This window comes from Cupressus sempervirens, chromosome 11, assembly GCF_028749045.1.
Source record: "Cupressus sempervirens isolate cs-2001-9-10 chromosome 11, ASM2874904v1, whole genome shotgun sequence".
Taxonomy (NCBI): domain Eukaryota; kingdom Viridiplantae; phylum Streptophyta; class Pinopsida; order Cupressales; family Cupressaceae; genus Cupressus; species Cupressus sempervirens.
Genome location: NC_143128.1, coordinates 601806440 through 601878528, shown reverse-complemented (window position 1 = coordinate 601878528; position 72089 = coordinate 601806440). Strand labels below are relative to the sequence as shown.

The 72089-nt window shown below is 33.4% G+C and overlaps 1 pseudogene; it reads left to right on the top strand.

The window, feature by feature from the left end:
* Window positions 1-19544: 19544 nt before the first annotated feature.
* On the top strand, window positions 19545-46558 carry LOC149531116 (casein kinase II subunit beta-1-like; annotated as a pseudogene).
* The last annotated feature ends 25531 nt before the right edge of the window (window positions 46559-72089 follow it).

The window sequence follows — 72089 nt, the reverse complement described above, 5'->3', positions numbered from 1 at the left end:
ATTTTAATAATGGGCATGAGCTTTCTATAGTTCATATAGTATGTGCAAGAGTATCATAGAAAAACTTGTGTATGTATTTTGAATCGATTATTTGGTTTGCAATCAGTGATCCATCATCAAGAAGGGAAAAGTTGATTCAAAAAGCATATACAGTTTTCCCCAGAAACTGTTTCACATAATTTGAGTTTTATACCTTGAGCATGTCACTATTGGAGATAGCATATTTAATGTTTCATTTAATATGACTTTTTAGCAATTGAAATAGTTGACTTACACCACATCTAGAGTATTTGGGTTCCCAAGAAACATCCTTTAAGCATCATTGTTCTCTCTAGTTTGTAACTAGAGTGTAGGGATAACACACAACTTATGGTGAATTTCTATGTATCTCAATGTTTTTTAGTGTAGTTTCTTTTTTTTGCATCCAATACTAATATTGCTGGGAGGAACCTACTCTGGTACATATATTTTTTTTCCAGTAGATAGATTTGACTAATAGCGTGCATGTGAAAGTAAGTAATTTAATATGTGTTGATATCCATACTCTCAAGTAGTGGAAAGCATCAATGATCCATAGACTTACAAAAGTTCAATGGGATTTTAAATGCATAAACAAAAGCTACCATTAAGGATACAACTAAAAAGCCAAAGAAGTATGTTTTGTATGCAAGGCTTAATAGCTCAGGTTTGCAAATCCCAATGTCTTAAGTACAATTCACCCCAGGCTCTTATCTATAGTTATACATAGCAATATAGACATAAGGCTGAAAATGACAGTGATGAGGAATGGTTTGTTGGTGGTAGAACTAAATATTAATCACATGGACTACTCCAAGAAATGGATTAGTCACATGTACCAGAGTACTAATCACCAGATTTGGTACTCTAGTATGTATGATAGCTACATGAGTACAAAATCTACCCAACAAAAAAAAAGCATGATTATCACATTACAAAATATAGCAAAACAAGGTTTTACCAGTTGTAGTGGGCATAGACAAGGATGTTTGCATGGACCTTGTTGCTGACAATGCACAAGGCAATACTAGACTACCGACTAAAGGAGGTGTCCACACTTCATCATTAACTAAAGAGTATAATATTGTTAGCAAAGAAATTTGCAATGGATAAAGATCAAATGGGATACTATCTAGAAGCATCCACAAAAAAATGGTAAGTGTTATAATGTTGATGAAAACAAACAAAGAAAGTGTTACTTACATGAAGGTTGTGTACTACAACCTTCACCATGTTCACCATGTGATGTCACAACTATCACATATTTCTATACAAGAATAAATAAAATTAGAGATCATGATCCATAAGATACTATAAAATATTAATATCTATTGAACTTCTATTATTGCTTTAGTTGAATTACTGCTTACCTTCAAAGATTGGACCCTACGGTCCAATTCTTTTCTCAATGCCTCTTTCTCCTTGCTTGTGTCACCCTCAGTGATAATGTTAACAATTTCATCAGTGTATCTTTTTTTAAGTTGTTGCGCCATGAACATAGGGTTAGCACTAAGGGCAATGTCATGTAGAAATGATGCCTGTATTTTAGATCGCATTTAATCAGCTATCATTCTAGCTTTTTCCTATCATTTATGACATCAAATATCAGTAAAATTTCATCAAAATGACTCCAAAGCCATAAATAAAAGAACATAATAATATGAAATTTGTTTCTATATTAACATTAAAAATTACAATAATTAATTTTTACCTCCATTAAAGGTGTGTGAGATGGTGCATCCATGTCACCCTGTGAAAAAGATTAGTAAGTCTTAGAAATCAGTAGTGAAATTAAAGTAATAAACTTACCAAAAAAAAATATTAATAATAAAGTAGATTGTACATGTAAATAATTTATCTTAAGTTGGCCAAAAATTTGGTGTAACTAATGTGTATATCTAAAAAAATATTTGACATGTTCTACTTGATGTTATATTTGTACATATGGTTTGGAAAGAAAAATTTGGTTGTACATGACCCCATCATAGTTGACATTGATCCTACTTGGACATTTCATTGATCATCATGACCTTCATCCATGGCATCGTCATCATCATCATCACCACTATCATCATACTTGTCACTTTGATCATCATCATCACCACCACCATCATCATCGCCATCATCATCAACTTCATCACCATCATCATCATGACCATCATTTCCATGATCATCACCATCTTCATCATCATGATCATGATCGTCATTAGCATCATCATCATCATTATCACCATTATTGTTAGCATAACCAAAATCATCACCATCTTCTTCTTCTTCATCATTGGGTAACTGTCATTTCTAATAATCATTTACTTCATCTTGTACTTCTTCAGTATCTTCTTCTTCCATCACATTATACTTTACTGGCCTTCCTCTTGGGTCATGTCTAACAACAAATGACCAACTTGGTTTGTGTGGAATACCAAAGTAAAACACTTACTCGCATTGGCTTGGAAGACCATAGAGCTCATCTCTGACTGGCTCAAATGACCTTGTATTAACATAGTAAATCCACTATCATATTCAATAACAATCGTATCAAGATCATTTCGATTCAGCCATAGCATATACCATTTGACAAAAATATAACTATTTTGAATGAAATAAAGCCACACTCAAATATATCATCCAAAATGTCATGGTATCAATTTTTAGATTGTTGAGGATGTATGTTAGTTCTAGATGAAATATTAGTGACCACAAAGATAGCACTTATCCTAGAATCACACATTTTCTTCATTTTGTCTAACTTTTTTGTGCAAAATTTATATCCATGGTAGTACATAGCTTTGTGGTGTTTGACGTAAAATTATTCAAACATGTCAAGATTATTTCTATCAATCTATGAGTTGATATTAAACTTATGTCTCATGATTAGTAACCTTATGGGTACCTTTGTATCTCATAAGCCATATACTAGATCAAGTACCATTGGTGTAACATTGGGATCTCCATTACAATGAGCTTCTTCAACCAATGATGAAATACCATCCCATGTTAATAAGCGACCATTTTCTTGAGATTTTTCAATCCATACTGTCATCTAATCAAGATTGTTTGCAATATACAAATATAGTAAATCCCACTTATGACGAACTATAAAGAAGACAATTATACCAGTTAGAAACAACTTATATATATTGATGATGGATAAGAATTATTAAACTAAAAAAAAAAATCTTATAATTACCTCTCAATCTCCTTAATCTACCTTTCCCCATCAGTACTCCCCTTCAAATTTGTCATTAGAATTGGCATCCCAAATGCAATCTACATGGATATTTTCTACAAAATTTAGAAGATATTCATTAATGTACACCATTGTCTGGTATACCATATATCCCTCTATCATAGAACCCTCAGGACATGCTCTTTGTCAAACCAAGCCTTTCATAAATTTCAAGTGCCTCTCAACCATCCACATTGACCTAGTTTGTATAGGTTCACACAATTCAATCTCCTCAACTTGATGTATGCAGTAGTGTTCTTGAGCATTAAAAAAGGTTGGAGGTAAACGCTTTTGCATTTCACACATAAGCTATGGAATTTTTCTCTTCCAATATTTTACATCTTTTTTTATCAATTTCTTTAGATGATAACCACCTAAAAGAGATTCAACATGCAAAAACACATAAACAAGATTTCAAATAAAATTATACAATAGATTTTAGATAAAAAGTTACAAATCTAAGAAAAAACACTTCTAACTTCATGTATTTTCCAAGATCATATATAACTTGTTTAATACTATTGTCAAACTGGAGTGGAAGGGATAGAGATAGGACATACTGCAATCATTAAAAAATGATCATTTCAATATATTATTAAATAATGCAATAGGTAGTACATTCAATTTTTAAAATATACTATAAATAGAAAACATGACTTACCTTAACAAAGGTATGTCAATCATGTGTTTTTAACCTTGGCCCAAAATCACCTTTCTTTGATAGAAGAGTGCTTATATTTGAAGCAAATCCTATTGGAATTTTTTTTTTTTATGACTTCTTTTAATGCATCACTTTGTTGTTCTATTAATAACCAAGGAACGACACTTGTATTTATGCGGTCTCCATTGCTATTTGATTCAATGAAATATTTTAGTGCATGATTGGATTCATGAATGTCAGTACAAATTTTGGCAATTTGTTCTCTATCACACCTTCCATCCAACATTTTCCATAGTGTCTCTATTATATTATTTCCAATATGCATAGCATCAAACAAATGCATGATTGAGAGATCCTTATAGTATGGTAACCTACTAAATTGAGTAGGATAAATTTTCATTCCTCTAAGAAGTTGGTCATTTATGCCTTGACAACCTTCACAAGCATCAATTATAGCATTAGTAAATACAAGACAATATCAAAATACAAATTTCAAACTTTGGACGATAAATTGGACATTACCTCGATGATTTAGTTGATCGTATTCCAACTTCCATAGATGAGGTGTCATTCTTTGTGGCCTTGATAATGTCTCTTCTTTCCCATTGAAAATATGTTTTTCAATAATTCAATACTTATGATTATTATGGATAAAGTGACTAAACTCATCAAACACCTACTTTCCTAAACTTCTCAAATGACAATATTTCATCATCAGACCACAAACTGGACATGTGAAATTTTTCTTTATCTGAAGACCTAAAAGATCATGTACAATTATCATGCATAACTTAAGCATATAATAGTAATGTGTAAGCACTATAACAGACCAAAAACATGTGATCTTAACAATATAACATACTGCAAAAATGAGTTAGCCTAGGGGCATCATGTATTGTCCATACAAGCATTGCATGGAATTCAAATTGTCAATGTCCTATTAGTCTAGAGATGTCATACGTAGTGACACCATTCCATAACTTCAAAAACTCATCAATTAGGGGCTCAATATACACGTTCATATCTTTAACTTGGTAGTTACCTAGTAATTGAATGAACATAAACATTACATAATTATTATGACCATTTTCATGCACTATTTATAAATTAATTTAGATAACTATAAAATAAAAAAATACCTAGCACAATCATTGACAACATTATGTGCTCCCTCTTTATAGATATCCAAGGAGGAATGTTATTGTTAATAACAAAAATAGACCACACTGAGTAAACAGATCTCATATCTCCATATGAATTGACACTATCCACTGCCAATGAAAGCTTCAGATTATGAGGTTCTTCTTTAAAGTGTGACCACATTTCTTCTATCTCTTTCAATGTAGAACCATCGGTAGGTATTCGTATAATGTCATCTTGACTTCTATTGCATGAATGGTAATCCATAAATTGTGCCAAGATAGCGCACCTGAATAATTGTTGAAGATGTGAAATAATGGGAATATACCCAAGAACCTTGTGAAGCACATTTTTTGTTATTTGATCTGACCAATATCTACTAATATGACAATTAGGGCATTCTATTGCAAATTCATGTTGTTTATGATATAGAATGTGATCATTGGGACATGCATGTATTGTCTAATACTTCATTCCAATCTGATTCATAATGGTAGATAATTCTCGGTATGAACGAAGAAAAATATTTGATGGTGGTAACAAAAACTCACCTATCAACCTACAACAACAAATATGCATTGTTAATATAATGAACGGTAATTATATGCTAACATTGAAGATGAAAAAAATGGCATACCTTAGCATACATGACATTCCTACATTGGGTAAACCATTCATAACCTTTAAGTTCACCAACAACACTATAGTTGAGAGTAGAGTTGTTTGGGAGCCTTCATATAAGGGTTTGTGTGCCTTCTCAAGTAAAGGTATATCAAGACCATCTTCATCATCATTATCAAATTTGCTAGTACCATTATTGTGAGCCTCTTCATCACCTGCTCCAATACCATCTTCTTCAATCATGTCCTCTGACACATTATCATCTTCTTTCATGGGAGTGTTATCCTCAGCTTGGATATGCACACCTCCATGTTCCTCCAGTAGGAAATCCACATTCAGCAATGGACGAAAATCATGGCCCCCTTCAATGTGACCATGTTGCCTATAATGACTGTGGGCTATTGTGATTAGAATTCTTTGATTCTTTAAAACCTTACACTTTTTGCAAGGATAATAACATTTATTAGGTTTTCTTCAAAACTAAGACCACGATGCAACCATTGTCTCATTATTTTGTTCTGGGTTTATATTGTTAGGCATGGTCTTTCTGCACAGGAAAATATATTTGCAAATAAATTAGACATGTTGTAGTTAATGTTTATATCTGCACTTATGAAAATTGTTGATTAATGTTTTCAAATGTAACTAAAATGATCTTATAATTTCTAGAAGGCCTAGATGTTTGCAAAATGTGGAGTTATAGACAAAGTATCTTAATTATTTGCAAAATGCCTCAAAGAGTTGTCACAAGGTGAAAGTTACTTAGGTGCTATTAGCAACATGCCTTGACTAATCCTAATAGCAATGACTAATGTGATTAATGCATCAACTAATAAAGATGACTAAAAGATCGAAACATATTAATGTATAGCAATGTTTTTCTTGAGGAAATATATGCTCTTCAGTAAGATATAAAAGGAAATATGAATTAGATGTGATCTATGTGTGCTCCAGGGAAATGGACATTACCTTTTGAAAATCGGTCAATTGAGGCATCATATTTTCATCAATTTATTAAGAGGTTTGTATAGTTTGAGACTAGAGTAAGAGATAGTTATCATTATCCTAAGGATTGAAAACTAAGTGTAATCAAACATTTCATTGTCTATGGTTTTACCAATTTCTCATAAAAATAAATAGATTCTTGAAAGATGGGTTCTTGAAATAGGTTCCTATTTCAAGAACCCATCTCATTTTAAGAAAACATCTCTTAGGAATCTATTCATTCTTTCCATTTCAATAGTCCCTTCATTCTTTCCATTTCAAGAATCCATTCATTTTTTTCATTTCAAGAACTCATCTCTCAAGAATCCATTCATTTTCATGACAAATAGCCTTTTGAGACTACTGCTCATGAAACATGGATTTTTGAATTTTTGAATTTTGATTTGAAGGACAACACAGTTGAAACTTGAAAACAATATCATAATAATGGAAGTTTTCAGTTACTCAAATGGAAGCTCATAATTTCTTTATATAAGAAACTAATAGAGTGTTCCTTTTCACTTTTTATATTTAAGAATCTAATTGGAGTGTTTCTTTTCACTTTGTAGCAATCAATATGTAGCACCTCAAAATTATGTATCCATCCCAGGAGGAGTCAAAGCATATGATGACCTATCTAGTCCATCACAAGTCTAGACATTGGCTCAAGCTAGTGGACCATCTTTGTTGTCAACTTAATCAAACTAGAATGTCGGTAGTGTTGGACCCACATTAGATTCAAACTAGAATGGGGGACCTATTGGCATTAAGTTAGTATTGCCATTAGTGACAACACTTATCTATATCAGTATTGCTACTAAGCTCAACACTTACTTTCCTACACTCATCGAGCATTCTAGTGTTAACCAAGCTTCAAAGTATTTAGTATTTTACATTGAGAAAAATAGTGGCTACTGAGCAGTAAGTTTGTGTCATGGATGTTTAATGTAAACCAAGAAAGTAGTGTTTACTGAGTGAAGCAAGGTAAACTCAACGTGCAATATCTATCAAGTGACACTACATCTATCAAGTCACCAGTGGTCATTGAGTTTAGAACTACATCAAGTAATTAGTATGGACTGAGCCTTCACTTCTACTAAGTCCATGATGATGCCATGTAATACAATGGATACCAAGTATTAGAAGGTCACTGAGTCAGTTTAGTGAACTTGAGTTATCTACTATTGGGTTGACTGTAATGTGTTGTTCACTTGTGTTTTGGCCAACCTTGCAATTTTGTAAATTAGAAAGGTATATATGTAAGGTGTATTGTAAGATATCAATATAGAGAAGTAATATGAAGTATTTTTGAGAAGTGCATGCAAAGGATTATCAGTAGCAGTTTAAGGAATACAGCAAGGTTAATATAGAAGTAGAAAATTTATATCCATCACATATGGTGATCAGTGGATAAAGGATCTTATCAGCAATCAGTTGTAAGTAGATCCACTACTTCATCCTAACAGGTGAATTAGTTTCTAATTCCTTTAACAAGGTAGACTTAACAGTCTTTGTATAAATATCTTAACTGAGTGCATACTTACTGTATGTTTGTAAATCCTCTAATAAGGTGGACCTAGCAGTTCTTTATGCTCCTAATAGGGAAGATCACTAGAAGTGGTCAATGTAAGTCTTAACAGGCCAACTTTGTGTTGTTGTAGTGAAGTTTTCTGAGTATCATCCCCACCCCAATTTTAATTTCTATTTGAAAGGCTTATGGGTCACCAAAAAATTCTATTCTTTTGTGTAATGAATGTTTTATATCTTAGTTCTAATGTATGCAATAGCATAGATGGATTTATGGTGAATTTAGAAGAAGAGTTGTAAAGTTACTAATTCACCCCTCCTCTCTTAGTAACTTGTCATATCTTGAATATTTCCAATAGTTGGTATTAGAGCTTTGTGCTTCTCAAGATAAAGTTTAACAACTTGAGCAAAGATCTAAAGACAAATGGAGATATTTAGACTTGACAAGGCAATTGAAAATGAAAAGCTAGATCTAGAGATGGCCATAGATCAACTCAACGAAGCAAAGGAGCACCTTTCCCAATCTCTAAAAAGAAGGAAGAAACTTGCAAGACAAATGAATGACCATAAATATGTTGAAGAAAAGATTGAAGACCTTTTCCCATCAAGCAATTCAGATGAAGCTATTGAAGCAATCAAAGAACTCCTAGTGAAGAATGGCTCTCTGCAAGAAGAAGTAAGGAATCTCAAAAGAGAATAAGAAATTCAATCAATCAGGCTATGTGAGATTTTGAAAGAAAGGAATAAGGAAAATGAAGACTTGGAGGCAAGAAACAATGAAGAACAAAATCAATCCAATCAGCATGAAGACCTCATTGATCAAATCCCTAAAGCAAATGAAGAAAATGGGATTCTCAAAGCACAGAATGAAAGAATAAGAAGTGATCTAAATTATGAAATGGAAATTAATGAAATAATAATGAGAGAATTGAGATCTAAAAATAAAATCATTAAAAAATTGAAGAATGACCTAAATACTGAAAAAAAAAATCAATGAGAGAATGATGAAATCACAAGAAGACATGAATCAATTGAATTAGAAAAATGAGCAAAATCTTCATAGGCAAAAAGGTAAAGTAGGACTTAGATACAATGAAGAAGAAGGTAAATCTTCCAAGAAAGGTGCAAAAAGGAATAAAAAACTCTCATGCAATTATTGTGGGAAAATTGGTCATACATCAAACAAATGCTAGAGCAATGGAAAAGAAAAATTCATTAGAAAGTGCTACAACTACAATCAGCATGGTCACAAAGCTAATGAATGCAAGGAGAAACAAAAATTTGAAGGTAAATGTCACAAATGCAAAAAGCATGGTCACAAGGAATCTCAATGCAAATCAAAATCATTCAATCCAGCTGAACAACTTGTAAAGGTAATATTTTGATGGGACTACAATACCTAGTGCGTATGTCATTATTGTGGAGAATATGGACACACTAGCATAAATTGTGCAAGGCATCACCTAAGAAAGAAGGATACTACTATAAGGTGCTACACATGCATTGAACTTGGTCATATAGCTAGAAACTACATGAATATAAGCAAAGTTGAAGATGAAAAGAAAGAAAGGGCTAACAACATAAGGAAACAAATGAGGTAGCAATGGATTCCTAAATCTATTGAGGATACAAGCTCAAATCATGGAAGTGAAGTCACTCAAGAAGTGGGTGACTCCATCCCCTCAAACTAAATTCCTAAGAATGTGTTGGAATTATACTCAACAAGAAAATCATAAGCAGTTCCAACAAATTTGAGGAATTCAAATGATCCAATTAGTATTCTAGATACACAAGGATCTCAGTAAGGTTATCTTTTGTTGACTTGCATCAAATTCCACTGAGGAAAGTTGGTTGAAGACCTTACTAAGTGAGGTCAAGAGTAAGAGAAATTTGGTTCATCTGCCAAGGTGATACTCTTGCCAAGTTAGGTCAATGGATGATAGTCTATCACGCACTATGTCATTATGGCACTGAGCATTTATGAAATTTTTCTCAACAAAAGGGGCAATTTTGACTTCATTTTTCACCATATTCACAACATTTGAAGAGTAGAGTTATTTTGAAGAGCATTGTAGTATTTTCAAGTGATTTATCAAAAAGATCTTCACAAATTATATCATCTACCAAGCAATGATGGCATCTACTAGTGGAAGCAGCAATAAACCAAAGAGGGGCTCTGAAATGTTTGTTAAAGGTTTTGAATGGAAAGCACCAAACTTCAAGATCGTTCTGGCTATTGTTGAATCACTTGATCCTTATAGTGCTTAGTTGAAAATCCCACCAAAGGTACTCCTAATTAACAACATAAGAACTCATTTTAAATGTACTATTCAAGAATTAGGGACATTAGAAATGGATAATGCCCTAGCTAAAATGTGTGTTGATAAAGTTTTGAAACCCGAGCATAAACATTTGGAAATGAAAGGATTAACTCATATCCCTCACATGCCGCAAAATTTCCAAGTAAAATGGATAAGGTACATATTGATTTGGTAACACAATGGAAAATTATGGTTGGAGCAACCCATTCTAATTACAAAGAAGATGATACATAGGGTTACGGGTCTACCAATACTAAGCAAAGCTATGACAACCAAAACCCTAGGTCGGGAGGAACTACAAAAGAAAACCCTAGCTGAGTTGGACAATAGAGGTTTGAGAATAAAAAATTTCACTAACATAGAGCTTAGGTTTGGCATCCATATCATTGCACATAAGATCTACATCTCAAATCGGTTAAACAATGTTCCTTGTGAAGTAGTTGACCTAGCATAGAAGGTTATAAAGAAGAACCTTGAATTTGATTTGTCAGATGTGTTACTAAATTTATGTTTAAAAAATTCTTTCCATCTAAGGGCACAGTCGTATGGAGGAAAGAAACCCAAGTTCTTTATCAGATAAATGAATTTATTGAAGAAATGGGTGAAATTTTTGAAAGGGTGTTGGATAACTATTTTGAGGCATTCAAAGAGAAAATGAACAAAAAATTCTAGATCCCACCCAGGTTTGTAGAAGACTACAAGGATGATATATGTTTCATGGTGGACTATGACTAAGTGTACATTCAAGCATTCATACAAAGAGTGGCATGGGTAAAACCATTGTCTTATGAAATTAGCATTGATGAAGCTAAAGACATCATTAAGGCATTAGTAAATGAGCCAACCAATCCTAATCTTCCTACATTTGGCACTTATGAGGAAGCCAAGAAGAGGATAGACCTTAGTATTAAGATTCCTCAAGATCTCAGTAGGGGCAAGAAGAGAATTGCCAAATTAAAGACAGCTGAAGGTCCTCTAGTGCTTACTGAGGGCAAGGGTGAGGATGAAGAGGAGGAATATGAAGAAGAAGATGAAGAATTAGAGAAAGAAGAACCAGCAAGAAAGAAAGGTAAAGTGATTATCACCAAACCTTAAAAGCAACCAACTATAGTGTTCTCTAGGAGAGCTAGGAAAGGTAAAAGTGAACTAGTATTTGTCTGTTTTGCACCTACATTTGAGAAAATAATGAAATAGCTAAGAGTTAGATCAAGAATTTGCAACTTCAAAGGTCTCAAATATGAGACTCGGACTCCAGCTGAGAAAAAAGAGATTGAGGACTTAGTTATAGAGAAGATGGGTATTTGGAAATACTCCCTTGCACAAATACAACCTCAAATCAATGCAGATATTTTTGCTAAAATCAAAGTTAGATGGGAGAACATAGTACAAACTATAAAGGACATCTTTGAACAATAGCTCAGATAGTTAGTACCAAATCTAACTGGTGCAGAAGTAAAGAAGGCATTAAAAGAGCATGAAGATAGAATGATTCTAAAGCTTAACACATGCTTCATATTAACAAAGAATATAGAATTAGTGGTTAAGTATGCCTTAGAATTTTGGAGAGATATATATCATCTCAATAAGCCATCAGAAGAAACTATTGAAATTAAAGATGATGATGATAACAATGTTCCTTCAATCACAGTAATAGCAGGAGAATTGCATGCTCTAATAGAAGAGAAGGAAGAAGAAGAAAAGGGGGAAGAAGTAGAAGAGGAAGAAAAGGATCAAGATGATCTGGTCAGGATAGCCACTAAAGAAATTACATCTCTTCCTCACACTCCACCACATACTATCACATTTTTGGAGTCAGCTTCTACTAATGAAATTTTGAGCACAATAGTAACATCAATTGCTCAATCTTCACCAGCCACCTCCCAACTCCAAGTATTTGCAATGGAAGTGTCAAGCACTTCATCTACTAAGTTGACTTTACTTCTTCAGCTACCAAGTTAGCTCCCTTTGCTCTTGCATCATCAGTAAATGCAACAGTGAGTTATACAATTTTTTCTTCATCGATTCCAATTAGCTCTACAGTTTTGTTTTCGTCAACATTTTCTACATCCACTTCGATTGTAATTAGTTTAGATATTTTTATGGGTATTCTACCGAGTGTAGCACCATTTTTGGGAAGTGTTTCAATTTTTGATTCAGTTAGTACTCCTATTGGTATTCAATCCTCAAGTCTTATCTCATTTTTCACTGCTAGTGCTTCTATCTCCACTATTGTGTCTATTCCTAAGGTCAAACTAATAGTCACCAAAGTAAAACAAAGGCAACCATTAAAACTTTTGATCACTAGAAAGGAAATTGAAGAAGACATTGACTTAGACACAAAGATAGTAATACCTAAGATTGAGTATGAGACTACTACTATTGAAGAGATGAGGTTAGCAAGTCAACACATAAAGAAGAAAGCTAAGTAGAAGAAGTTAAGGTTTGAAAGGGATAAGGAGTATAGAATAATTAAAAATTCCAAGAATATAATTATAGAAGCTATAGGTGTTGAAGTGGATTCCTCTTAACATATTTTGATTTAGTTAGAAGAGGTTGTACAGAAATATAATGAGGACTCTTTCAGACAAGAAAAACTAATTGAAAAGGCTAAAAGAAAGTTTGATGACAAGGTGCTAGAGCATATTTCTCAGTAGATTGCAATCAAACAAGTTGAGCTATCCACATTTTTGGGTAATTTTGAAAATTCTTTAAATAATGCAGCATCACTTTTTGCCAAACTTTTTGATGTCTCCAATTTTACTAAAGAAATAAAGGAGAAGCTAAATAAAATTGATGCTGACATGCAATCAAGTGCATCAAAGTTGCAGACTGACCCCTCTTCTAGGTCCTCTCATCAGACCAAGGTGAAATATCTAACAAACATGTAGGCAGAGTTTCTAAGAGAAGAAGCAAGAATAAGAGCAAACTTGATTGATATTCAGAACATGGCCTTGCCAATAATGGATATAATGTAGAAACATATTGCTCATTGCAAAACATTGATCTAGGATCAAAACTTCTCAGTGGCTGATAACATGATCAAATTATCAGTAGAAGTTCAAATTTCCCTCTCCACTTGCCAAATTTGCAAGAGAATTGGGATAACTCATTTGCCCTCATTCTTAAGGTACATCAATAATTTCTATCTCATTTTGGTATAACTATCTAGATAATATATGTAGCCCTTTGGCATTACTGTCAAAAGGGGGAGAAATATTAGTATAAGCAAAAAGGGGAAACATTGCATATAAGAAGAGACTTCAGTATAATTGAAGGGGGAGATAACACTCAATAGAGTCAGCATGTATATGTGTATAGCTATGTACATAAGTATCTTTGTATATCAAGGAGATATATGTAGGAATGTATATGCAGTAGCTTTACAAAGATCAATTTTGAAAAACCAAAATTTAGTGAGTTATTATGTACATATGTTTTGTCTTATAAGTGTTTTGTCACTAATGCCAAAGGGGGAGATTGTTGGCATTAAGTTAGTATTTCCATTAGTGACAACACTTATCTATATTAGTATTGCTACCGACCTTAGCACTTAGTTTCCTACACTCACTAAGCATTCTAGTGTTAACCAAGGTTCAAAGTGTTTAGTAGTTTACACCAAGTAGAATAGTGGCTACCAAGTGAGTTTAGGCAATGTGATGATCAACAATGTCTACCAAGCTTCTTAGTATCTACCGATCTTCATAGTGTCTACTGAGTAGTAAGTTTGTGTCATGGAAATTTAATGGAAATTTTATAAATTGGAAAGGTATATATGTAAGGTGTATTTTAAGATATCAATATAGAGAAGTAATATGAAGTATTTTTGAGAAGTGCATGTGAAGGATTATCAACAGTAGTTTAAGGAATACAACAAGGTCAATATAGAAGCAGAAAAGTTATATCCATCAAATATGGTGATCAATGCATAAAGGATCTTAACATCAACTAGTTGTAAGTAGATCCATTGCTTCATCCTAACAGGTGAATCAGTTTCTAAATCATTTAACAAGATAGACTTAATATTCTTTGTATAAATCTCTTAAATGAGTGCATACATCATTATATGTTTGTAAATCCTCTAACAAGGTGGACCTAGTAGTCCTTTGTGCTCCTAACAGGGCAGATCACCAAAAGTGGTCAATGTAAGTCTTAACAGGCCAACTTTGTGATGCAATAGTGAAGTTTTGTGGGTATCATCCCCACCCCAGTTTTACTTTCTATTTGGAAGGTTTTTGGGTCATCAAAACATTGTGTTCTTTTGTGTAATGAATGTTTTATCTTTCAATACTAATGTATGCAGTAGCATAGATGGATTTATGGTGAATTTAGAAGAAGAGTTTTAAAGTTACTAATTCACCCCTCCCCTCTTAGTAACTTGTCATATCTTGAATATTTCCAATAGGACCTATGTCATTTTCGAACCAACAACAGCAAGAATATCTATCTCACCCTAATTATCAAAAGATTGAGACATATCCATCCCTTCCTTACCATGGGAAAAACAATCTACAAATAGGATCATCTCTTCATAACAATTCTTGGAATAGCCATCCACAAATAAGAAAGTCCACTTTTCCAACTACTCAAAGAGGAAATCAAGATCCTTTTATGAACAAATATGTATATGAGAAACAACAATCCTCTTTTCTAACATCACAAGGAATTTTTCCAACTACTCAAATAGGAAATCAAGATCTTGTTGTGAATAGGTATGTATATGAGCAACAACAATCCTCATTTCTAACAACACAAGGAACTTTTCCAACTCCTCAAAGAGGAAATCAAGATCCTATTATGAACCGATATGCATATAAGAAAAAGCAATTCTCTTTTCCAAAAACACAAGGAGGAAATCCAAATCTTTATATGAATGAGTATGCAGTAGTATTAGCATCTAAGTAACAACAACTTTCTTTTCCAACTTCATAGGGAAGAAATCTAGATCTTCATGTGAATGGTTTTGCAATAGTACCAGCATCTGAGCAACAACAAAAATGTTTTTCAACTTCACAAGGAGGAAATCTTGATCTTTGTGTCAATGGATATGTAGTAGTATCAATGTCTGAGCAACAATGACCCTCTTTTCCAACTTCTCAGGGAAAAAATCCAGATCTTGGTGTGAATGATTATACAGCAACATTGACATTTGGGCAACAATAAGAGTTTTTTAGTGCGGATCATTCCCATAAACCATGGTACAGGAACAACCACTAAAGAGGCTCACTTTGACTCTATATTATATGATTCATTTTGCATTTATGGCATCATCCTACATGCTAAAAACCATGTACACTATATGGTGAAGATATTATTTCATTTCCTTTTGGTTACTATGGTTGTGATTTCATTCATATACTTTATTAGCTTGATTTGTGACTATGGTTTGATCTGGTCTTTAAGGGATTGCTATTGCAATTGATTGGCCTATAAAAGTGAAGATACTAGTTATGCATCCTAGCACCTTGGGTCATATTATGTAAAAGGATTGATGGTAGTTAGGGACTTCTGCTTTGGGTTCATGTTACTATTGAAAAGAAACATATATTAGGAACAAAGTATTCATTAATTATTAAACCATTGAGGCTGAAATGACTATTATTTTTTGGTATATGTTTGTTTTTGATATTCTTGTATACTTAGCTTACTATTTTATCACATGTTTTCAAATACTATGATTTCAATTAAGATTAAGCCTATATATCAGCTTGTGTCTTGACTTTTTAAGAATTTTTAATTAAAAGTATGTTAATTTAATCATAATTATTTATTTCTACTGTCCCTTTGCACTCTTAATAAGAATTGAGATATTTAGGACATATTCATAGGCTCAAGGATGTACCCAAGGTATATATACCATGGCCATGCCCAAACTAAGATTAGTATCTAGTATGAAGGTGGTCCATATAAGCAATATCAAAGATAGGATAGAAATGGCTAGGGTCATCATACATCATTTACCATAGTATATTCTATAAGTGATTTCAACATTTTAATTTCGTTTATGTCAATGATAATTGATTGGCAGATTTAATTTCATTATAAGATAATTACTGCAATCCCTATTTAATTTTATTATAAGATAATTACTACAATCCCTAAACTTAGAATATTTGAGTTCACAATTAAACTATGAAATGAATGCTATGAATATAATTGTGTGGAAAATAATAATGAACAATTTCACTTGCTATCTCTGATATATACAATTATATATATATATATATATATATATATATATATATATATATATATATATATATATATATATATATATATATATATATATATATATATATATATATATATATGCTAAAAAGAATTGATACTTCTTGCACTTAGTGGAATGATCCTTGCTATGTCAATTATGTCAATATAAACTATATGCAATGGAGATGTAATAGCATTGCTTCTACCAATGCAAATTGCTATCACTAGTATGACTTTGATAACATGCAATATCTAATCCTTATTTATTGCTAATGGCGATACAATTGTATTAATGTTGTTTCTAATATAATCCTTCCATGCTTGTAATCAAATCTAATTATTGCTTAAAGTCAGATTTGATGTTTTTGATTTGCTGATAGGCTTATGAAATTTTGGAAATGTTGCTATGTCTGATATGATTGAATAATTTTTGCTATAGAGGTGCTATGTCTGATCTTTCTTTAAATATGTACAACCAATAATGCCAATGGTAGTTGTTCAACATAACATGTTTATTTCAAATTGATGTTGAAATAAATGATAACAAATGTCCTTTTATACCATGTTCTTGGTGTGAGAAGCCACATAGGATAAAGAATTCTCTTTGTCTCTTTGTAATGTCACTCTTCATAATAGCTAATTGTAACATAGCCTTGTAATTGTCTCCTTCCATTATTAATTACTTATCAGTGTACACACCTAAATTTGATTACACTGCTTTGGTAATCCTATTTAGTTATCTCTAAAGGCATCATTAATTAAATTCCTATTTAATTAATCCTTTGCCATCCCCTAGCTGATTAATTGAATTAATCATCTATAGTCCTAATTAATAAATCAAATAACCTATTATTTATCAATTAATCCTATTCTTCTATCTAATTCCAAAATCTTCATTTATTAAATAAATCTATTTGATAAATAAAGCCCTCAAATCTCTAACATCCCTAATCTAATCCTAAACCCAAGATTAATCCACCCCCTAATGTTGTCACATTCCCTAAGTAAGCTTAAGACTTTCCTAAGCCAAGAAAAGTCAACAATCTCAACTCCCTCCAAAATATCCCAACCACTAAGCTTTAAAAGCTCTTACAAAGGCCATAAAGACTCTTACAAGCCCATTCATTGCTCTTACAAGCCATTTATGAAGGGTTTTTATGAAGATATTATCCCTTGAGCCTCCTTTGTTGACTCACCCATCCCATTGCCTCCATCCACTCACCTTGTGACATGTGTCACTCCCTGGTTGGTGCTAAACAAGCACAATCCATGTGCTCCCCTTTGAGTGCATCCTAGCCCTCCTTAAGCTTTCATCTCTCCTTGCATCTTAACCCTCCATCCCTCAAGCCCTTGGCCTATAAATTGGATCCCCTCCCAAGCCATATCATCACAACCTTTAAACCAAAGTTATAATGCTAGTTTAAGAAGCCAAAGCCATCAACCATACCCTTATAATGTCAAATTGAGAGCTCACAAAGCTACCAATTTGCCATTTACTCATCCCCACCATTGAAGCATAGAGTAATTTTGAGCATACATAACAATCCTTTACTTAGACTCATCCCTAAATCAAGTGACCATCCTCATTGGGAGAGCCATTCTATGGCTCATATTCTCATTTGAGAGTTTCACTTTGTCTCTCATATATGTTATGATTTTTATGCTAGTTAATGCTTTTTTCTCTTAATAGATTAGTATTTCTTGCTAACATATTTCTCATATACAATCAGAACATATCATAATTCATTCTCTTAATCCAGATCGGGCTTGTTACCATCTTCAAGGTACCTATTCATGGTTAGTAATTTCTGAGAATGGATTAACATTTTGTCTTTCCATAATGACATCATTTTGTTAACAACTCAATGCTAACATTAACATAAACTATCATATTATGGATAAGGTAGTCTTTTTTATCCTTATTGATCACTATTTATGATATTGATTATGGATTTTATTCAATCATTAATGTTTGAAAACATTAGCCTCTAATGTGATTGGTTCATGCCTTAGCCAATACAAGTTGCCAATGGCCATCATTGATTCTTGAAAATGTTCTCCATTAATTCTATTCTTTGATGGCGAACATGGATCCTCCTCATAGTCGATCTATTAATCTTTCTCTTGCTCTATGATTGTTTAGTTATTATAGAGCTAAATAGATATATTGATATTTGCATTCACTCTTCAAACCTTGATATTGTTTGTTGTTCCTTATCAACCATTGATGCTTGTGTCAACTCCCTTAATCTTCTTGTTGATTTCTGACACTTGTCTCGACTGAGGTTCTAATCTTGCTCACTACTCTATAATGCATTTTTTTTTAATAGGTATCTGATCGATATCTTCAATTGATATTGATCAATGTAATCTTATAAATATATTATTTTTAAGGCTCATTGACCTTCTCTATTGGTTAGCTTCCTCAAAGTATTAATTATATGATTAGTCTTAGTAGGATTTGGATGAATCATCAATATGCATTGATTCTGACTATCCTTTGCAATTGTTGATTAATTGATGTGCACAATCGTGGTCTATAAAATTCATGATGATGTCTTGAATGTATCAATGAAAATGAAGATACATACTTGGTATGATTGACATGTTGCCCACTTTCTTGGCAAAGTCATCAAAATCTTGGACTAATCCTTATTCCTCTAATGCAACTAGGAAAACCATCTTATTCATAAGACTTCATTGTTTTCTAAACATCTTATTCTTCTACTAATATATATGTACATCTAATTTTAAATGTTAATGTGTTATTGGTGTTAAGGACTACCACTTCTTGTCCACAAAAGTACTTTATCTTCTAGATGCTATTAGTTCGATAATGGGTACACCACAGCAAAGTAAGTATGTCGATGTCTCTAGTTCCTTTGGTATATGGCTAGCCACATAATCTAGTAGTTTTTAGTTTTGTTACACATAGCTGAATATTGTTATATATGGAAACATAGGATTTTGTTGTGTAATAAGCCTTAGTTCCTCCTTCTAGTTAGCTTTCATTGCATTACTCTTATATAACTTATGAAATGAAGACTTTGCACTATTGATGTTTCTTCTTTCAATTTCCTAGTTATATTCAACTCTATACTACAATGACTGTAATGACCACTCTTGATTTTTTGCCTTTATGATAAATGAAACAAGATATATCTATTGCTGATTGTTAGCCTCAGATTGCATGTACACTAATTAAACTCACATATGCAAATACTTTGAAAGATTAAAAAATTGGTTGAGTGGGGAATATCTACTCCAACTCAATCAATGAAATAATATGAAACTCACAAATACAATGCTCCTAAGTCCTAAAGATAAACAACTTGATGAGTGAAGGATGTTTGCTCTAACTCATTTAGTACAATAACATGAAATAGGGACTAAACATGCAACTATCTAATTGAGCAAGGGTCGGTCGCTACTTTGAGAATGTTTATAATATGCAATAAACTTGGAAATACAATATAGGGATCAAACTTGAAATACTTAGTGTAAATCAATTAAAATCATCTACCTAACATACCTAGTTGATGAAAAATAAATTAACATACATGCAACAGAAAAACCAAAAAATGGGTTTCAAAGCCCTAACCATCTACACCAAGAACTCTAAGATGGGTGATTGGAGCACAAGAAATGGTGTCACAAACTATTTATAAAGCTTTGCAATATCCCAAAGAGAGACTAGTCAATAATGATCAAGCCCACAAATCTACATAATCTCCTTAATCAACCTCACAATTGGGCTCTAACACTCTACTGCTCAAAGAACCAAACATATCAACACTATTGAAACTCAGTTGTGACCTTTGTGTAAAATGACCAACTTATCTTCCAGATTACATCTTTCAACAATGTGGAGAATATCATCTGCAAGAGTTTCCATCCTTACAAACCAAGAAGCAACAACTCCTTCAAAACATAAACAATATCCAATTCATCAACAACCCAAAATGAGAGCCCCAATCCTCCCTTTTTTCTTTTTCTCTATTTTTAAGGAATTTTTCCCCCTTTTTGAGAATGTTTTTTTGTCATTTTTCACAAATGCTTCTGCACTCCATGAAAACCAAATCAAATGCTTGCAATGCATCTCCTATGCTCGCTTTGTAAAACATAACTAGAAACACTTTTTCATTTTAACATGTTAAGCTCACGTTGGTCAAAATTTTGACCAATACTTACTATTGGTCAAAATTTCGACCAACACAAGCATGGATTTTAAAAAAAAAGATATTTTTCCTTCCATATTTTGACCAATCTAAAACATTTTAATAAATGGTCAAAAAATGAGGTCAAATGTACTAGTGATTGATGGCAACAAAACATGTCATAATACAATGGAACTTTAAAGAAAAATAAAAGTAAGAATAATATCTTTAATTTCATTATGATTCTCATCCATGAGAACTCTATCTATCAGTGTGAAGTCCCTCTGACTTTAATCTACCTTTTGATGGAAAAATCTCCCTCTTCGATATCAAACCAAGTTCTTCGTCTTTGACATCTTCAAACGATTTTTTTGTGATATGATAGTATAATCTCCCTCTTTAGAAAATTTCTATGATATGGAAACAAACTCTCCCTCTTTGACATCTTATGCCACAGACAATATTCAATGAATTTCAATGTACCTAATGTACTAATTTATATGCAATGTATCCTTTCATTACTAAATCAACTTGACTGATCTTAAACATGCACTAGTTGATGCATCACTAAACTTCATTTAGTGGGCTTCAAATAGGGGAATAACCCCTAGCTTATCTCTTAGATACAAAAATGTATCCTTAGGTAATGGCTTTGTGAATATGTCTACAATTTTTTCTTTAGTATCCACATTCTCCAATCTTACATCTTTGTCTTGCACTAATTCTCTCATAAAATGACATTTTATTGTAATGTGCTTAGCCTTGGTATGCATCACAAGATTATTTGATATATTAATTGCACTTGTGTTCTCACAAAAGATAACCACTAGATCCTTAATATCTACCTTCGTACCTAACAATAGTTGTTTGAAGCAAACAATATTGGAACAATTAACTATTGATGCAACATATTCTACCTCTATTGTAAACTAAGAAATGCAATTTTTCTATTTTCTTGTCCAAGACACTAGTCTTTTACCAAGAAAGAATGCTCCACCACTTGTGCTCATCCTATCATCAACACTTCTTTCCCAATCTACATCAATGAAGGCTTTCAAATAAAAAATGCCTCCTTTCTTGTACCATAAACCATAATCTTTGGTACTCTTCACATACCTCATGATTCTTTTTATTTCCATCATATGATTTTCTTTAGAATTAGCTGGAAATCTTGCCACCATACCAACTACAAGAGAAATATTAGGCCAAGTATGTACTACATACTGTAGTTTTCCAATCATGATCTATATGTGGTCTAATCTACCTCCTTAGAATCATCATTTTTGGTAAGCTTATGTCTAGTAGACATAGGTGTTCCAATAGGTCTTGAATCATCCATTCCAAACTTCTTTAGTATATCCCTAATATACTTAGATTGAGTAATGTAGATACCATCTTTCTTCTATTGAATATATAATCCAACAAAGAATTTGATTTCTCCAAACATTGACATCTGAAATTCCTTACTCATTTCCTTTGAAAAATATTTACTCAAATCATCATTTCTAGTAAACAATGTATCATCCACAAAGATTTCTACCAACACAATCTTCTTATTTGGTTCTTCTTTGATGTATACGCTATTTTTATCATTTGTCCTTTGAAAACCAATCTTCATCAAGTAATTGTGAATTCTTTCATACCAAGCTCTGGGAGCTTGTTTGAGACCATATAATGCTTTGTGCAGTTTACAAACCATATACTTTCTACTAGGGTCCACAAAACCTTCAGGTTGCTCTATGTAGACTTCCTCTTCTGGAATTCCATTCAAGAATGTAGATTTTGCATCCATCTAATATACTTTAAATCCTTTATATGAAACATAAGAAAGTAGAGTCCTATCACCTTATAATCTTGCAATAGGAGAAATTTTTTCACCATAGTCAATACCTTCCTCTTGAGAATAACCTTTGCATACTAACTTTTCTTTGTTTCTTAAAACTTATCCATCTTCATTCAACTTATTTCTGCACACCCACTTTTTGCCAATTACATTCTTATGCTTAGGTTTAGGAACAAGATTCCAGGTCTTTTTCCTTTCTATCTGTTCTATCTCTTCATTCATTGCTTCAATCCAACTTTCATTATCCAAAGTATATTCAACTATTCTAAATTCAAAATCAATAAGAAAACATGTACCTTTCAATTTTTTCCTTGTCATCATACCATCTAACTTGTCTCCAATGCTTTTCTCAAGTGCATGGTATCTTTTGACATATCTTGCTAATACAAGTACCTTGGAATTAGAACTTGTTTCACTTTCCTTACCATGATCTTTTGCATCATGCTTAGGTCCCACTATATGTGACTTGGGTCCTTTAAACTCATACTTAGGTTGTACTAGTTTCAACTCATTAGCTTCTAACTATGACTCAGGTCCTTCAGACTGTGATTCAGGTGCTTTTGGATATTTTGGGGACTTGGGAAGTGAATTTTTTTTACTTCCAATTGGATTAGGTAATGTATCAAGTCCAAAGTAACTTAACTTTATGTAGTTTTTAGGCTATTTATTGCTCTCTTCTTCGCTCTTTATTATAAACTCATCAATCTTCACATGTACACTTTGTATGATCTTATGAGTAGTTAGATTCAAACATGTGTATGCTTTACTTCTACTAGAGTATCCTAGGAATATTCCTTTATCACTCTTGACATAAAAGTTACCTTCCCCTGTCTCCTTCAAGATATAACATTTTCTACCAAATACTTTCAAGTAACTTACATTAGGTTTGTAGACATACCGTAGTTCATAATGATTATGATTTGAATCATTCTTCAACTATACTTTGTTTAAGGTATGAACTTTTGTGCTAATTTACTCCTTCCAATATTTGATTACAATATTCTTTTCTATCATCAGGGTTCTTACACAATCCATGATTGATTTGTTCCTTCTTTCTCCTATACCATTCTGTTGAGGTGTAATAGGTGTAGACACCTATCTTTTGATCCCTTTCTCATTGTAGAATTCATTGGAAATGAATTAACCTCTTCTATCTGACCTCAAACATATTAGCTTCTTTCATGTTTCTTTCTCAATTCTACCTAGATACCATGTGCACTTTTGAAAAGCTTCTAACTTATATTTTAGATACATTATTATCATCATCCTAGAATAATCATCAACAAATAAAATAAAGTACTTATCTCCACTATAGCTCTCTATGAAAATAGGTTCACAAAGGTCTGTATGAACTAGCTCCAAGACTTCTTTAGAATGATAGTTCTTTCTCTTGAAACTTGTCTTTCCCACTTACCAATTTGACAAATTTTGCAAAGGCCAATATTAGGTTTCCTAAAACTAGGAATACCTATCACTCTTTCATTTTTTCTTATCTTAATCAGGTTATCAAAGTTCACATGACACAACCTTTTATGCCATAACCATCTTTCTTCTACTCGAACAATGAAACATGAACTTTCACTAAGATCTAGGTAGAATAGGTTATCTTTTTGTTTGATTACCAACCCAAAATAGATTTCCTTTTTCATCTAGTAGCTTGGCCTTCCCATTCATGAATTCTATCTTGAATCCAATGTTATTCAATTATGCCACACTCAGTAGATTATGCTTTAGTTCTTCAACCCAATAAGCATTGTCACATCTAAGCTCATTGGTTAGAAAAATAAAACCTTTTCCTTTTATGCAACATGGTTCACCATTTCCAAATCTTACAATCCCACCATGTCATGTCCCCTTTTCAAATAATTAAAAAAGAAAATCTTTGCTAAGGTAGGCAGGCCCAAGAAAGTGAAGTTTCGAAAAAAGGGGGTTAATCTTTGGAAACTGTTGGACTAATAAATGAAAATTATTATTAAAATAAGTTTCATTAACCTCTCTTGGACGTGATTTACAGTTATGCCCTCTTTTAAGAGGTTTGGAGGCATTTTGGGCTCATTCCAGACTTGATTTTCGCTCATTCTTTGTTATTCTTCAGAGGCTGCCAAACCTGTGGAGAAGGAGACCCAAGAACGGGAGTTTGCAGGTTTCCAGGGAGACCCAAGAATGGGAGTTTGTAGGTTTCTAAGAAGGCTAAGGATGGGAGTTTGAAGCCATTCCATGTGCATGCTCATACAGAGTTTGCCTTTGTGCTGAACAGTGTAGATTTGTGGGTTTTTGGGTGTGTTTTTTGCATGAGTTTGGTGTTTTCAGTTGAGCATTTCATATCAGTTTTGGTTGCTTCTGTATTTCAGACTTTAAGCTGTTAAAATAGAGCTTAATATATGTATTGGGATTTGATTAAACTTCTGAGATATTTTATTAGTGTTTTTGTGGTGTTTTCGGGCATTTTGTGTTAATTTCGGGAGCCCGATGAGCATAGTTTTTGTCCTACATTTGTGAGCTGTTGTGTAAAGGATATATAGATCTGGAAATGTCATTTTGTAGGCTATTATGCTGCTGAAATTTCTGTAAAAATTTCCACTTTCAGATTTATTAATAACAGGTGAAGCTGTGAAGCTTTTTGGCACTATTTTCGGCATACCCGATTTGGGGTTTCTTGAGAAATTTGGTGGATCTTTGTGATAGAAGTTGTTTGATCTTAAAGATCTGATTAAAGGTTGGAAATATCATAAAAAATTAGAAAAGGGGCATTTCAGTGGTATCAGAGCCATGATCTTGCCAGCCTGAGGGTTTGTAGAAGTTGCAGGTCAGTTTTGACAACTACCCAGATCTTGCATTTCAGTTTTTAGAACTACCCAAATCTTGCATGCCATAATTTATGGTTGCATGTTACTTCTAATCAGATGCATGTCAAAATTTATGGTTTCATGCTACTTCAAATCATTTTCATGTTAGTTCTTGGTGAATTTGGTGGTTGTAGAAGTTTGCATGTTAGTTTTGACAACTACCTAGATCTTGCATGTCATAATTTGGTGGTTGCATGTTGCTTCTAATTAGTTGCATGTCCAAATATATGGTTGCATGCTACTTCTAATAATTTTCATGTTAGTTCTTGGTATATCCTATTAGGGTTACACTCTACTTTATCCAGAATGGACAGGTATATTACAGAGTCTCAGAGGACACGATCTTGGACAATTGATAGCCAGAGTCAAAACAGTAGAAAGGATGGTTATTTAGACATTCGAGATAAACTTATGAAAATAAGCCATGACATGTCTAAATAGTTGGTTGAGCACCACCGTATAATGAATGACATGTTATCTGACCCAGCTAAGGTGGATAAGTTGACTGGATTTCTATTTTGCAAATTTTCTCACAGGACAGATGACACAATTCCCAAGAAATTGCATGAGGAGTTTGAGAAACTAGTTGATAGCCAGGTAGAGGTCTCAGATTCTACTCTGCCATAGGAGGTGGTGGGAAAGGATATCACATAGATTGATAGTAACAGTCAACTTGATACTCAAATTGAGACAATTGTTTATAGGTTGTCAAAGGGTTATGCCACAGGTATTCAGGATGGTATAGTTACAACAGGCAGTGACTACAGTGTAGTGGGTTCAGATGATGATTATGAGGATGTTGTTGTGTAGGATGGTGAGATACGTGGTAGAGATGAGAAGACATTGAGCATTCATGACTTTGCTGAGAAAGAGTACCAGACACAGTTAGATGCTTCATCACATGAGGTTGAGGCTGGTAGTACTTCACATGATTTGTCCAGCCAGCTGAAGGTGAACAAAGATAGTAGTGTGACTTCATTATCTCATCATGACAGGTATGTGGAGTTAGTTGGTATTGGTCATATTACTCAGGTGAGGAGTTTTCTTGAGTTACCAGTTGATTCTAGTTTATGGATATGGACTCAAGATTGTTATATTGGCATTTGGGATTCAGTTGACTAGAGATCTTTAACACTTTTTGGTAGCAGTGTTTGTTTGGGTGCTATCATGGATTTGATTAGCAGATTACATGGTGTTGTCTTTTCTTGTGCCAGTATCTTGTCTGATGTTGGTATTAGTTTTTATACACCAATTTTGGGCTTTGTTCATATATCCAGTCAGCCATACTTGCTGGAATGTGTTGATGATATTTCATATTTGGCAGTGTGTATAGATGAGTCCCAGGATCATATTGGCATTGATGACATCTAGAAGGATGCAATGGGCAGTTTTGAAGACTTAGTTTCCTTGGGTATAGAGGAGTTGGACAGCAATGCTAATGTTTTTGATACTCCGTATGTTGATATGAGCTTTAGATTTGATTCACAAGATATGGATGGTAATACTCTAGAGACTAGTAACTTTGAGGAAACTCCTTCAGATAGTGCATTAGAGGAGGATTGTAGGAGACAATCAAGCCAGTGCCATCATGTGTCTAATCATTTGAGAGTTAGTGACCAAGACATTGCTATCACTTGCCAACATTTCGATGCTACTCGTCGGTTGTTAGCAGTTTATGGATGGGGTTCTCCTACTTGTGATGAGCAAGGAGGAAGTTATCTTTCCTTGACAGAGATCCACTCTTTATGGGAGGCTATTTGGATTTTGAGACAGAATTATATGCAGTTGGTAGCCGATAGAGATTATCTTATGGAGTGGGGCAGTACAGCATATGATGCATTATTGGCCAAGGAAGATGAGGTGAGTGATCTTACTGAGTAGCTTGAGGTGACTTCTGAGATTCTTGAGAGTACACAATTGGCTCTCAGGGAGTCACAGTTTCATTTGGCTAAGGTGACCATGGAGTTAGAGCAACTACAATCTTTACCTGATTCTATACAGTCACAAGCTGTGGTGTTTGGTGATCCGAGGATGTCCATGGCCGAGATTTTTAGAGACAGTGGAGATGGGGATGCATCCATCCTTGATACTAACATTGGCATATCAGGTTCATTCCCACTAGAGTCAGGTTCAATTGAGTTGGGTGTTGTAGCAAATTTTTGTGGTGTGCCTGACATGGTGGTGACCTCTAGTACTAATGGCATGAAGACTAGAGATGTTGTATCAAAGACCATGTGTGATGTTGGTGAGCTGATAGTTGGCATGGTTCCTACTAGTAATACTACTCCCTTCGCAATGTCTTCAGAGGTAGTAGTCAGTCCCAACTTGGTTAATGATCGATTGCAGTTAGTTACATCTGGATTGCAGTCTAAGCCACTGACTGAGATTGGTGCATTCTATCGGCATTACACTGTGAGGTATGCTCATCTATCTACCTTTGATGACCATGTTGATAAGATGATGATACAGAGATGTACTTTGGTTCCTAGTGCTTATCATCAGTTATGGGATAGTTTGATGCCTCAGGATGAGAGTTGTGATGGGCATGACATGGTGATAGGTCCTGCAATTGACAGGTTGATAATACATGACTTAGAGCAAGAGTTTTGGAGTGATGCTTTAGCAGGTGTTGTTATTGATTCTACTCCTTTGGCTATGACATCTCTTGACTTAGCTGGTGATCAGTCATAGTGGGTTGTATCACTTCTTCATGGTGAGCTGTTGACTGAGGTTGGTTTTTTTTATCAACATTATATTGCAGGGTATGTACATCAGTTAGCATTTGATCCTTGTGCTGAGGAGTTGATGGAAGACAAATTTGGTTTGGATTCCATTTCTTACTCTTTATCTTGTAATGTCTTTTCACCATCAGCAGTGTATGGGAGTTATGGTTATGAGATAGTGGCCGATGATTTGCAGAGTTGTGTTGACTGTAGGAGTTGTACAGTGTGTGGATTCTCCATACTTGGTACAGTTTCATTCGAGAGGGTTCACCATTGTTGCAGAGTTGGATTGTACATTCCATATAGGCCAGTGGGATGCGTTGATGGTATTTACTATGTTGGTAGTTTGATTTGTCCACTTTACTTGGGTTCTGATGTTCTAAGAGTTTGTGCCTCATGGGTTTTTGACTGTGGTAGTGGTGATTTTGGAGTTTGGTTGAGCTATAATTGTCAGTTTGATTATGGATTCCTCTTGGTCATATTGCAGAGGATATTGCAGGAGCCTGTGTTAATTGGTAGTAGTATAGTTCATGACTACATTTGGGATCTAGGTGGATTGATTGGTTTATTGTTTAGCCATTTCTTGAGGACAAGCAATGTTTGGGAGGGGAGGACTTGTCATGTCCCCTTTTCAAATAATTAAAAAAGAAAATCTTTGCTAAGGCAGGCAGGCCCAAGAAAGTGAAGTTTTGGAAAAAGGGGGTTAATCTTTGGAAACCGTTGGACTAATAAATGAAAATTATTATTAAAATAAGTTTCATTAACCTCTCTTAGACGTGAGTTACAGTTATGCCCTCTTTTAAGGGGTTTGGAGGCATTTTGGGCTCATTCCAGACTTGATTTTCGCTCATTCTTTGTTATTCTTCAGAGGCTGCCAAACCTGTGGAGAAGGAGACCCAAGAACGTGAGTTTGCAGATTTCTAGGGAGACCCAAGAACAGGAGTTTGCAAGTTTCTAGGAAGGCTAAGGATAGGAGTTTGAAGCCATTCCATGTGCATGCTCATACAGAGTTTGCCTTTGTGCCGAACAATGTAGATTTGTGGGTTTTTGGGTGTGTTTTTTGCATGAGTTTGGTGTTTTCAGTTGAGTATTTCATATCAGTTTTGGTTGCTGCTGTATTTCAGACTTTAAGCTGTTAAAATAGAGCTGAATATATGTATTGGGATGTGATTAAACTTCTGAGATAGTTTATTAGTTTTTTTGTGGTGTTTCCGGGCATTTTGTGTTAATTTCGGGAGCCCGATGAGCATAGTTTTTGTCGTACATTTGTGAGCTGTTGTGTAAAGGCTATATAGATCTAGAAATGTCATTTTGTAGGCTTTTATGCTTCTGAATTTTTTTTTAAAATTTCCACTTTCAGATTTATTAATAACAGGTGAAGCTATGAAGCTTTTTGGCACTATTTTCGGCATACCCGATTTGGGGTTTCTTGAGAAATTTGGTGAATCTTTGTGATAGCAGTTGTTTGATTTTGAAAATCTGATTAGAGGTGTGAAATACCATATCAAATCAGAAAAGGGGACATTTCACACCATCATAGTGTTCCACATGTTCAAATTTTGTTTTATCACTAATCATATGATGAGAACAACCACTATCAGTAGTCTATGTATCATTTTTTCTAACATAATAAATAAGTGTCATTTTATCTTCTTCATCATCAGATTCATCTTTTACAAAAATATAAACCATTTCATTATCATCACTACTATCTAAATCTTTAGCCATGAAACAAGACTTCTTATCTTTATCCTTTTAGTCCTTGTAGTTTTTGAAATGCTTCTTGCCTTTATACTTGGTGTTCTTCTTTTCATCTTTGTTTTCTCTATTTGGACACCCTGTAGTTCTCTACAAGCACCAAAAGCTCTAACACCAATTGTTGGAAATATAAGAGTAAATGAGAGGTGAGGGGTGAATCAATTACCACAAAAATAAATCATATATCCCTTTGATTCCAATACAAAATATAAACTCTACTAAAACTATTATTTCTCAATTAACACACAGGCACTCGGTTAACACTAACAATATGTTGAAACTCAATAAGTATTGTAATAACAATAGTTACTTAGAAAATGAAGATCGCAAGATATTAAATGTAATTAACCTTGATTAACTTAAATTCATACATATAAAAGAAATAGCATGAACACAAGTGACACCAATATTTAACATGAAAACCCAATTTGGGAAAAATGACCAATTACAACTAGTTATTGTTTTTCACTCTTCTGAAGTGAGCCTTGTTAGGAATCAACCCTATTAAAGGTTACAAGACACATTGTTAGGTGTTACCCTATTAGAGGGTTTAATCACCCTATTAGGAGTTTCCTTGTTAGAGGTCTTTAGACACTTCAATCTAGAAATGCCACCTTGTTAGAGGATTTACAAATAGCTTTTAAGCCAACTCTATTAGGAGATTTGATACACTGCTATAATGGTTAGAGAGAACAATGATATGACATGATTACTAATGTAAACTTATATTTTCTGATTTTAGATCTCCACTAGTAAATTTGAACTCAATTTTTGACAAATTTTGGTCAAAATTTTGATGTAGGTTGGTCAAAATTTCAACCAAGAACTTCGTCATAATTTTTCTCGTTCAAATTTTGACCAACCTGCATGTTGGTCAAATTTTTGCCAATACATTTGCCAATTTTTTTAAATTTTTGCTAGTTCAAATTTGTTATTATTGGTCAAAATTTCCACCAATGTTTTGTCAAAAAAATTCTAGAATTGGTGGAAATTTTGACCAATTCTTGGTAGAAAACTATCAAGAATTGGTCAAAATTTCCACCCATGTTTGGTCAAATTTTTGTTATAATTGGTGGAAATTTCAACCAAGTCTTGGTAGAAATTTATCAAGAATTGGTCAAAATTTCCTCTAATGTTTGGTCAATTTTTTTTATAATTGGTGAAAATTTCGACCAATTCTTGGTAGAAAACTATCAAGAATTGGTTGATATTTCCACCAATGTTTGGTAAAAATATTTTGTATGTGATATCAAGAAATTGATTCTTATCCAAGCCATTTAATTTGCAACCTTTTAAATCTCTGCAAAGGTAAAGTTGGAGGAGGAGAATTTTTCTTCTCAAAGGTGTCCTCTGATTGTAAATCTTTACAATCAGAGGACACCTTTGAGAAGAAAAACTCTCCTGCTCCAACTTTGTCTTTGCAGAGATTTAAAAGGTTACAATCAAAGGGCACCTTTGAGAAGAAAAATTCTTCTACTCCAACCTTATCTTTGCAGAGATTTAAAATGTTGCAAATTAAATGGATTGGATAAGAAACAATTGCTTGATACAACACGGAACAAAGAAGAATATAAACATATAACATGGACATGTATTCTTTGATATGAAAGCATCCAAGATTGTAAGCAAAAGAAAAACTATTGAAGTGCAACATGCCTTATTATGCACTCTTAATATTGCCAAAGTTGACAAAAAAAAATTTAACTATGAATAATGATATATTATATAATCAAAGTAACAAAGGAATTTCATATTCATGACAATCAATTTTTAAAGTATAGTATAGTATAGTACACACAAGTTGAAGAAGAAAAGTATCCTAAACTAAACACTACTATATGAAAATTATGCATTTTATCCCATAAGAGCTTCGACACTAGAACAACTAGTTTTGAAGTTTACTAAAAATTTACAGGGCATAACATTTATATAGAAAAGAGATAACAAAATTTCATTAAAATATAGCATATTCCCTATTTTGTGTGTTGACTATGGATGTTTGTTTGCTTTTCTTTGTAGGATGACCTATAGCATTTAACTATGAATAAATCTAAAATAAAATATTTCCAGAACTATGCATTCTACTTGGCATTTGCTAATAACAATAGTTATAAGAAAGATCTCTTTTTCATTGTTCTATGAAATTTTGCATAATATCCTTAGTATTTTGTCATTCTTCACTTTCCAAGTTTGATCAAATAGATTGTTAAAGATTTGACTGCATGTCTAAGCTTTTCCTTAAAGACTAGACTCCCAAACATGGATCTAAAGACAATTTTTTCTACATGGTCGATCTATAATGTAGCATCCTCACATAATTTTATAAATTTAAGTCAATAAAATTTGAAGTTCATGAAGCAAACTAGAAAATAGTAAGATCTCTATCTCATTGTACTAAAAACTCTACATAAATATCCTTTAGTATTCTATCAGTCTTCCCTTCCCAAGATGGATGAGATAGATTGATATAGATGTGACTCCATGTCTAAAATTTTAGTTGATGACTAGACTCCCAAGCATGGAACTAAAACCAAATTTTTTAGTATAGTGTGAATCTATAATGAAGCATACTTACATAATTCTATAAATTTATGCCAATAAAAATTTGAGTTCGTGAAACAAACTAGAAAATAGTAAAACAACAATGTTTGTGCTTGGAATTCATGATAATCACAGTTTCAACAACAAAGACCAAATAAAGAACTTGCCTATAAAATACTAGCCAAACCAATTTGAATTATCAATTGAATAGAAAATTAATCTTAAGCTAAATCTTTTGCTATCTTCATTTATATTTTACAATATCCTCCTTCCAAGTAAGGGAGTTCTTAAATAACTCTGATTGGGTAAGTTCAACTTGCGAAGATGAACACGAAGAAGATGACTCAAATCTGTCTAACTGCAAAATATGATTGCTATATAAAAGTACATCAGAATTGAATCTGGTATATGATAACCAACATATAATCAAAATAATTCTTTTGATAATTATATTTGAAATTGATTTTGAGTATTCATTTACACATAATCAAATAATCAACAATAATTTGTAGTTTAATGAAATACATAAACAAGTGTGATCGAGGGAATGCATATAACACAATTATGAAATTGAACATTGCACACTAATTAGGGTGTAGTGTTCAATTTCAAGACTTGAGTAATCAAAAGAGGGAAAATGGCATACCTCCTTCAAGTTAACCCATTCAAAAGTCTCCCTACTCATACAAATATCATAAATGAGTGCATGTAGTCCCTAACCATACACAAACCATTATATATATATATATATATATATATATATATATATATATATATATATATATATATATATATATATATATATATATATATATATATATATATATATATATATATAGTTGTTAACAGTGTCCACATCTCTTGTTTGGAGACTTCAAGCAATGGGATGATGCTCACATTTTTCCATATGATAAATGTAATATCACTCTTTCTTTAAGGTACCATGTATTTTGATAACAAAATCAATTTATAACTAGTAAAAAAATGAGACCTGAAAGAAAACAAGAATGATTTTGCATGTGCAAGCATGTGGGCATATTACTACAATACAAAAAGCACATGTAAAGCTAGATAGATAGATAGAGAATAAACCAAGCATTACAAATAACCAAAAGAATTAATAAAGTTTACTGTACAAGAATCCATTTCTACAAGAAAGATCTGTATTTGATGAAGGGTCAAAAAGTCTAGGAAAGGGTTGTAGACTAGTAGTGAGACAAGGGGAGTTTGAGAGAAATCATGAGGAAGAGTTGCAAATTTCTACTTGTATGACTAGTTGAGCATATCAAGTCACTTTTGAAGTAAATAACCACTGCAACTAATAAAGTTTACTCCTACAAGAACCCATTTGTACAAAAAATGTCTCTATTTGGTGAAGGATCAATAGGTCTAGAAAATAGCAACATATAGGCAGCAGGACAAGGGGAGGGAAAGAGAAATAATGAAGAAGAATTACAAATTTTTACCTGTACAACTAGTTGGGCATATCAGTCACTTTAGAAGTAACTTGTTAAAAAATATTACAATAATCATATCCAAGTATCTACTTAACTGGTACTGTAATCTTATGACAATTCCTATTCATTTTAAAGTAAATTTCAAGGAAAGCTTTAGTTGTATAGTTGTGGTTGTGCCTATTGCTATAAGTTTTTTCAATTTTAGATCCTTAGCAATCATGAATAATATTCAAACTTTTCATCTATACTAAAAAGGTAAACATAAGCCGTGGATCTAGGTTTTTTAGACAACACATTATGAAAGAACATATGCTAAAAGATACCAAATTTGTGGCACTATAATCTTTAAAACCCCAACCTTGCAAGAAAGAACACCAAGTAGACAACAAATATTGTGGAAATGACCCTACAATATATGAAGTGGGACCTCTTCAAGTAAAATTTTTTTTCAATGGCCTTGTGTTATAACCAAAAAAAAATGTTTACTAAGTAGCAATATTTCACATAGATATCATAATTTTCATAAAACAACAATCAAATTATTAACATTAAACTTAAATAATTCCAATACCTTCATTGGATAATAATTGGTAATAAAAACCTCATAAAAACTATTGTCTTCTAGCCACCTTGTCCTCACTTTCTCAAGAATACCTTTGTGAAAATTTTAAAAAATTCATATAAAATATCATACACATTCAGGTGGGGAAAAAATATATAGTTGTTGGAAACAATCAAGACTTGCTAAGTTACTAAGAGGGGAGGGGTGAATCAGTAACTTCAAAAACTTTTCATTAAATCAACACTTAACAATATAAGTCATTCACCATTGTTTCATCTAATCTATTGCATGCATGAGAAAAGATAAACATTCATAACACATGAACACAAAATTTTTGGTGACCTAGAAACCTTTCAAATAGAAAGTAAAACTAAGGTGGGGATGATACCCACAAAACTTCACTATTGTAGTATAAAGTTGGCCTATTAGGGCTTACAAGGACCACTGCTAATGATCTACCCTATTAAGAGCAATTTGGACTACTAGATCCACCTTGTTAGAGGTTTTACAAACATACAATGAAGTATGCACTTTGTCAATAGATTTAAAGAAAGACTATCAAGTCTACCTTGTTAAAGGATTTAGAAAATTGATTCACCTATTAGGATGAAATAGTGGATCTGACTTACAACTTGATTGCTTATTAGATCCTTGAAGTACAAATCACCTCTTGTGATTGATATATCTTTATTGATCCCTGTAGACCTTGTTGAATACTCTGATTTGCTGCTAATTCACATTCACTCTTCTCAAAACATTACTTATCCATTCCCCTTACATGCTCATGCACTTGATAGAAGTAGAGGCTCAGTCCATACTAATCCACAACATAGCTTCAAACCCAATAACCATTGAAGACTCAATAGTTATAGTGTCACTCAGTAGATATAGAATCCTTTGTTTACCTTGTTGTCACTCAGTAAACACTACTCATTCCATTACTCAGTAGACATTGGCTTCTCATCACACAAATTGATAACTCAGAAGACACTATAAAGCTTAATGACCACTATCTACTCGATGATAACTAGCCTGCTTGATAAATACTATTGAACTACACACTCACTCAGTAGCTTCTGAAATGCTCAGTGTGAATTGTGAAACTTGGCTAAAACTAGATTGCTCGGTATGAACTGAAGACTGGGTGATGAGCTCGATAACCATATAGAATTGAATAATTTTTGTCACTAATGAAAAATACAACATAATGCCAACAATCTCCTCCTTTGGCATTAGTGACAAAAACACTTATAAGCCAATACTTATGTATACTGACATACTAATTTTTGAATTTTCAAAATTGATCTTTGTAAAGTTGTTGTATATATATTTTCACATATCTCCCCCATACATATGACATAATATATACATAGTCTTTCTATTCCTTTTTATTATATACATAAATCAATCTATTTTCTCCTTTATTGTCTCCACAAGTCTCTTATTATCTCTTACTCCCTCTTTTTGACAATAATGCCAAAGAGTTATGCAATATATTCAAATAGAGACATCAAAATGTGAGAGAAATTTGGAGTGTACTTTGAGAATAAGATCCAATGTCTTATCCTAGTTGTCTTGAAAAATTTTGTAGGTGGAGAGTGCCACTTGAACTTCTACAAAAAGTTCAATTATATGATCTACTATGGAATAATTGTTATCCTAGACCAATGTTTTTGAATATGCAATATGTTTTTGCATTGTGTCCATAAATGGAAGGATCATCTTTTGGATATCTATCAATGTAGACCTAATCTTGGCTTCTTCTCTTAGCAATTCTATCTACATATCTGACAAAAATCTCACCTTGATGTGATGTGCTGAGCTTGAGTTCGGGTCAAGCTACAACCTTTGAGAACTTTCCTTCATATCTACATCAATCTTATTCAATTTCTCTTTGATCTCCTTGATGTACTTAGTAACATCACAAAGCTTAGAAAAAAGTGATGTTATATTGGTGAAAGAATGTTCAAGATTTCTCAAAATTGAAGATAGTTCTACCTAGTTTAAGGCAATGTGCTCAACCACCTTATTATCAAACTTTTTCTCTGTCTTCTCAATTAACTTTTCTTGGCCAGATGTATCCTCATTGAACTTATTGGCTGCTTCTTCTAGTTGTAGCAAAATGTGTTGAGATGAATCCACATCAACACCTATAGCCTCTATTATTATATTCTTAGCATTTTCAATTATTGTAAACTCTCTATCTCTTTCAACTCTTAACTATTTCTGCCTTGCCTTTTGTTCCAAAAGTTGGCTGACTAGTCTCATTTCTTCAACTATGGCAGTATCTAGATCCAACTTAGGAATTACAATTTCTTTATCCAAATCAATGTCATCATCAATTTTCTTACAAGTAAGTAGAAGTTTTAATGGAGTCCTTGGTTCTACTTCTAACCTTACTTCCTTGGACTTAGAAATAGAAATAGTTGTAGAGATAGCTAGACTTGCAATAAAAACTTGAATGGGTCCAACTGAAGGAAAATTGAAAGAAGTGCTAACTGAATCCAAAACTGATGTGATACCAAAATTGAAGTAACAATAGGTGAAGCACAAACTAGAGTACTTACAATAGAAGAACTAACTAGAACAAAAGTTGGTGCTAACAAAGCTGTAGTAGACAAAATTGTAGAACATGATGGTAAACTTACTATACATGTTGCTGAAGAAGTTGAAAAAATATTGGAACTGGATGCTTCACATACTACTATTGTAGATGACTCAAGAGCTAATGAAGAGGGTTGTAGCTTAGTAGATGAAGTGGTAGACACTTCCATTATAGATACCTAGAGTTGAGAGGTAGCAAATAGTGACTGAACATATGATGTGTCTGTTGTAGTTGTAGTCACATTTACTGAAGTTGTCTCCAACCCTAATGATTTAGAAGTCTTAGGTGGAGAATGAGGAAGGGAGACTATAACTTGTACTACTATTCTCATTGGATCACTTTCTTAATCTCCTTCCTTGTCTTCTTCATCAGCTTCTTCCTCTTTCTCTTCTTCATCATCCTTTATCACTTCCTGATAATCCTCAACACCAATGGTGACACATGGAGTGTTATCTTCTTCTTCATTGTCACTATCATCATCATCATCCTTAATTTCCACTAGATGTTCACTAGTCTTGTGTAGATGATAGATGTTCTTCCACATTTTTGTTGCATCCCTAACCACATGCTCAATGTCTTTGATCAAAATCAAACATGTATGGAATCTAATCATCATTTTACCTTCATTCTTTTTTATTGTTGCCTTCACTTTTGCATCTATAAAAATCAGTAGCAATTGCTTGAGTGATTGCTCATATATGTCTTTAGCTATGTTCTTCCACAGGTTTGTTGCATCCCTAACCACATGCTCAATGTCTTTGATCAAAATCAAACATGTATGGAATCTAATCATCATTTTACCTTCATTCTTTTTTATTGTTGCCTTCACTTTTGCATCTATAAAAATCAGTAGCAATTGCTTGAGTGATTTCTCATATATGTCTTTAGCTATATGTATAGTTGATTCCCACCTTGGCTGCAATCTTGCCAATAATTCATTTGAAATTTGAGGGATAATCTAATTTGGGGAATATATCCATTTTACCATTTTATTGAGTACAATTTCCTCAATTTGCATCTTCTTAGCATCTATTCTTATTTCAAATGTTAGTGCCTTGAAGTTTGTGATGCCTACACCTTCTTCCATCTATTCCAACCTTTCTTGGAAGGTGAGTGGGGGCTTGCTAAACAAAACTTCACTGCAAACTTTCCTTTTAGATCTCCTTGTGAATACAACTATGGAAGCTTTGGGTGGCTTGGCAATGATTACCCTACCCTTCTTTTTCATTTTCTCTGCCTCCTTCTCAAATTCCTGCTCTTCTTCTTTAGATTTTTCTTCATCCTCTCCTTTTCCCTCAGTAAGCATTAGAGGGGTACTTGTAGTTTTCATCTTGGCTACCTTCCTCTTGCCTTTACTTATAGCCTAGGGTAGCTTGATTTTAAGCTCAATTCTAGTTTTGACCTCTTCATAAGTTCCAAAAATAGATAGCTTAGGATTCACTGGCTCATTCACCAGTGCTTCAATGATATCTTTGGTTTCATCAATGTTAACCTCATATGGAAGACGTTTCACCCACACAATTCTAGGCCTGACTATCTGAATATATACTCTATCATAATCAACCATAAAATATACATCATCTTTATAGTCTTCAACAAGCTTGGGAGGAATCCTAAACCTGTTGTTCATCTTCTCCTTAAAAGCTTCAAAGTAATTGTCCATAATGCTATCAAAATTTTTGCCCATTTCTACTATAAATTCATTAATCTAATACAAAATAGGAATATCTTTCTTGCATACTAATGAACCTTTTGATGGGAAAAGGTTTTGAACATAAAAAAAAAAGACATGTTAACAAAGAACCAAATTTGCAAGAGTTGTTCTTTGATGTTCTGATGTTGTCCATGTTTTTGTTCAACTATTTCAACAATAACTCTAATAGATCAAATTCCAAATTCTTCTTTACAACCTTATATGCCAAATCGACTACCTCACACGACACACTATTCAAATGACTAGAGCTATAAATCTTGTGATCAATGACGTGAATACCAAATCTTAATTCAACATCAAAAATAATGCTAATCTTCATACCTCTACCATCCCACTCAGCTAGGGTTTTCTTTTGAATTTCTTCTTGACCTATGGTTTTGGTAGTTTTGGCTTTGCTCAACATGGGGAGACCTTTAATCTTGTGAATCATTTTCTTTGTGATCAACATAGGTTGTTCTAACCACAATTGACCATTATATACATGGCTAAGAATGTACCTAATCCACTTAATCTAGAAGCTCCTTGGCATATGTAGGATGTGAGTTAACCCTTTGATTTCTAAGTGCTTATGCTCAGGTTTCAACAAACCATCAACACACATTTCTCCTAGGGCACTATCCATCTCTAGGGTTCCAATTTCTTGAACAAAGCACTTAAAATGAGTGTGAATATCGTTAATGAGGAGTACCTTTGGAGGAATTTTTGATTGAGCTCCATTTGGGTCACGTGACTCCACAACTACTGGTACTAACTTGAAGTTCGGTGCTTTCCATTCCACACCTTTTACCAACATCTCAGATCCTCTTTTTGCCTTGCTACTGCTATTGCTTTTGAACACCATGGCTACTTGATAAATGAGAATTTTTTTTCAAACAAACCTTTGCTACAAATTTGCTCAAAATTGCTTGGGTGCACCCAGAATCACTCTGCTCTATGTATTCTAAAGTCAAATTCTACCCTTTTTGATAAAAATTCTCCATTAATGCTTGGTACCATAATGACATAGTGCGTGATAGACTATCATCCACTCACTATTCTTGGTAGAAGCTTGTGACTTTGTGACTGAACAAAACTTTATTACTTCTAACCTAGCTTAGTTGAGTCTATGACCAACCTTGCTCGATATGATCTAATCTCATGTGATCCCTTTGTATCTAAAATACTAATTTGGATCTTCTAATTTCTTTCATTTGGAATTGCTCGAGATATGACTTGAAGATATAGTTCCAGTTCCTCCTTTAAGAATATAATTGGAAATGGCAGAGTCACCCACTTCTTGAGTGACATGACTATCATTAGAACTATTTTGCTTGGTAGATTTAGGAATCCACTACTATCTCATCTACTTCTTGATGTTATCGGCTTTAGCTTTCTTTTCATCTTCAACCTTTCCTATGTTCATGCAATTCTTAGCTATATGACCAAGTTCAATGCATGTATAACATCTTACTATTGTATCCTTCTTTCTCAAGTGATGCCTTGCATAGTTTATGCCAATGTATCCATATTCTCCATAATAGTGACATCTACACCAAGTATTGTAGTCCCAACCAAATATTTCCTTGACAAGTTATTCATCTAGATTAAATGGTTTGGATTTGCATTCAGATGCCTTGTGACATTGTTTCTTGCATTTGTGACATTTACCTTCAAATTTTGGTTTCTCCTTGCATTCATTACCTTTATGACCTTGCTGACTATAATTGTAGCATTTTCCATTGAATTTTTCCTTTCCATTGCTCCAACATTTGTTTGATGTATGACCTAACTTACCACAATGATTGCAAGTAGGTCTTTGATTCCTTTGGGTACCTTGTTTGGAAGATTCACCTTCTGCTATGTATCCAAGTCCTGCTTTACCTTTTTGCCTATAGAGATTTTTCTCACTTTGCTGATTCAATTTATCCATGTTTGCTTGAGATTTCATTATCCTTTCATTGAGTTTCTTTTCAGAATTCATATCAGCTTTCAATCTTTCATTGATTTTTCTTTCAGTGATTAAATCATTCCTTAAGCTTTCATTTCTAGATCTTAGATTCATGATTTCCTCATTTGCATTGGAGAGCTGATTGATAAGACTTTCTTGCTGAAGGGATTAATTTTGAGTTTCATTGTTTCTTATTTATAATTCTTCACTTTCCTTATTCATTTGTTCCAAAATTTCACACATTCTTATTGACTAAATTTCCTGTTCTCTTTTCAATTTTCTTACCTCTTCTTGCAGAGAGCCATTCTTTTCTAGGAGTTCTTTGATTTCCTCATTTGCTTCATCTAAACTACTTGGAGGAAAAAAGTCTTCAATCTTTTCTTCAACATACTGGTGGTCATTCATTTTTTTTTCAAGTTCCTTCCTTCTTTTCAAGGATTGGGAAAGATGCTCTTTTTCTTCCTTGAGTTGAGCTATGGCTATCTCTAGATCTAGCTTCTCATTATTAATAGCTTTATCAAGTCTGAATATCTCCATTATCCTTGATCTTTGCTCAAGTTATCAAACTTTATCCTAAGAACCACAAATCTCTAATACCAATTGTTGGAAATAATCAAGACTTGCTAAGTTACTAAGAGGGGAGGGGTAAATCAGTAACTTCAATTTTTTTAAAAAAAAATTAGCACTGAACAATATAAATCAATCACCATTGATTCATCTAATCTACTACATGCATGAGAAAAGATAAACATTCATAACACATGAACAAAAAATTTTGGTGACCCAAAAACTTTCCAAATAGAAAGTAAAACTGGGGTGGGGATGATACCCACAAAACTTCACTACTACAATATAAAGTTGGCCTGTTAGATCTTATATTGATGACTTCTAATGATCTGCCCTTTTAAGAGCAATTTGGATTGCTAGATCTACCTTGTTAGAGGTTTTACAAACATACAATGAAGTATGCACTCTATTAAGAGATTTAAAGAAAGACTGTCAAATCTACCATGTTAAAGGATTTGGAAAGTTGATTCACCTATTAGGATGAAATAGTGGATCTAACTTACAATTTGATTGCTGATTAGATCCTTGAAGCACAAATCACCTCTTGTGATTGATATATCTTTACTACTCCTTGTAGACCTTGTTGAATACTCTGCTCTACTGTTGATTCACATTCACTCTTCTCAAAACATTACTTATCCATTCCCTTGACATGATCATGCACTCAGTAGAAGTAGAGGCTCAATCCATACTAATCACACAACATAGCTTTGAACTCAGTAACCATTGGAGACTCAGTAGATATAGTGTCACTTAGTAGATACTAAATCCTTTGTTTACCTTGTTGTCACTTGATAAACATTGTTCATTCCATTACTTAGTAGACACTAGCTTCTCATCACACAAACTGATGACTCGGTAGACACTGTGAAGCTTGGTGACCACTATCTACTTGGTGATAACTTGCCTACCTTCTAAACACTACTAGACTGCACACTCACTCTTTAGCTTCTGAAATGCTTGGTGTGAACTGTGAAACTTGGCCAACATTGGATTGCTCGATATGAATTGAAGATTGAGTGATGAGCTCAGTAACCATACAAAATTGAATAAGTTTTGTCACTAATGAAAAATACAACATAATACCAACAATAGTATACCCTAGTGCTAAGAGCTTTCATACGGATTAAAAGTGTGTCTGTGATATTGGAACCATCTCATGGAGAATTTGACATTTAGAAGGATATGGATGTATTTTGGGAAAATGAATACTTAGACACTTCAAGATTCCACAATCCATAATGTTACAAAGAAATCATAATAACTGATGATAAGAGAGTCAAAACACAAAACCACATTTTCTAGTCCATTAGTAGGAGCCAACTTTGAGATAACCATGGTCTATTGTCTCTATATTCAGATTTCATTCACACTCATTTGAAGTTTTTAGTAGTAGGTTTCCTAGGATAGATTGTTTGGTCCTTTGAAGAATTGATTAAGAGGTAATAAAATGGTATTTCAACCACTATAGATTGCTTCCTAGCTATAGTTTTATTAGCAAAATATTTACTTTCAAATGCACAATGATAAAAGTGTAGCAACAAAGCAAAGTCATGGTGATTGAAAGAGAACCCAAAGATAGCATCTTTGACTAGCTTGAGATCCAATGATAGTGCCATAGCCTAAACCAACTATGGTTCAGGCATTGGCTACTCTAACTAAATAAGTTGTGAAAGCTATTAGAAAAAAGTTGGGAAAGGTAATGTGAAGCTAAATAGTTAACCTAGAATTAGGAACTAAAAACCTAATTAACCATTAAAATAACTTGACTATCTATGAGCATACAATAACTGTAATTCTAATTCATCTGATATCTCTAATCTTTTAAATGAAAAAAAATGCCCATCATAAAGAACATGTTATCTAACTGAAGTCTAGCTTTTTTTTACTTCATTCAACAAAATTCCCTAGTCCAACCAAGGTTTCCATGAGATCTAATATGTTTTTTGGAATACTTTCATCATGCCTAAATTGATGGTAAGGATGGGTTCATACTCTATTGCATAGTTTCTTCACAAATAGGGCTACTAGAAGAGCCCTAATTAGGCCTCCTTCCAGATTTGTAGGGCTTATAACTCCTTCCCCTCAAAGATTCAACTCAACTACTCCTAAAGAAAATTTTCTATATTAGACCCAATCTCAAGGATTTTTGAGGTCTCAAGTCTTCAAATGATCATACAGTAGAGTTTTTAAAAATGAGGGTTTCAAAGGGTTTGGGCAGCCTCCCTACTATCGCCACTTTTTCACCACCTTCCATAGCTTGTTAAAACTACTCCTTCACAACATAGCATCTATTTGCACTCCCCTTGAATCCCTCAAAAGGGAAAATCATGAAATTTCTTCTTTTGCTCTTGAGAGCACTTTTACTATTGACTGCTCCTAGCTGGGTACTTCCTAGCTCGCCTAGGGCTTTGTCAAATAAATATCTACACTTGTTTGTTGTGCCTCTACTTGCATAGTATTACAAGTTAGGATCTATAGTCTTGGAATCCAAAGAACCATGGTTTTCCCATAGTGGAAACAAGAACTACAACCCATTTTCCATTAAACACCCCAAAACTTCATAGTCAAGTTTGAAAGAATTAAATAAAACACTCACACAAACTAAAAGAATTAAATCTAATACATATAAAATGGAGAAAAAAAAATGTACAAATTATTCCATCCAACAAGATCACAACCACACTGCTAATTGCTTCCAAACAAGGCAAAAACCAGTAACTGTTATTGTAGAATCATGCATAGTCTGCTACAACCATACTGTGGCCGTACAATAATGAATTCCAAACCTTGATTAGGGTTTCTCAAGACTTAAATAGCCTTCATAAAGGTTGGTGTGTTGTGTTAGGGCCTTTTTAATCACCTAACTTAGTGTAAACCTTTACAAATGAAATGTTTCTTATATATATACAAAAATCTTGAATGAAAAACTCAAACTAAAAAACTTTTGAGCAAATTTCAAACCAAAATTTCAACTAGAATATGAATCAAAAACTAGCAACTTATAGTAAAAATTAGATCTATATGGAGGGGACTTTACCATCTATGATAACAAAAAGGCAAGATGTTTCAAACAAAGATATATCTGTAGTTTTGAAGAATTTTAGTAAACGGCTTCTAGTTTGCCTATGTTATTGGCAAGAGTCTATTGCATGGACCACACAACTTGGGTTTGGATCTAAGTAATTGTAGCATCTTTCATTAACCTATTTGGATATGAATGGCAATAATTATTGTTGGAAAGAATAAAAAACCTGATTCTTATTACTACCAACCTTACTAGTAGTACTTTCTCTACCATCATAGACATGAGCAAAAGCTCCATATTGTGCAAATATTATCACATTGCTCTATGTTTGACTGATAAACATTATCAAATTCAAGCTTTCCTACCATTAGTTCCAACCAAGAAAACCAATAAAGTATTTAAGGCAAACTTGGAAGTAATTGATGAAGACAAAATTGATACTTCTACCACCAGTTAACATGAAATTGATTATGGAATTTAAACATGGCTCTTGTGGCATTCATTAGATAGTAGTTACCCCCATCTAATTCTAGTTCACCACTTAATTTTCTTTTAGGAATAGACTAAAAATGTAAGCAACTTTAAAAATGATGAAGTAAAAAAGTCTATTTGATTATGCTAAACTATTACCTTTAAGAAGCACCTTAGACACACATTGTCACCTCCTGGAAACCTTGAAATTTCTATAGATGTTGATAAAACTCCAAAAATGACCACTAAGAAGAGCTGATTTAAATTATTGGTTCCATGCACATCGCTGTCTAGAATCTAACTAAAGCTGCACAATTTCTCTATGCATTAGTTTGGGCCTATTTCTTCTTAGGCTTGTCCTGATTAAGTATCCCCTTCCCACCATCTAGCTTGCACAAGCACATATGAAATATCATCAGATGTTTCGAATCAATTTAAAATCTCAACAATTATCATTTATCTTAATTTTTTATTGATTATATATATAAAATCTTATTCAACATCTTAAGATGTGCATCCATATGCAAGTTTGGTGTTTACTAATTCCATCAAAAAGGTGCATACTAGGATTTAGTTTGGATCTTATTGATGCTTACTTTTTGTTTGTAGCTTTTGGCACATTTTTTTGATCATCCCAATCAAAGTGATACAACTCCAAATATTTATCGACATTGTAGGAGCTAGAAAACTTAGTAAATCTTCCTTCATTATAATAAATCTCAATACCATTTTTTTTTCATGATATTTCTATGAAGTCCATTCATTGCATTTTGGAAAAGTTACTACATGAAATCAGTTATATGAATGATATGCATCACCTCCTTTTGTATTTGTTTAATTTTAAGTATCAAAATAAAAAATGATTGAAATCTTCTATTTTTTTGCTTATAGATGATATATTAATTGAGGAACAAAATGAGTTGGTGGAGTTTGCTACTGAGATTCTTTATGGTTTGATCCATGTCCATTATATTTTAACAAGGAGATGAATGCTATGGTATGATGTGATCATAAATTAGTTGAACCTAAATAGGATTTAGGTGCTTGTGCCAGTTGCATATGATCCTTTTTTTTCTCTTCATATTACATGTGCAACTGGAGAAGTACAAGAATACTAATTTTGGAAGGTGCCCAAGAGTTTACTGTTCAAGTCAGCCATGTCTCCCAGTGGGCTAGTCAGATATTCCACAAACAAGCATAGTGAAAATTTACTGTCCAAATGTGGAAATGTTTACTATCCAAGGTCCAAATATCAAGGCAGTATCCTTAATAAAGCATGTTTGCATAAATTTTAGTCTTTAAAAAGTCATACATTTATAGCATGAGTAAATGGTCATTTCTATATGTTTGGATTTTCATTTAATTTCATTTATAATATTTTCATTTTTTTGGCTAAATTTGTAATGTGGAGGTATTTTAAAAATTTTCCTTTTGAGAGAAAATTAGTACTTTGAGATACAAATATGCATCACTAATGGTGTTACATGCTCATATAATTTCCTCAACTAAGATAGATACTGATGGGGCATATTTTGAAACAATAATTCCACATCTTTTTTTGATGACATATGGACATGTGAAGCCATCAAAGCTAGTGCAAAGTTATGTTCCAAAGATATTTGTGTTTAAAATCCACAAAAGTGCTAGATGAGCCATTTTAGAGCAATCTTCAAAAAGCATCTGGGTTTAAAATCTACAAGAAGGAATATGAGCAATACATAAAGGTGTAAAATGTAGCTTGTTGTGACCAATGGCTCTTAATGAGGGGCATATTCCATAGATTATTTTCATTTGAATTCTTATGGTATAAATTTATTGTGTGTCACCTCCATTATTCCCATGTACAAAATGGTGAAATCATAGAGTATTTGAATTTTGAGTTTTGGCTATTCAAATTTTACCTTTATATTGTTGAAACAAGCTTTAAGCTTTTTTCTTGACAACTTTTAATTTGTTAGCTTGAAAATTATGAAAACTGACAAATTATTTTTTATATGTAACACAAATGAATCAAACTCCGTCATGCAACAGTAAAATATTTCTACTAAATGCGAATGTCATGTAGATAAACAAGATTTTAAGTAGCATGGTTGTTTAAAAAATAATTCAAATTTGGAATACATACTCATGGAAGATTACACAATAATTTTTTTAATTTTATTGTCTCTAATATTTTTTTGGAAACTGCTTTGAAGTATTGATAATAGAGACCCAACATATCTAGAGTTGCATGGGCACACAACAGTTCATGTTCAGTGTTCCAAATGTAGATCAATCATGCTTTCTTTGTGTAGCACTAAAATCTCTCTTCTGATCCATGATCATGTCTTACAGGTAAATTATACTTTAGAAAGCATACCTTGTTTCAATAAAAAATATTGCAAGTTTTAGAGACATGTGAATGGAACACTATACAACAAGGGTTGCATGTAGCTCTAGTCCTTGCATATGTTGAGTAGGTCTAAGTTGCCTATCGTGAGGTAGGTCTAAGGTGTATTTGTGAATGAATTTGGAAGTGGTTCTTCTTTAAAAAAAAACTCAAATGATAAATTCCAAACCATGATGGGATTTTCAAAGTTAATGTAGCAGTCAATGGGCTTGTAAACAAGTAGGAGTGTGAGACAGTAGTGGAGGAGAATGAAGAGAATTTATGATGGATCAAGATTACAAATAGATGTTAATGAGGTGGGGTTAAAGTTGGATCCTATTGCTCCTATTAACCCAAATCAGTAAGATTGCTGATTTGGAAGGAGGATATAAGAGTTTCTTAAAGTTTACAAATGTTGTAGAGACCTAGTTGCTCATGTCCCAAATCTATAAAAATGTTGATTCACCCAACTACATGTTGCAGTGAAGAAGATGAAGCATTTGATTTTGATGATAATAATGATGATGAACCTGTGTATAATATTGTTGCTAACTCTAATTTTGATCCTAGAGAGATGTAATTAGATGATAGAAATTAGGAGGCACAACAAACTGATATTGCTTATTAGACTATTAAGAAGCCAAAACTCAACATCAGAGGTAGAATCCTCGAAGAGGCCTTTTGGGCTAAGATAAGGGATGTTTTATTGATGAACCTATTGGAAATGATGAGATGAAGGGTCTTCATGCTCTCCTTGAAGGTGTGGAGAATCCCCTTAATCAAAATTATGTCTTGTATATGGATAGAGATTCTTATAGATGTGGATTTAGACGAGCTAGAAGGATGTTGGGATCTAGGATTTGACTATGAGGAAATTCTAGAGTTATATGTAATACTTTATCTGCCTTAGAGTTGTTGGGATCTAGGATTTGACTATGAGGAAATTCTAGAGTTATATGTAATACTTTATCTGCCTTAGAGTTTATCTTATTCCATTAGCCAAAAGTTTTGCTTAAATTGCAAGAACAAATACAAGACTTAAGAAGCTAGGAAACCTTGAGAAGAGGCGTGAAGCTTTTTTGACAATCCATTTATTATTATAATAACTTTAAATTATTGAAAAATTCAAGTGAAATACCTAGATTCTATTTAGACTTTTACGGTCCTTATTTACCAAATTCAATGGTGGAATGGTGATCTTGCCATTAATCAACATCTATGTCACTGCTCTATAGATTTTATGTAAGATGAATACCATCCTAGTTAACATAAAAGCATTTAAAATATAGCTCACCATAATGCTCCAGGTTTCTTAAAATTTTCGATGCAGTTGAAGAATAGTCTACATATACAATTGAGACATTTGGACAATCTTTTTGGATAAGCTTGTCATTGCTTTGAGAGAGTTTGTTAAACTCGACTAGACAACCTATATCATCAAAATCACATCAATCATTACTTGGATGTGTAGATAAATAGAATGGTGAACATCTTATGGGAAAATTGTATTGAATGTCCAGATTCTTGTTTTTATTTTCTTGAATTAACAACAAAACAACATCAGCGATACACTAAAGTTGCATAAATCTTGAATGTTAATGAATATATAATCATTATAAAAAAAAAATAGTGTAAACATTAAAAAAAAACCAACCTCAAAGAGGCTTTTTTAATTTCTTGGATGATCAAAGGTTCAGAAAGTTTGACTATGTCTATGGATATCCCCAAGCCAAATGGGAAGTTAGTCAAGTTATAACAATAAATAAAGTTACATTTCTACATTGACTACAATAAAACTATAAAATATGAACCAATCTTGAGTGCCAAAACCATAAACCTCCTTAAAATCCTTGAACCATTAGGTCTAAGTGCTTAGGCTCAAGTTTGGAATAATTGATATCTACTTCTGTATAAAAAATGAGGCATTCAAAGGCTGTGGAACCAACAATAATAAAATTCATTCCAAAACTATCGTTTGCAAGTCTCCTTAAATATGGTGGCAAAAATGATAGGCCATATGCTTCAGCTTATCAAAGAAAGTAATACATTCTATCAAAATCATAGATATATCATTACATCCTCAACTAAATAGATTATTTCCCTAAGATCTTCATTTCATATTATGTCTGCTTATATGAAACTATAACAAAATCTAACTTTTAGAAAAGGCAAATGAATTTAAAGGCCACATATATGTTGGAAGGAGCTAATTTCTCCTATTTAGAAACCATGCAGCACAATAAGGCTAATCATTAGATAAACTATCTCATGAGCATTCCTACACAACACAATAAGGCTAGTCATTAGATAAACTATCTCATGAAGAGAGACACTTGCATGCAATACACACACAAAATAAATTTAATGGCTTATCAACATAAGTGAACATATTTAATAGGTGTAATTTATTACTTTAAAACCCTTAGCAAAACTTTTTATTGTGCACTATGGAATGGGAGAGTAAAATTCACATGGGAGAAGTATGAAAGGTGCTAAGGAAGAATGTTGGAAGGGAAACATTCAAAGCATTGATCTAATCACAAAAATATTTGTAGTACAATTGCAAAAGAGGAGGGACAAGTAATTTTCATCTGCTATAGAAATAAGAATGAAATGAGAAGCATCATGTTAAAGATAAAAAGCCCAATGGCCATACCTGTTGATCTGAAGCTACATTCTATGCATTTCAAAAGTAGAATCACTTGCAAAAATAATTAAACATAGTTGTAGTAATAATATTGACACCATTATGAGAATTGTATGCCAAAGCCACATGCAGTGGGTTGTACAAAGCACATGTGGTTTTCTTTCCATGACTTGGGCATACATATTTTTATTAAAATTTTGCATTCCAAAAAACAAAAGACTATCGAGAAAATAAATTCAAACCAATGAGATAGCTACGAATTTGAGAATAAAACTAATATTTAATAGAAAATGAAAAATGATGCTTATTTGATGGGATTACTTTCCTTTTTGAATGATTCCCAAGGCATGATTAAATGGAAAAGTTAGGTGAAAACATTAGTTTTGGCCTATGGGTAGTAGGGACTAACAAATTGATAATTCAATTATCAGTAGCATACATTAATCTTCTTAAGAATCAATGATTAGTGATTAATATGTGATGATTACAACTGAAAGTTAAGCTTTCTAGTAAGATAATAATGAGAGTGTACCTTCTATCTATCCTCCATTGTCTTCCTAAAGACATTGTATAGCAGCTCATCAGGCCCACCAAGGTATATAGAAGAGCTCTCTTCTACATTGTATGCTTTCTTCCCATGCCTTTCTTCATTTCCTATGTTTCTCCCTTGACCAAAATTAGTGTTTCAAAAAGTACTAACATTGAAACAAATAAATAAAAAATGAATAGACAAGCAATACCTAAGATAAAGAATAATAGCACATTTATGTGATGTGTAAAAGATAGGCAACATACAGACCTCGTTTCTCAACAAAATAATAATAATAATATTAAGATGGACTTTAATGTAATGAATTTTTTTTTCAAGAGTGGGAATATTTATTTCAAACCTGGTTGCTAAAGTTTTCATAGATAGATCTTACATTAGGTTAAAAATGTAGCAACTTCATGGTCCTATATTAATTTTATTTAAACCAAGTAGAGCCATAACTCAATCATGATGAACTTAATTTACATTTGGCAAAGAAAATAGTAGCACTTGTTCTGAAGCATATCCTAATATCTGAATAGAAAGAGTGACTCAACTCAATAAATTGTATCTTAAAACCTTGAGATGTCAATTTGATTTAAATTATTAACAATTGATTCTAGAAAAATTCTTTTGAATGTTGAACTATAGAAATCTAAGTTGAAAAAAAAATATAAGCCTTTGGAATCAATCCAAATACCTAAATAGAAAGAAATCAAAGAGTAGCTTATAGACATCCCAATGAGAGAGAAACACAAAAAAATTCTACAAGATGAAAACCCTATATAATACCTTTGACACATTTAGGAATCCTTTTGGTCTGGTGGTTTCTAGGCTTCACAGCCAGTTGAGCCTCTACATGATCCCATTGACATGACACCTAGGAGCCAACCAACAAAGTGCTCAAACTTCTAGCCAGCACTTTAAGCACTTGATATGGCTCAAGTCCTTCCTTCTTGCTAAATCCTCTTTCTTCCATTTCTTACCCCCATAGGCAACATCCTTTCTTGTTGTCCTTTGAATCCTATTGATCAAGGCTAGATTCTAATCCTCCTCGTTGAAGCTCAACAACAATGAAACCACCCACAGAGTTTTCAGCATCATTTTTATTTTCTTCAATCTCAACACTCAAAACAAGGGAATCCAACATAGGAAGAGAAGTTGAAGAACCAAAAACAATAGAATTTTGGCTCAGCTCCATGCCTAGGACTCGGTGTATGTCAATTGATCTGCATAAAGCCCCAATAGGAAAAGCCCCAGTACATAAGAGAATTTGTCCTCATGGGAATGAAGACCCAATTTTTCTCCCACCCATGCTCATACCTTTAGGGTTACCTACAAATTAATGAAATTTTTTCTTTTTTACCCATGAATTGTGAATTAATGAAACCTTTTTTTTTGGTTATAACATTGAGTTGGTCAAAATTCAACTTGGGAAAACATAAGTTGGTCAAAATTTTGACCAAATTGGGCATAGAATTTTTATTTTTGACCAATGCAGGAATGAAAACAAAGAAATAAAAGGAATCATAGCTTTGGTTGAAAATTTTGGTAGAAAAACAAGTGCAAATGTACTAGTGCTAAATTTTGACTTCAATATTAATCTTTCTTAATCAAATATATTTTTGTAACTCCTTAAGGATATTCTGCTTTTGCTTCCAATTTGCTTCCTCTAAGCATCTTCCATACATTCTTAATTACTTTAAATTGTCAACTTGAGCTTATACTTATACCATATACATTGTCAAGTCAACTTAAATACACCTTACAATAATTAATATTCATCTCTTTAGTTAGCTCAAACCAAAAAAACAAATATATTAAACTCAATATGCCAAAACAAGAAAATCCTTTGTTAGCCAACCCTACTTGGTAGACACCAACTTTGAAATTATTTTCTCATGTTAACCAAGTGAACTTGGTTAACACTACAACTTTATAAAATTCCTTTTGTAACTAAGTGAGCTCAGTTAACATTGGTTCCATGCCAACTTTTCTTTGTTAACTGAGTGATCATAGTTAACACTTAGCTTCTGTGAACTTCTCTTTGCATGCTCGAATGAACTCGGTAGACACTATCTTTTAAACTTGGAAAACACTAGAATGCTTGGTAGACATAGGAAATGGTCTTCATTGTCTGAGTGATCAATACATACATTAACTAGTAAAGATATGACATTTTATGTAACATCAAAGATAATATACAACCGATCAATTGTTTTTAGCAACATGAGCTCTAGGATATACCCACTCAAAGATCACTTCCTACTAGTGCTTAGAGACCCTTAGGGACACTTTTGTTTAGTATGGTTGATAGCATCTGAGGGACTCTATGGAAGAAATGAGATTTTCCCTAGCCTAATCTTGGCCAACTAGAGCTAACAAAGACTATGATACAATCCCAAGATGAATGGTTTGAAATATACACAACCTTTCTCATTTGAACTTAGCAACACTTTCAACTTTTGGCATTAGGTGAGAAAGGGATGCCAAGTCCAAAAAAAATTCAATCTCTTAAAACTTATATAGTTTATTATAGGCATTGAAAATGTAATCCTATAACACCTGAGAGTAAGTCAATAGATCACACAAGATCAAGATATGCCTACTCAAAAATTATTGCCCAATAGTGCTTAGATAACCTTAGAGGTGCTTCTGTTTAGTGTGGTTGATAGTGTCTAAGGGACTATTTGTTTGAAATAAGGTTGGTTCTAGCCTAAAATCAGCCCAGTGAAGTTTAAAAAACACATGATTAAATCCCAAGATAAATGGTTTGAAATATACACAGCCTTTCTCATTTGAACTGAGCAACACTACAACTTTTGGCATTAGTCAAGAAAGTGATGCCAAATCCAAAAAAACTTGAATCTCTTAAAGCTATGATAGTTTATTGTATTCCTCAACAATGTATCTCATAGCACCTAATAGTTTGTCAATACCTTGCATGAGCTTAGAGATATGCCTACTCAAAGATTGATGTCCAATAATGCTTAAAGACCCTTAGAGATGCTTCCATTCAGTGTAGTCGATAGTGTTCAAGGGATTATATAGCTGAAATAAGGTTGGCCTTAGGCTAAACCCATCCAATTAAAGCTAACAGAGTAGATGCTTTGATCTATGGATGAACGGTTTGAAATATAGACAACCTTTCTTATTTGAACTAAGAAACACTAAAACTTTAAGCATTAGGTGAGAAAGTGATGCCAAATCCCAAAAAAATGAAATATTTTTAAAATGAGATAATTTATTGTAGGCCTTAATAAAAAAATCCTATATTACCTGATAGTAAGTCAATACCTTGTATGAGCTCAAAGATATGCCTGCTTAAATATCACTTCCCAATAGTGCTTATAGACCCTTAGGAATGCTTTCATTCAATGTGATAACTACCATTTGAGGGACTTTTTGGATGAAACAAGGTTGGCCCTAGCTAAAACCTAGCTAACTAGAGCTGATGGACCAAATTATTTGATCCTAGGATGAACAGTTTTAAATATACACAAGCTTGTTCATTTGAACTAAGCAACACTGTAACTTTTAGCATTAGGGGAGAAACGGATGTTGAATCCAAACAAAATTGAATCTCTTAAAACTAAGATAGGTTATTATAGGCCTCAAAAATGAAATTTTATATCACCTAATGTAAATTTTTAATACCTTGCATGAGCTCAAAGATATGTTGACCCAATGATCATTTCCTAATAGTGCTTAGATACCCTTAGGGATGCTTTTTTTTAATGTGGTAAATAGTATCTAAGGGACTCTATGACTAAAATGAAGTTGGCTCTAGGAAAAACCTAGCCAACTGAGCTAATAGAGTAGATGATTTGATCCCAGGATGATTAGTTTGCAATATACACAATCCTGCTCATTTGAACTGAGAATCACTACAACTTTTTGCATTAGGCAAGAAAGGGATGCCTAATCAAAAAAAAAAAAAAAAATCTTAAAATTTAAGATAGGTTCTTGTAGGACTTGACAATGTAATCCTATAGAACCTAATAGTTTGTCAATATCTTGCATGAGCTTAGAGATGTGCCTTTTCAAATATTACTACCCAATAGTGCTTAGAGACCCTTAGGGACACTTTTCTCTAGCATGGTTCACTTCATTTGGGGGACTCTATGGATGAAATGATGGTTTGATCATAGTAGGAATAGTTTGAAATATATACTACCTTGCTCATTTGAATTGAGCAACATTGCAACTTTTGGCATTAGGCAAGAAAGGGATGCCAAATCCAAACAAAATTGAATCTCCTAAAACTGAGATACATTATTTTATGCCTCAAAAATGTAATCCTAACACACCTAACAATTTTTCAATACCTTGCAAGAGCTCAGAGATATGACCACTCAAAGATCATTATCCAATACTACATAAATACCCTTAGGGGAACTTCCATTTAGTGTGATTAATAGCATCGGAGGGTCTTTGTGGCTGAAATGAGGTTGGTCATAGCCTCAACCCATTTAACTATAGCTAACAGAGTACATGATTTGATCATAGGAAAAATAGTTTGAATGTACACAACCTTGCTTATTTGAACTAAGTAGCACTACAAATTTTTTCCTTAGGCAAGAAAGGGATGCCAAATCCCAACAAAGTTTAATCTTTTGAAAATGAGATAGGTTTGTAGGCCTCAATAACACATTCTTGTAGCACATGAGAGTAAGTTAATACCTTGTACAAGCTCAAGGATATTCCCACTCAAAGATCAATTCCCAATAGTCCTTAGAGACCCTTAGGAATGCTTCCATTCAATGTGGTCAATAGCATCTGAGAGACTCTATGGCTAAAACAAGATTGGCTTTAGCCTAAACCTGGACAACTAGAGCTAATGTCGTAGGCAATTTGATCCTAGGACTAATAGTTTGATCATTTAAACTAAGAAACACTATAGCTTTTGGTATTAGGTGAGAAAGGGATTCCAAATACAAACAAAGTTGAATCTCTTAAAAATAAGATAGGTTGTAGCACCTAAAATTTTTTCAATACCTTGCACGAGCTCAGAGATATGCCCACTCAATGATCATTGTACAATAGTTGTTAGAGACCCATAGGGATTCTTTTGTTCATTATGGTCAATAGTCTATGAGAGACTTTGTGGCTGAAATGAGGTTTCCCCAGCTAAACCTAGCCAACAAGAGCTAATGAAGTGGATAATTTGATCCTGGGATGAATAGTTTGCATTATACACAACCCTACTCATTTGAACTAAGAAAAATTGTAACTTTTGGCATTAGACGAGAAAGGGATGCCTAATCCAAAAATTCAAATCTCTTAAAACTAAGATAGTTTATTATAGTTTTTGACAACTCAACCCTATAGTAGCTAATAATTTTTCAATACTCGCATGAGCTCAGAGATATGCTTGCTCAAAAATTACTGCCTAATAGTTCTTATAGACCCTCAAGGACACTTCTATCTAATGTATTTGATTGTGTCTAAGGGACTCTATGGATGAAAATAGGTTGGGCCTAGCCTAAATGTTTTGAAATATACACAACCTTACTCATTTGAACTAAGAAACACTGCAAATTTTGGTATTAGGCGAGAAAGGTATATCAAATCCAAAAAAAGTTGAATTCTTAAAAATGAGATGGGTTATTTTATACCTCAAAAATTTAATCTTGTAGCACCTAATACTTTGTCAATACATTGTACAAGCTCAAAGAAATGATGGCTCAAAGATTGTTTCCTAATAGTACTTGGAGCTCCTTAGGGACTCTTGCATTTAGTGTGGTTGATAGCATCAAAGGGACTCTATGGCTAAAATGAGGCTGTCCCTAGCCTAAACCTAGCCAACGAGAGCTAATAGATAAGATGATTTGATCCTAGGACAAATGGTTTAAAATTTACACAACCTTGCTCATTTGAACTAAACAATATTGCAACTTTTGACATTAGGCAAGAAAGGGATGTCGAATCCAAACAAAGTCAAATTTCTTAACTAAGATAGATTACTATAGGCATCAACAACATAATCTTGTATCACTTGACAATCTATCAATACTTTGAATGATCTTATAGATATGCTTGCTCAAAGATCAATGTTGAATAGTTCTTAGATACCTTTAGGAATACTTCTATTCAATGTGGTTGATAGAATTTAAGGGATGTTTGAGTGGTGTATTAAAGATGAGAAAAGGTACAATATAACATGTATTATATAGAACTAATCAAATAATGTGTAGGAAAGAAGGATTGAGTGGTGTACAATGCAAGGAAGCATTATTGGAGGGTATAAAGTTGATGCAAGGGTATACCAGCAAGTGATATACCTTAACAAGGGATAATGTTTTTAGTTGATGTTAATTATATACATTGAATTGAAGGTGTACATTGAAAGAATTAGTTTTGAAAGTTACTGGAGACAGTGTATTTCTAGAAGGACCTAGTTTCTAGGAGCAAATGGTGTAGATTTCATGGTTGGGAATGCAAACAAGCCCAAGGAGACTTTAAGCCTATTGAATCTATAATTTTGATGCCTAAGTAGGTAGTGTACAAAGTTAGGGAATCAAGGGTTTGTAAGGAAACTTGCAATAAAGAATATAACTATTTCCACATAACCCATAATAGATCTAAAATACATATGGAATTAAAATCCACATGCAAAAGAATAGACAACATACCCACAAAATTGCAACATGAGATATAACCTAAGAAACCCTCATTGAGGGAAAAACTCAGCCTCCAAAAGCATTTGTCACCATGTATTATTTAACAATAACACCATTGAAATACAACCATGGAAGCCTTCAAAACCATAGCCACAACCAAGAAATCCGTGTGAAGAAGCATGAATCCACACATCCCATGCCATCCTTCCAACCTTCACAAATGCTCCCTTGGCTAACCTATCAAGCCTTGTCCCACTCCACTCTTTCCTTTTTTTTCTTCCTTTTTTCTCACCCAACAACTACCCTTGTGGTTTCTTATATAGTAGCAAGTCCAATAAAACCATCACATGGTATTACATAAACCATGGCTACCTAACCCATTGACCCACATTTAATATTGGAAATTTAATTCTTTTCCCCAATATTAAATAATTACATGCAATATTATCACAATGTTACAATTTACAACTCATCAAGTATATCCCATGGGAATCTTTACATGTTGCACACCCATCTAGGTGCAACATTACATAATAAAATAAATTAATACAATATAACACTATTATGCAATGTGTGCAACACCCATTATCTCAACAAGGTTAAGGATAAAGAGTAGTTGCTTTGTAAAAGTGACCTTTTCTAATCCTAAAAAATGGTGTCATAGTATGGTAGAAAGGACATGATCCAAAATAACTATATCCAAGATTTTCATGTGTTTTAGAGAAGCCAAACAAGAATCCAAATCTATAGTTTATTTTCCTAATGTTTTGAGGATGTTGGGAGAAAAATTCAAGAGGACAACCATCTAGGTGTCATTAGGCCTATTAGGTGAGCTTTATATTTCTCTTTTAAATCCATATAAGTTGAAGATAATTTAATATTCTTTGAAGGAGATGTTATCATTAGACACACCAAATAGATAATTGTAAAGATAATTTAAAGTCAAAATTGATACATTATACATGACAAATTGACTTAAAGAGATCTTCATGCCACTAGACATAAATATACTATCTTCTAAGCCATGTTTCTATCACAAAAATAAATTCTATTGGGTACTCAATACCCTCACCATCAATGACTATAACTATCTATTTCTTTTTTTCCTCAATACATAGACATAGAAAGATATGTTCTTTCATCATTATTTTCATATGCAATAACTATATATACATGACCTAGATTATACGGAACAATAAGTTAATGCCAAATTTGAAAGTAATATATTTTAACCAAGTATTAAATTGATAACTTAGTAGTTCATTCAACTAGGTCAAATACATGCTCAAAATCTATTAATGCTTCAACTTGGTTGAGCTATAGTGTTGTAGGCAATTGATGTGAATCAATTGGATGAAAAGGTCTACAAGACCATTGGTCAACCCACTCTTTTGATTAAAATTAATCCCATAAATGATGCATATAAGAAGACAAAAAGAATGCAATATTTCAAGCATGAATAGCTAGTGACATTCCATTTGAACTTTGAAATGAATGCATTTCAATTGATCATGTAAGTGTACAAAAATATTGCAAGTTTTCAATGTTAAGTTCATGTATCAGCAAAGAAAGTCTAAAAACAATAGACATACCTATATTACCCAATACCATCATAGAATTACACCACTACAAAATTATTTTAGCATTTTCTAATATTGTACCACCTTTGTACGTTAATTCCTCTCTGTTAAGGGCTCTTTTCACACATGCTCTAGCACCATCATGCTCTCCCTTTCCATGTCCTTCCTTAGTGAAATTCCAAAAATGTTGTACTTTACTTGTCACATGCATCATACTCAACCAATAGATAGTCCTTGCATTCTTGAATTGTGATGTACAATTGTCTGATCGTATAATGTATTCATTGTATCTTACATCTCTTTCTCTCAAATCTTCACAGAAAACTCTAAAACATCCTTGCATAAACTTCGGTGAATGAGATTGATCATCATTGAGATAAAAGTGATACTCTCTTAAAACATTTATATCACCCTCTGTGCTATCATGTGCATGAATAAATGTAATATGTAAAACAATTGACAATTGTATAGAGTTGTGATACATTGGTTTCACTTCATTTTGAGGTTCTGGTGTATAATTTTTAGTGAATTAAATGGCTTACACAATCATTCCCAAGGGAAAAGTGTCCTTACACAACTTGAATTTCTCATATAATCATCTATCTCTATGTGTATGATGTATTCACTCATAAACTGATGTAATGGATCCTAGTGGGATTGATCAAATGATGATCAACTAGTCCCAAAACCCTCTTCACTAAAGTTCTTTCAACCAAATGTCTTGGTATGATGATCAAAAGTGTAAGAACCAATCACAAGTGCTTCAAGTATGAACCTAGGTTATCATAACCACTCACCCAAATAGGGAATACCCCAATCACAAGGGAACCTTACAAATAAGATAACTTGTTACAAGTTGCTCACAATGCACAATTTGACAAAATTTGGTAAAATAACCCTAAACTTCATGAAATGACCAAGGGGGACTCATACTCAAGGAAATGGTCTATTTAGGTCATAAATAGAATGATCCAATGGTTTAAGTCCAACTATGCAACTTCTAGCATTTAGTTGCTTTGTTAAATCACTCAAAAGGCTAGTAACCCTTTTTGATGAAAAACTAACCTAAATAAAAATATCTCCACACAACATAGGGAATAAATAATATTTTTTGATACCCTTTTGGAACTTATAAAACATTCTGAAGCACCAAGTTTTGATAACGCAAAAAATAGGGCATTATTCAATTTCTAACCAATGTAATTAGGCCCATTAGGTCTCCATTTACAAAGGAGGTACATGTTCTAAGACTCTACCCTAAAAATCAATAATGTAAATATTTGAGGGAGACCATAGACAAGTCAAAAAGCTGATTTCAATCCTAGATTCCAAGTCTAATGCAAGTTGTGGGAGACATTGCATTCTTTTCCTAGCATGCACATGAGTCTTGCATGCCTAAGGCATCAAATAACTCATGGGTCCCTAAAAGTACACTCATAAATCCACTTTAGTCTTATTATACATGTTAAACACTAGGATTTCACCAAATTTAATTAGATTCCCATGGTGAAATCCCAAGTTATACCTAAAAATGCTTGAAAACCCGAGGTTGGCAACTTTTCCAAACCAACTTGTGCAAAAAATATGGATATCTTGAGTTAGGAGATAGATGAAGGCTTCAAAATAGATGAATTGTAAAGATACTTCATCCACCTATTCACAAATGTGGGTCTTAACCCCAGATGTGTCTGTACAAATCCGTACAACATGTAACAACAAGCAGTTTACAAAAAAAAGGGTATTTTATTGATTTGAAAAGTGTATGTATATCATTCTACCTATCACCCACCTAAAAGGTCTTATTATATGCCTTTCAATAGTCATAACAATATTTCAAACTTTTTTGAGCCATTGGAGAAGTTTTTTCACTATTTTGCAAAAAGTTGCTAAAGTTTCTTGACAACTTTTTAAGCAATTTTGTATTTTTAGCAACTTTTGCAAACTAGAAGCAAATGCTATGTAAACTTAATCTAAATGATCCAAATAGGATCCAGACATGTTGAAACATGAATATATACAAAATTCTAATAGTTTTAGGCCCTTTGACCATATTTTACCATAGTTGACCAAGGGGTTATAATTGTGCCAATCTTGGAACTAGGTCTTACAGTTTGGTCTAGATGTCTAGATGATAGATCTAACCTATTATAGATGTTCCTCGAAATTTGATGATTCATCATTTATTGTGGGTGCTCCTACACCATACTCCCCTTGAATTTTTAAATTCAAGTTTCCACTTGAGGGTAATTTCTCAACAGAAGTGCCATGTTATTTGATTTGGTCTTATGTCATCCAAGTTGCATCAATATTGGGGAGCCCTTTCCACTTGACTAAGTACTACATGTACTTCTTAGTTCTTGTCTGATTCAACAAATTGGTGTCTAAAATTTCTTCTAACTCCACTAGTTTTTTTTGAGGGAGATTAGTTACATAGACTTCATCATTCATGTCTACTTTCTCACCTTGTTCACTTGTTGAATCTATTATGCCTTTGTAGGGGGATGAGGTCTGCAACATTGAAGATTGGAGAAATTTGCAAGGTAGGGGGAAGAGAGATCTCATATGCATTTTCACCCATCTTGTTGAGTATGTTTCATGGTCCTACATTATTCATCTAAATTTTGGAGTATCTACCCTTAGGTAGTCTCTCTTTCCTTAGAAATGACCAAACCTTGTCTCCAACTTTGAATTGGATTTCCCTTCTTCTCTTGTCAGCATGTTCCTTTTATTTCAATGTTGGTCTTTGTAATGCTTCCTTGACCTCATGCTACACCTTTGAAATCACTTCTACCAATTCTTCTCCCTGAGCACTAATTTTGAAATCAAATGGTAGTTCTACCAAGTCCAATGGTCCTTTGCGATGAAGGACATACACTACTTGGAATGGTGTCTTGCCTATTGACCTATTCATGGAGTCATTAAATGCAAACTCTGCTTGAGGCGAGAGTAGATCCCAACTCTGAGCATGTTGTTTGGGTAGGCATCTTAGAAGATTGCATAAGGACCTATTTACCACCTTAGTCTTCCCATCAGTTTGTGGATGGTAGGTAGAGTTGTAGATTAGGTTTGTACCAAGTTTCTTGATAAGTGTTCTCCAAAAGTGGCCCTGAAGCTTCACATCCCTAGCAAATACAATTGTTTGTCATAAATCATGGATCCTAACTACCTCCTTAAAGAAAATAATAGAAATATGAGAAGAATAATTTGTGCTTTTGCATGGTATAAAATGGACCATTTTACTAAATCTATCCACTGCCACAAAAACACTATCAAAACCATGTTTTGTTCTAGGTAGCCCCATGACAAAGTCCATTGAGATTGATTCCCAAGGTCTTATGGGAATTGGTAAGGGTTGATATAGCCCTTGATATATTGATACACCTTTAGCTTGTTGATAGATGGTACAATTCACTATGAACTTCTTTACCTTATTATTCATTTTTTGCTAAAGTAGCTTCTTTTCACCATGTTTATTATCTTTTCAATGCCAAAGTGTCATCCTAGGCCACCACCATGTTTCTCCCTTATTATATTTATCCTCATTGAACATTTGGAAATGAATAGTTGAGATCCTTTGAATAGGACTCCATTCTAAATCAAGTATTCAAAAAAATTAGTATGCTATCTTCCAACCATATCTATGCAAACTTGAAAGATCTCTACAAAATCAAGATGATCAGCATATAAATTCTTGAGGAAATCAATTCCCACACTTTGAAGTTGTACCTCTTCATCCAAACCAACCCTCCTACTAAGGGCATCTACAAACTTGTTTGCAACACCCTTATTGTGTTTGATGTTGAAGGTGTAGGCTTGCAATTGCTCCATCCATTTCAAATGTCTGATAGAGAGATTTTCCTAAGAATTGAAGAAACTCAATGCATGGTTGTCTGTGTATACTACAAATTCTTTGGGGATTAGATAGTGCCTCCATTTCTTGAGGGCTTGAACCATGGAATTAATTTCCAAGTCATATGTTGAGAACTTTATTTTGGCCTCATTTAATTTCTCAGAGAAGAAAGCAATTGCCTTATCTTCCTTACTTAGGACTGCACCTATGGCCAAATTACTTGCATCTGTCTCTATAGTGAAAAAATTGTTTAAATCAAGTAGAATTAAGATGGGGTATTGAAAAAATCTATTTTTCAAGTACTAAAATGCATAATTGGCTTCCTTTTTCCAAGAAAATTTAGTCTTCCTACCTCCTTTAATGGTGCCAAGCATTGGTACACACACATGACTAAAGTTTTTGATAAACTTTCTATAGAAGGTGGCATTCCATGGAATCTTATTACATCACCTTGGTTCTTTAGTGGACACTAGTTGATGATTGCTTCAACCTTCTCATGATCCATCTTTAGAGTACCATGTGAGACCACAAAACCTAGGAACGCAAATTCCTTCTTCATAAACACGCACTTTTCCAAGTTGATCACCAACTTGTACTTATGAAGCCATCTTAATACCTATTCCACATGATCAAGATTCCCCTCCTTGATATGACTAAATATTAGTATGTCATCAAGGTAAATACCAACAAATTTTCCAATAAAATCAACGAATATCTCATTCATAAGCCTCATAAAAGTACTAGGGGCATTGCTTAACCCAAAGGGCATCACTAATCATTTAAAAAAACCTTCAATAGTTTTGAATGTTGTCTTCCATTCATCAAATGATTTTATTCTAATTTTATGTTATCTAGACTTCAATTCTATCTTGGTGAAATAGAAAGCTCATCCTTGTTGATCCAATAGATCCTTAATTCTTGGTATGGGGAATCTATACCTTATTGTAAACTTGTTAATAGCCCTTCTATAAATACGAAATCTCCATTTTCCATCCTTTTTGCAAGAAATAATGGATGGAATAGCACAAGGACTTAGGCTTCTTTGTATTAGACATTTTTCCAACAAATCATTCACTTGCTTGGCAATTTTTGCATGTTGGGTTGGGGTCATTTTATAAGGTGCTTTGTTAGGTAGAGAGGAACTAGGTATCAAGTCTATTTGGTGACTAATATCCCTAATGGAAGGGATTCTTATGGGTAGATCAATAGCAGTGACATGATTGTACTTTTGCTACAAGTCTTATATCTCTTGGGTGATAGGATCGTTATCCTTTGAGGTTATGTTTTCCTTTTGCTTGGAGACCAATATAAAATCTTGGGCATTATTTTCTTTCAATACTTCAATCATTTCTTTCTCCTCTATGGTTACAATAGTAGGCTCTACTTTAACATTAGGTAAGGGTCTCATAATGTAGGTTACACCATTCTTGGTTATTAAGTATTCTTTTTGCAATGATGGATGGGATCAACATCATATTTCCAGGGCCTACCTAGAAGAATATGAGAGGAGAATTTGAGGTTATGTTTTAATTTTACTTGGAGACTAATATAAAACCTTGACGATTAGTTTCTTTCAATACTTCAATCATTTCTTTCTCCTCTATGGTTACAATAGTAGACTCTACTTTAACATTAGGTAAGGGTTTCATAATGTAGGTTACACCATTCTTGGTTATTGAGTAAGTATTATTTTTGCAATTATGGATGGCATCAACATCATATTGCCAAGGCCTACCTAGGAGACTATCAGAGGCATCCATGTCAACAAGATCACAAAGTATCTTGTCGTTAAATTCTGCTAAGGAAAATTCTACCCATGCTTATTCTATTACTAGGGTTTGTTGACCCTTTGTTAACTAAGAGACATGATATGGAAAGGGGTGAGGTTTTTTAGATAGTTTGATTTTTTATATCATTTCAAAAGAAGAAATATTTTTAGTTGAGCCTGAATCAATCAACAAGTTACATATCTTTCCTTGGAACTTGATCTTTGTTATGAAGAGATTCTTCCTTTGGGGTGGCTCTTGGGTGTGAGGGATCTACAAAAATGCTTTCCTCATCATCAAACATGCTCCTTCCTTAGGTTCAATTTCCCAGTAGTCAAGTTGCTCTTTCTCCACAAGTTGTGCTCTTCTTTCCCCTTGATTATTATTCCTCTTCTTGGGGCACTTTTCTACATGGTATCCTACTTGATTGTAGTTGTAGCATGTGAGAGGGCCATTGCCTCTTCCTCTACCTCTAAAATATTTTCCTCCTCTATAGTTTCCTATATAAATTTCCCCCCCCTGATTCTTGTTCTGATTAGTAGATTTGTTTCCACTATTATGCCCCTTGTTCCAATAATTTTTATTGGGCTTGAAATTATTATTATTCTCTTTGCCTTTGATTTGATTTTGCCTCCTCTTCCATTTTTCTTCCACTTTGAGAGCTAGTTGATAGCACTTATTCACTGAAGTGGGAGTGTGAAGGCTAAGTTCTTCTTGGATGGGCAACTTAAGGCCATTCATATACCTTGCTAGTTTTTCTTCTTCATCCTCTATTGTGTTGGTTTGTATAAACAACTTCAAGAACTCCTTTGTATAGGAGCTAACATCAAAATCCTTTTGTCTCAAATTTTTTTCTCCTATGGAGTTGTACTCCATAGTCTTTAGGCACATATGTTTCTCTGACTAGTACCACCATTTTATCCCAAGAAGAAATCATGCTTCTTCCTTTCTTCACCCTCTCAGTTTTAATGAAGTTCCACCAAGTTAGGGCTGCTCCCTTCAACTTGCACTTTTGCATCTTTACCCTCTACTTCTTTGGAATGTCTTCACCCTCAAAGAAACTAGTCAGGGCTTCTATCCAATCCAATGCTACATCAATATTCATCTTTCCATCAAAATTTGGCAATTCCAACTTCCCTTCCATGATTCTTTCCTCCATGGATTTGAGAGCATTCAAGAGAGGACTTTTTTTAGAAGGAACTTAACCATCTTCCTCAAGGTCTTTAGCCTTAGTATTTTGGTCTTCTTTAGATTGTTCCCCTTTTTGTTTGTCCAACTTTCCTTCAAGTTCCCTCAACCTCTTTGCCAAAGTAGTATTAGTTGCCCTTTGTTCTCTCATTATCTTTGATAATTCAGAATTAGTTAGCCTTATAGATATTTCTTCATCTTATTCAATAAGAGCCATGGCTCTAATACCACTTGATGCAATGGAGTCTAGTGGGATTGATCAAATGATGATCAACTAGTCCAAAGACCCTCTTCATTGAAGTCCTTTCAACCAAATGTCTTGTTATGATGATCAAAAGTGCAAGCACCAATCACAAGTGCTTCAAGGATGAACCTAGGTTATCAAAACCACCCACCCAAATAAGGAAAACCCCAATCACAAGGGAACCCTACAAAAAAGAAAACTTATCATAAGTTGCTCACACTACACAATTTGACCAAATATGGTAAAACAACCCTAAACTTCATGAAATACTTAGCAAAGCCTCATACTCAAGGAAACGGTCTATTTAGGTCATTAATAGAATGATCCAATGGTTAAAGTCCAACTATGTAACTTCTAGCATATAGTTGCTTTGGTAAACCACTCAAAAGGCTAGTAGCCTTTTTTGATGAAAAAATGGCTTAAAATAAAAATATCTCCACACAACTTAGGGAATAAATCATAGTTTTGGATACCCTTTTGGAACTTACAAAACATGTTGAAGCACCAAGTTTTGATGACACAAAAATATAGAGCTTTGTTCAATTTCTCACCTAGGAAATTAGGCCTATTAGGTCTCCATTTACAAAGGAAGTGCTACAAGATAGAGTTGTTATTGCACCAAAAGATCAACCTGTAATTGCTCAATACAACCACTAGACTTATAGAAAATAGGAGGAAGTTAAGCTATGTCACAAATCCCAAAGAGGAAGGCTAGCGGTTAGTCCAACAATTCCCCCCTTAGTGTTACCCAAGGAGATTCAAACCTGTAACCTAGCTCTAATACCACTTATTACAAGCTATATTTTTTGTTTCACCAAAAGATCAACATGTTAATCCTTGATACAACCACTAGACTTATAGAACATAGGTAGTTGAGCCATGTCATGAATCTCGAAGGGGAAGGCTAGCAGTTAGTCCAATAGGAATTACATGTTCTAAGACTCCATCTTGCAAACCAATGATGGGAACATGTGAGGGAAGCCCTAGACAAGTCACAAACCAAATTTCAAGCTTAGATGCCAAGTCTAGCACAAGTTGTGAGAGATGATGCATTATTTTTCTAGCATGCACATGGGTTTTGCATCCCTAGGGTATCAAATAACTCATGGGTCCTACTGTGGTTTCACAATGCATGCGGGACCCCATAGTAAAAAATTTATTTCCTAGACCCCTATTCTAAGGCTTGAGTCTTTTCAAACTCCACCTAGAGTCTAGGTCAAGCCCTAGTCCTTTAACTGAGAAACCTAGATGTCAAAATATAGATTTTTGAAGAAAAGGGTGATTTTTAGTGCTAAAGGGTGCACTAGTGCACCTAGTGCACATGTGCACCCATCTAGGGTGTGCAAGTGAGCTATATGTGCAAATGTGCACTTTACTTCTTTGAAGGTGTGCACATGCACGCATGCATAGGTGCACACCTCCAAAGGGTGCACACTCCTCCCCCCTCTCTTGCTTGCACAATGTGTAGATGTACATGTGTATAGTTGCACACATGCCCACCTTATCAAGGTTTGCATGTGTGCTAGTGCACATCTATGCACTTTTCCAAAAAAAATTAGTACTCTAGCACACCTTTTAAGGTGCACTAGTGTGCGAGGGAGTCCTCTTTTGGGTTTTTCAAGAGGATAATTAATGTGTGCTTCTTTGTGTAGATAAAAAGGCATCCTTAACTTGTTAGGCTCATAACTTTTAATGTAGAGCTTAGAATTCAAAATTGTTTACACCATTGGAAAGAAGAACTAAAAACTAATTTCAATCCCTAAAACAATGAGTCTTTGGCTACCCAATTGTAGGGACCGATGAAAGTTTTAAATTTAAATTTTGAGCAGAAGACCTCCAAAAAAGCTAGTTTAAAATACCTAGGAAATCTTGTTAAAAAATATCAAAAGGTTTCAAATATTTCATCATTTTGGATAATCTAGATCACTTGGTCTCTCACCAAGAAGGATCGGGCAGTCAGAGAGAAGCAAAAATCAAGGAATAGACTTCGCAGTGCACGAAGATATGCATAACATGAAGGCGCTCAAGTGTGCATAACATGAAGGTTTGGTGCATAAGGCACAAGTGCACAAATTATAATAACATCTTCATTATTAGGAACAATAGAGATCTCACCTAAGCTAGTAACCTTCACCTTCAAAGAAGTTACACATAATTTTGGATTCAAGAATTTGCACTAAAGATCAAAGATATAGAGGTTGGATACATGAACCAAAATAGGTTCCTCATCTTATGCAACTATTAAAGACAAGATTCAACACAAGTGCCTTGGGATTTTACATAGGAGAAGTAGAAGGAGTTCAAATATATGAAAGTGTTTGGCTATAAAGAGGGTATAAATCGTTAAAAAGGAAAAATTAAGTACACAAGAGTCCTCCTAGACCTTGTTTGAAAAAAACCTAGAAATCATTTTCAAAACAAAGAGCTTTGATTTTTTGGTGAAATGAGCACCTTGCACAAATTCTTTAAAGGTGTGCAAGGTGCACTATTCCATAGGTGCGCCCATAGTTAACTGCCAATTCCAAATTTAGAGCTTTCCATCCATTGAAAATGCATTTTTATGACAATTTAACTCTTAGAAACATTTAGAGAAGGCCAAGCTTCTATTTTTAGAGCTTCTAGTGATTCCTAGATCCTCTTACACCTTCCTTCTTATCTACTACTTCTTTCTTTGTTTTAGGACATATAAAGGCTCATGCATCCATTAATTGATATACACAAGGTTAGAGTCCTACTTAGCACCATTTTTAGAGTCAATTTGTATATAAATAGATTTTTTTTATTAGTTTAGAAGCATATGTTTGCATAAAAAGATCTCTCATTCTTAGCAAAAATTAAGGAGATGATTTCTTATAAATGCAAAAATTTGATATGTATTCTAGGCTGATATTTTGATGCAATAATATATGTATTTGATGCTCTCATTCTAAGTGTAGTTATTCTTGTTAGAGTGTGTTATTTTTGTGGATTCTTGTTCATGATAACAATGGAGCCATTAGTTTTATTGTGTGATTTGATTTTGTGATATTTTAGATCTAGTGTTTTTCATGTGTTAACAAATTTTGATGATGTATATAGTTGGAGAAGCGATCACCCATTTGTTCCTACATAGCTTCTCATCTTGCACAAGCACACTTTTTATGGCCTTGCAATTTGATAAGAAGTGAAAAATCTTTCAGTTTTACTAAGTTTCCATTGACGATTGCATTAGTTTATTTGAGGAAGCATTGCTCCTACTTTCATTGGTTTTCTACTCAATGTTTTCAATGATTTAACTCATAGACATGTTGTTACCATGGTTTATGTCCATTAGGAATTTCCCTTTTAGGCTATTTACTTTTATCTCTTATTACCTTATTTTTGTTATTTTCTATGCTAACCCTTGGTTAAATTAGGAATTCATATAATTGTATTGTTAGATTGCATTCATTAAAAAATAGAAAATACCAAAAAATATTTCTTTTTTCATGCTTAATTTTGAAATAGCAAGTAGATTGATCATCCTATCCAAAATTAGTTTAAACCAAAAAAGGCCTCTTTGTGAACAAATACATTTATCTTCAACCTATTGAATTCTAGTAGGTCACAAGATTTCCCAAAACCTTGGAGTTGATCCCAAATTAGCTTTTCAAGTGAGGAGTTTGCAAGGATTCTTGCCGTTAAGCATTGTGCAAAATGACAGCTCAATAGGTCCCTAAAAGTACAATCCTAAAACCACTTGAACCTTATCTTTCATGTTAAACACTACAATTTCACTAAAGGCTATTAGATTCCCATGGTGGAATCCTTGGTTATACCTAAAAATGCTTAAAACCCTAGGTTAGCAACTTTTCCAAACCAACTTGTGCAGACATCTTGAGTTAAGAGATAGCTAGAGACTTCAAACCAAATGCATTGTAGAAAAATAGGGTATTTTATTAATTTGAAAAATGTAAGTACATCATTCTGCCTATCACCCACCTAAAAGGGCTTATTATAGGCCTTCTAATGGTCATAACAATACTTCAAACTTGTTTGAGCTGTTGGGGAAGTTTTTGCACTATTTTGCTAAAAGTTGCTAAAATATCTAAAGTTGCAAAAAGTTATTTGAGCCATTGGGGAAGTTTTTGCACTATGGTCATAACTATTTTGCAAAAAGTTGCTAATGTTTTTGTACTATTTTATATTTTTAGAAAAAAAAAAATTAACTACAAGGAAATGGTATACAAACTTATTCTAAATGATCCAAATAGGATCCAAACATTTTTCAATATGAACAAAAACTTGCACCCTGACCTAAGGGAATACTTCTTAGATAGCCTCATGTAACATGGAAACAATCTCAAAAGTGTGGGACTTTGCAACCTGAGATTGAGTCTCTGGAGAAGGTCAACTTTCTTTACTATCAAGATGCACCTAACTAATCTTTGAGAGGAAAAGAGAGAAGGAATGCATGTAAGCAAAACTACCTAATCTAATCTATAGGGAAATGTACCAAATAGTATGTGGTCTCCTTCTTTTCCAATGAATGCACTAAAACTTAATAGATTTCTCAAAATATACCATTATCTACACCTTTTCGATCTCTATATCATAAATAAGCCAAAGATAAGAAAATCGAAGAAGGAATACAATGGATTCACTTGATCTAATTAGTCACCAAGTATGAACATGATTATATGATATTTCAATTGTTAAATACATTCAGCAAGTAATGCTATAGGAATGTGCAAACAATTGGCTGATAGAGAATGGATATAGCAAAGAATATCTCTATTGAGAATAGGTGCTATTAGAGAGGATCTCTCAAAATAAAAAAGTGAGAAACCCTCAAGAAAACAATAGAACTTGCTTTTATAGTTCAAGCATAACTCCTTATTGCTGCACAATTTCTTTCATGCATTTAAGACAGTCAAAGGATGATTGGATGAAATTTGAGTGATAGATCAAATTTTGTAGACCTTCAGAGTCATGGAAATCATCAACTCTAACTAGAAGAACCTTGATCTTGACATGAAATGACTCCACTAATGCAAAACTCCCCTCAAAATGGATAACCAGAAGGCAAGAAGCATGTCTTTCACATCTTTTAAGCATGACCATAACTCTAGAATGGTTGGGATCGATCATGGAGATCAAATTGTGTAAGAAAGCCATTACTTCTCCCCCATTGGCTTAACGAATTAGAAAAATTAGTAGGTCAACTAAGTCATACAACCAAGATGAGCCACGTGGACCAACAATTTTATATCTTTTCACCACCTCATGGAGTCTTCGAGTGCTAACCTCTACGATCTTACAATCATCATATATCATAAGATTGCAACCCTTCTTATCATCTCTTACAACCATACATTTCTACAATGCTATGATAGCTAAATATCATAGCATTGGAAACTCCCATAATTAGCTTCATGATCTTACACTAGATCATAAGATCATAGCAGAAAAAATTAGTCATAGCATCATAGCTCTAACTTTTCACCCTTGTGATCTCATGATAAATAGGAAATGAAGAAAATGGGCCCACCTAGACACATAGTAGAACCTCGCTATATTGTTATAACTAAATATCAATCATTTTCCCATAGTGACATAATGAGAGATGTTGATCTTCCTCCATCTGATGGCCCAAAAACATAAATTGGCCCACATTTTGTATAGTCAACACCTTGGCCAATGAAATGATGCTAAATTTCCAATGTGCCCTAACATGTCCATGTTGTGGTAGCAAGATTCCTTTGTGGCTCTAACAAGAATGACATTATTAAAACTATGTGTTGAGACCCAACTTTCCCACATTATCTAAACTTCTTGTATCTTCACAATGCAAAAAATGAGAATCATCAATCTTTTAACATTTGACGGCCTAGAAACATGTAACCAACCTACTAACTATGCTAGAACCTAAACCAATTAGAACTCGCATGTACGCCAACCTGTCTGGCATTGATCCACCTTACCATAGTCCGTAAGGAAAATAGGATTCATAATCCATGTGGCATGTGCTCGCTATTTCATATAAATTAAAGTACTCATAGCTTTCCATAATGACATAGCAAGGACCATTGATTTGGGAAAGATCAATGACTAGGAAGATGTACGATGCACTATACCAGTTTTGAGGAAAGAGTTTCCACCATGATATGTGTCCATTTGTCACTTTGTTACATAATTTAAAATCCTTGCATCTTGAGAAAGTGAGAAAGTTACAACCCTTGATACTTTTCGATCTAATGGTGGATAAAACAAAGGCCCATAAAGGAATATTTAAACACAAAAAAATTAGGAAAATATATAACCTAAGGTCTTGAAAGATTTATTTGCATTCCCTAATATTTGAATGATAATTAAATATTTTTCCAAATATGAAATATGAATTTTGATAGGAGGGAAAAATAGCTAACA